The 61,930-nt window shown below is 28.5% G+C and overlaps 4 protein-coding genes and 2 long non-coding RNA genes across 12 annotated transcripts in view; 2 read left to right on the forward strand and 4 right to left on the reverse strand.

The window, feature by feature from the left end:
- Nucleotides 1-6, forward strand: part of LOC107171895 (protein halfway-like) — a 13,182-nt gene extending 13,176 nt beyond the window's left edge. For all 5 annotated transcript variants that reach the window (XM_089230417.1, XM_089230418.1, XM_089230419.1 and 2 more), the window contains one exon: nucleotides 1-6. This exon is cut by the window's left edge and continues 937 nt beyond it. The gene's annotated coding sequence lies outside the window, so the exon portion shown is untranslated.
- Nucleotides 7-6,038: 6,032 nt separating this feature from the next.
- Nucleotides 6,039-25,533, forward strand: LOC149054291 (uncharacterized). 3 transcript variants are annotated; one of them, XM_089230440.1, is made up of 8 exons: nucleotides 6,039-6,282; nucleotides 7,293-7,438; nucleotides 7,965-8,217; nucleotides 13,506-15,899; nucleotides 23,680-23,786; nucleotides 24,153-24,194; nucleotides 24,668-24,748; nucleotides 24,839-25,533. In XM_089230440.1, exons 3-4 carry the CDS (start codon nucleotides 7,975-7,977, stop codon nucleotides 13,890-13,892), a joined length of 630 nt encoding a protein of 209 aa, XP_089086566.1. In that variant the 5' UTR covers nucleotides 6,039-6,282; nucleotides 7,293-7,438; nucleotides 7,965-7,974; the 3' UTR covers nucleotides 13,893-15,899; nucleotides 23,680-23,786; nucleotides 24,153-24,194; nucleotides 24,668-24,748; nucleotides 24,839-25,533. The 3 variants fall into 3 exon arrangements, with proteins under 3 accessions (XP_089086566.1, XP_089086567.1, XP_089086565.1); XM_089230441.1 differs by having other exon boundaries at nucleotides 7,293-7,429; XM_089230439.1 differs by lacking the exon at nucleotides 7,293-7,438 and having other exon boundaries at nucleotides 6,042-6,282.
- LOC149054292 (uncharacterized) lies at nucleotides 7,834-9,870 on the reverse strand. Its single transcript, XR_016192295.1, has 2 exons — nucleotides 9,839-9,870; nucleotides 7,834-8,244 (listed from the first exon to the last, which is right to left on the reverse strand). It is a non-coding gene; the product is annotated as an uncharacterized LOC149054292 (long non-coding RNA).
- Nucleotides 18,066-19,615, reverse strand: LOC149054293 (uncharacterized). The gene is made up of 3 exons (XR_016192294.1): nucleotides 19,531-19,615; nucleotides 19,166-19,259; nucleotides 18,066-18,400 (listed from the first exon to the last, which is right to left on the reverse strand). It is a non-coding gene; the product is annotated as an uncharacterized LOC149054293 (long non-coding RNA).
- A 1,421-nt stretch (nucleotides 25,534-26,954) lies between the features above and the next one.
- LOC107167993 (glucose dehydrogenase [FAD, quinone]-like) lies at nucleotides 26,955-35,734 on the reverse strand. The gene is made up of 3 exons (XM_015517241.2): nucleotides 34,022-35,734; nucleotides 28,268-28,669; nucleotides 26,955-27,579 (listed from the first exon to the last, which is right to left on the reverse strand). Exons 1-2 carry the CDS (start codon nucleotides 35,558-35,560, stop codon nucleotides 28,322-28,324), a joined length of 1,887 nt encoding a protein of 628 aa, XP_015372727.2. The 5' UTR covers nucleotides 35,561-35,734; the 3' UTR covers nucleotides 26,955-27,579; nucleotides 28,268-28,321.
- Nucleotides 35,735-52,500: 16,766 nt separating this feature from the next.
- On the reverse strand, nucleotides 52,501-59,958 carry LOC149054294 (glucose dehydrogenase [FAD, quinone]-like). Its single transcript, XM_089230434.1, has 2 exons — nucleotides 58,279-59,958; nucleotides 52,501-53,383 (listed from the first exon to the last, which is right to left on the reverse strand). The coding sequence occupies exons 1-2, from the start codon at nucleotides 59,791-59,793 to the stop codon at nucleotides 53,036-53,038; spliced, it is 1,863 nt and encodes a 620-aa protein (XP_089086560.1). The 5' UTR covers nucleotides 59,794-59,958; the 3' UTR covers nucleotides 52,501-53,035.
- Nucleotides 59,959-61,930: the final 1,972 nt, after the last annotated feature.

A 61,930-nucleotide genomic window follows, 5' to 3' on the forward strand; every position in this document is an offset into this window, starting at 1 on the left:
TTTAAATATTATTGTATAGTACTCTTGTAATTATTTATTATTATTATACGTTTTCGTTTAAAAAATTAGGTACTCAAAAAGCAAGTAATAAAATATTATAATGATTAATAATGTAAAATCCTAAAATAATAAAATGTGTAGGTATAAGTAATGTAAATTAATATTGATAAATTAATTAATAATTAAAACGTCCAGTCGTTTATAACACGTGCGACGTGCTGTATCTTGAGTAAACAAACGAGCACAATATGAATATAATATGCGATTGATGACTGATGAGTGTCGAGTGAGGCATGCTTATTGTCGCGGTCGGTAGAACACTGACGAATTCAAAATTTCAACGTACCCACGTTACAACTTAAAACGTTTTTTTATTTTTTTTTAACGTTTTAACTTCAAACCGTGTATTCAGTACCTTCGGTAGTTCGGTATGACCACAGTGTCACATCGTGCTCGAATACCTGATATTTAGCTTGATCAGTCAGGCTGGATTATTTGAATGGAGAAACTCAGAAACGGATTATGGCGCAATGGAGCATTGGAATAGTTCGAAAAAATAAAAATTTAATATCGAATAACATTAAAATGAAATAGGTTATTTTTGATTTTTATAGTTGTTTTAGCGTAACACAATAATACTACAAATTACAGGTAGGTAATGTTTTTTGTTATTTTTAATATCTGTATACTATAACTATCACAATATTATTTTGTACATCTGTAACTAGAGTAATTTTTTTATTAACGATACCTAATCGCCAAACGGTAATTTATAATAAATAATGAGTCAATTGTCCATCTAAAAATAAAATAATATAACAAAAAAAAGATAGGTTAACGTTAACCTAACTATAAGTCGAGAAAATAATTGGGGAAATATTTATTATGTCTATTAGGACCTAACCAACTTATGAGTATTATATATTATTTATTTTTTATTATTTTGGTATAACTCTAATATTAATAACCGTAGATACTTCGGTTGGTACTTTCTACTAGTTTATCACACCAAATGTTAATATGTTCATTTGATATACAGAAAAAAAAATTTCAAAATATATTTTACTTTCTTTGAGCTATTTATGGCCATGAGTAATTTTTGATTTTTTTAACTTATCGATGGATAATTCTTTGCTCAATAATTGGCAAATAAAATACAAGGTTTCACATAAGTTGCTTATAACCTTATAATGTTTAAAAAAAAGTGGCTCAAATAATAAATAAACAATGATTTTTTTGATTTTCAGATGTAAAAATTTGGTAAAAAAGTTTGTCAAAATCACTAAATTTTTAAAACTCTTCTTTTACTAGCTTTTATAATAGAAGATTCTTCAAAATTTTTATCTGTAGCATAAAAACAAAGTTTTTAAGAAAGTAAAACTCATTTTTATGAATGTTTGGATTTTAAAATGTTTACGATATTAGATACTCAATCGTAAATTAACAAATTCTTGTAAATCTATTTTTAATATATTCTTTGTACCTACTTAAAAAATGAACAGTAGACATTTGAAAATTACACAAAATGTTTTTAGTAGAATTTTTCATGGATGATAAAATATTTTCACTTTATTCACGGCCATGAGAAATTTTCGATTTTTATTAATTTTATTTTAATTTTCACTTGGCATGCACGCAGTTGGCCAAATAACTCAAAAAATTAATACAAGGTTATTCATGAATTGATAAAATATCAGTTTAAACATTATTTAAGATACATAATATTATAGTCATGTTTTAGATTCTGAACGAAGTGATAAATGTATTGATTTTACAATGATGTGTTTTTTTGTTTTTTTTTTTTGTTTTTGTGTCTGTGTACAGCATAACAAGTCGAAATAATGCTTCAATTTCAAACTTTGGGGGTGGTTTCTGATGTAAAAGTGAATATCCTTGGTGCATTATAGAGGTCAAAAGTAAACATATTCCAACAGTTTTCAAAAAAATCGATTTTTTTATATGGTTGTAATTCAAAAACTAATCACTGTAAATACTTGAAATTTTCACCAAATGTTTATGTTAGTGTTATCTATATACAGTCAAATTTTCTCAAATTTTTGACTTTTTATGAGTTATTTATAGGCCACTCAAATTTTCAATTTTTTTTTGAGAATTTTTTTTTTGAAGTGCCGGTAAAAAAATGTTATACGACCAAAAAAACTTGAAAATTTAATACAAGGTTCCTTATGAGTTTTTCTTATTGTAGCTAAAAAAAATTAAAAATCGTAAGTCCCAATTTTTTTATAAGCATTTACAGTTCAAATTTTGACTAAATACATAAAAATTACGGCAATGTTCAAATTATGTTAGATAGAAATTCATAAAAGTTTTTCTTTTTAATTCTAAGATTTGAGAATTTAATTCAAAGCTCCTAAAATATTTTTACAATAGCAGTTGAAAAATAAAAGAAATGCATAGTCACATTTTTTTTTTTTACAAGCATTTAAATTTAAATTTTGATAACATACGTAAAAATCACGAAAATTCGCAAATTATTTTAAGCTAGATATTCATAAAAAATTTTCTTTTTAAATCTAAGATTTGAAAATTGTTAATAATCTATAATATACCCTAGACAGATAAAACATCTCCGTTCAGAATCGTTTTTCGTATACAACGATACCTATCAATTATCATTGCATTCAAATTTAACCTACCCTAGTCAGAGGTCCACCTCACCCCCTAATGTACAGCCGAGCGATACCCACTTACCCGCTTTTTTTTTTTAAATATTTTAAATTTAAATGTTGACAAAATTTACCAAAATGACAACAATTTGCAAATTATTTTATAATTAAAATTTTATTAATTTTTTAATTTTTATAACTAAGAATTAAAAATCAAAGAAAAAATGTTTCTCATAATCATATCTAATAATGTAACCAAATTACATATACAATGTTTTTTAATAAACATTTTAAGTTCAAATTTGTATGATTTTGTATGTTTAAACGGAAAATAATGATTTTAGTTACCTATACCTACTATTATACTGGTAATTTTAAAATAAAAATATAACATAGGCTGATATTGAGTTAGGTTATTATACTATCTTCGCTCAGAATCATTAATCGTGTATAATGATGTTATGCCATTGAATTCAAATTTAACATACCCATTACATTAACCTACATGACTACATAATGACGCCTAATAATGTAGATACAGCAGAATATTACCCACTTGCCTAGCTTTTTAATATATAATTTGGACTTTATGAGTAGGTTTTACTGGTTTTAGGTATAGATATATAAAAGGTTTCCTATTAAGTGCAGTAGTATCTAACCTACAGATGGAAAAAGGTCCATATGTATAGGTAGGTACCTACAACCTTATCAAATGAAAAATACTTGAGATATCTACTAACGGGTCGCTGTAAATTGTGGCCCATTTTTAGTTTTTCATGTAAATTACGGCCCGGGCATATTTTGCATAAACGTAAATCGCTGCCTGGTTATATTTTATATATACGTAAATTGCGGCCTGAGTATAATTTTTATTACCTTCCAGGAGCGTCATTTAGGGGGTGGCAGGGTGAGCGGTTGCACCCCTTACTTTTAGAATGTTACAATTGGCCTGCGCCTTGCTGAAGCCTAAAATAATGCACGAGCCACGAATGCACAATTATTTATATGATTAAAATTAAATTGTAATAACCGGTTTATAATGTATGGAAATAATTGAATGCAGGATAATATACATATACGTATGTACCTATATCTATTTTTATATGGCCTGGTGAAATTTCAAAATGGCCTGCTTGAAACTTCGCACACCCGAAAAAAAACCTGAAATGACACCCCTGTTACCTACCCAAATATTTTTTATTTATAAGTAATAATTATACACCTAAGGCTTTTTTTGAAAAATCAATATTTTCCTTCTCATTTTTCAGACTTAGGACTGCCAATATAATTATATCAATATTGGTATGGTTAAAAATATTGGTTTTACTGGTTTTTTTTGTTTTTAATAAGAAAATATATTATTAGCAATTAGTAATAATGTGCCTGTAAAAATGTGTATGGTTAAAAAATGTATTATTAAATAAGGTCTTCGATCTAATACACACTGACTGCTTGTAATATATTATATTAGTGAATATATTATTATTATCTACATGGACGTAAATAGGGGGGGGACTTAGGAGGGCTTAGCCCTCGCTGAGCCATCTTAAGCTCTCCCTAAAATATTTTAATATTTAGACATTTGAGTTATCTTTATTATAATGAATTATATAATTTAAAATCTATATTTATAATATAATCATCAAAGCTTTACCAGGTCGTCAAAACTCCAAATTTTTCTCTGTTCATAATCCATAATACCTAACAACCTAACCTCTAGAATTCGATTTTCCTTACGCGATTATATCTTTTTCACATCCATAAAGATTATGTAGAATCTATTTGACGTACTCGGAATGAAACTAATTACGACCGCGATTAAAATATATTATTGTACTTTACCTACTCAATCAAGACTTTAATAGTACCATTTTACCAATAAACCTCTGCAATGGGTAAACAGTTGTTGACATTGAATAAAACGTAGTCACTCGGAATGGGCTCCGTAAAGTATAAGTCTTTGACTCTTTGTCAATCGCTGACAAAAAAAAGTGATCACGGCAGTAGAAGCAGGTGAAAAATAACGTTCGATATTTTTCAGCTCTCTTTAATTCGAATTGATTTCTTTTCCCCTGATTATTTTGTAACACTCAGTAAATTAAAAACTTCTATAAATCGAATTTTTAGCTCAGTCTTCTGAATAATTTCAAGTTATCGAGCGACTACTGTAATCAACTATTGCATTTGCAATAGGGGTTTTACTGAATTATGGATTGTATATATAGGCGCCAGTAATAGAATCATTTCGCAGTAGGTACAGTGTATAGTGTACACTTAAACGTTACATACTTTATAAAGTAACCACAATCCTTATACCTACTTATAAGTTATAATATAGAATGATATATGTAAATATTCTGTTCGATCGGACTGTTATCAAAACTTGTTTAACAAGGCCTATGTACATTTTTTCAAAGATAATTTTTTTTTAATCCAAATATATATATGTAGGTATACAATGTTTGATTTTGTAGTTTACACGTCCCCACGCAGTGTCAATCAATACACAAGTTAATCCAGTAGCCATTCCAATGTTGAAACCGATATATTTTTTAATTTCATAAAAAAAATAGGTACCAGCTACTTCTACGTCATAATTTTCGCACAGAGTGAGTGCCACGCGTGTCTCACTCTCGGCCGTTTTATTGTTGACTGACAAGACGTATGATCTACAATGTAACGTTTCCCAAACTGTGGTCCGCGGACCTCTAGCGGCTCTAGCCCTTCTTTTTTTTCTTGTTCAGAAATCAGGAACGGGTGGGAACTGTTCATCACAATACTGCCACCCGTTCCTGTATCGTTTATACTCCAACATAGCAATTTAATTTATTCAAAAGCGGAGGTGGACCCCTAACCCTAGGGGCCTGCGTGTGTACCAAAATGTGTACCTAACATAACCTCAGGGTGCTTGAATTATTATTATTTAATATTGTTAGATTAAGTTATTTATATTACTGGTTCCAAAATTATTTTGTCTTTACTTTAATAGTGATCCGGTGGAGGAAAAGTTTGTGAAACGCTGATCTAAATCATAATATAATAATATAAGCGTCATCCGAAAAAGGTGAACACCCTATATACAGCACTTGCGTAATTTGTTTTATAGCAGTATAATAATAGATATACAGTTAATATTATAATGATGATGACGATGACCATGAATTAGTGGAATGATAATTCACCTTGGTTATCGTTTGTTATTATCTTGAGTACCTTCTATTTGTTGTCGCCATTTTACAATAGTAACTCTCAAGTAGATACATGGTTTTTATCATCTAGTAAACAACCCAAGTTGAGTGTTGTATGTTGTGTTACTGTGTGTGTATATTTAAATAACATCATTATAAAAATAATAGTCCGTGACTACTGACTTATTAGTTTATTACTTGACTATAGGTACACGATTTGTAAACGAGACTTAATGATATAGATGATTAGCGCGGACGAATTAAATTCAAATCCTCGTTAGTCATTATTATAATATCTATTTGTACATTGTTTTATACATACTGTTGAAAGGTATATTAAACGAACTACATACATACATGCTTGTGGGTTTCAATCCACTCTCCTTCAATCTTCTATATTGTTCCTTTTGCGACCAACCGATACGCGTTACCTATTACTTATTAGTTTAATAGGTACGGTTACAATGGTAAGTATACTCACATAATTTATGATTATTATTTTCCCCTTAAATTTATTGCTATCGACTCCCAAGAGCATTTGTTTCTTGCTTGAATATCCTGTCTGCATCTAAGTACGAACTGTTAACCATGTATGTGTCTATATGTATAATGTTATTGTATATATACCACAGTTTATAATATTAAAATATTTAATAATATAAATCTACCTATCTACTTTTTGGTGACCCGTGTACAATAGTCAATATATTATTAGGTATTAGGTATATCCATATGTGTTAAATAAGAAGTAGTCTTGTTCGATGGACTATTGTGACTAATAAGTATAACTATATAGATATTTACGCGCTTGATAATAGTTTTGATCGATTTAAATGAATTATACTCGATAATGGAATCTGTAAAAGTTATTTTTTTTTTAATGAATAATTATTTATACTGCCATACACACGATAAACATTATATTAAATGATTATATTATTAATTGTCATTACGACCATTCAAATATTAATATAATAATAATATTATCAAATGTTTCATAATTTATTATTCTGTCGAATGTATTTAGGTCCATATATATATGATAATATTATAGTAATAATAATGATGCAATTACCGTTGTTGCTGGTATGAGAAACATTTATTGTATAGAAAATTAAATGGTAGTTCCACTCTCTATAATATAATATATCGTATTATCTGTTTATCTACAGTGCAAATATTTACTGACGTTTACGGTTCTCTGTTTTCATAGATTCTGAGTGAAGCGAAGAATGCTAGTTATAGTGGTGTATTTTGTTTTTATTCCTAGATAGGAGGTTTCTATATTGAATCTTTTTGTGAACACTTATTTTTGGATTGAAGAAGTACTCGTTGTTTCATGTATAACATAATAAAATAAAATAATTATTTTCTAAATGGTACATTATTGGAATATTGTAACTTTTCGATTGTACTAAGAAGTTAGAAAAAAAGACAGATGACAGTTAACCGTTTTTTTTTTTTTTTTTTTTTGTAGAAATGTCACCTGTCAGTGTTATAGAATGCCGCCAATTGTTTAAACTGCAAAACTGTAGAAATCATTTTTCGGTTTCCATAATTTATCATCTTATATTTTAATTTTTTGTAGAACTTCACATCAACAAAGCGAGCGAAGTAAAATAAGTACATCAGCCTCTGATTTGTATTCAAAATATATATGTATATATGAATACTATATTTAGCGTATATTTATTCGAAAAAATTATATAAAAAAATGTATTATAATTAATATATAAGACAATACGAGTCATTGTATATGGGCGCGCCGACATTCGATAACGTTCTATATAGTAATAATAATAATAATAAAAAGAAAGTAAACGCATTATAACTATAATTAAAATGAAGTTGTAAAAAAATTATTTATATTTGGTCGATTACACTCAACAATTTTTCGTACAACTAGCACAGTATTTTATTTCATTAAAAATTAAAATATTGTATACATTTAATATTGTTATATTAATTTAATACTTATAGATATAGGTGGTAGGTATACTAAATATTATATCAACATATTATGCGTGTCCGTCACATTATTTTTTATTGAAACAAATTTTATCGACCCATTTTATCCACCGTACCTGCAGTATAAAATATAATTGTACGTATATATAATATATTATACATGTATTTTTTTCCTTTATAGAGCCGCTGCCATGGTTGACGCAGTTTATCGCGGTAACATCGACGAGTTGTTGTCTGTGATTAACCACCTGAAGAAATACATAATCGCATTCATAATCGTGCTGCTGGTACTGTTATCGGTGTTTCATTTCTCCAAGTTTTCAGTACATGTCGTGCCGTTGATCATCGTCACGTTAGTGCTGTTGCCGGCCGTCTACTACGCGACTGTTCTCGTTCTGAAATTCAGCACCAGCATAATTGCTTCGAATCAAGCCGTGAGTATGATTAAACTTGGGCAATGCCTGTTATAAAATCGTATTGTATGTTAGCTATAGTTGACACCGTATAAAGTAAACCAGCTAAACTGTACATAATATTATGCTAAATATTTCAAAGGTATTCATCAAAATTCATATTGTATACCTATAGTATATCACATACGGCGTCTATACCATATTAATTCTTGTTTATCGTGGACTACCTTCACACTAGCTAGCTAGTACACAGCTCACGGTATACAATAATATTATTATACACTATATTCGTATATATATGAATTCAATTCATTCCAGTGGGCAGTGGCTACTCGTTGGATGATGATACATATTGATATTTTTTTGGGAATGTAAGAACCCACCAAATTTTAAGTTAACCCCACTTTCTCTACTCTTTAAAATTAATTCAGTCCGAATTCTTTAAATTGATTTGAACAGGTAAAAAATTGCATGTCAAAAAAAAAAAAAAATGTATAAATTAATAGTTGTAAAATAAAAAAATAAAAATAAGGGGACATATTTGAAATGCTTAAAACGTTATGTATATACGAGTTGTTGATTATTAGATAATACACCTATTATAATTATTGTCTCATTCCATTAAAAAATCAACATCACTTTCAATACTCTACGATTCTATCGTCTAATAAATCGACTACAATTTTGAATTAGAAATACATGTCTATCGATAGGGTGCGGCAGTATCTTCGATATAATTGTATATTGTATCTTGATACAATTATATATTTATGTGAAGTATCGCAATACAATTTTAGTCAATGTATCAAGTATTTCTTAAAAGAAGTTCATCAAAATTATAGATAGGTGCTCGATAGGTACTCGATGCATTAATGTGATGCAATAATTCTGCTTTTCGCTAAAAAATAAATAATAATAATAATAAATAATAAGTAATACATTTTTTACTAGTCGTAGGTGATTTTCTGTAGACTATTAAAAATAATTTTCAACCCATTACTAAAAAACCATAACATAAAGGCTCTTAAATATATCATTTACTTATTAATTGTGATCTGATAATTTAATATAGAATCTTTTATCAAAATTAATAATAGTTGACAAGCTGTTACAGCTTCAAATGTGGTATTATAATTTATAACAATAATATATATTTTTAATACACGCACATTGAATGGAAATTTGTTTTATTTTTGTTTATTAGTAATGTAATACACCTACTAACTAGTCAATCAATTTTAAAAAACTGTGACTAATTTTATTCAAATGCATCGACTATCTAGTATCGCGATATTCTAAAGCCAAGTATCGATAGTACCTATACCTACCTAGTATCCCTGATCTGCTTTTTGAGTATCTTACCCAACCTTGTCTATAATATTAATCTTTATTATTATCTGTATGTTATTTTACATTATCAGACATCGAAATCATTTCAATTATTAACAGATCACTTCGTCAGACATTATAATATCTACGTTTTTGATTATAATTAATAACAAGTCGATATATTTAAGAGCCTATAGATTATAGGTACTTATATTTAATACTCACCTACATAATCATAAATTCCTAATCACGAAATAAGATTTATATATGTTTGGTATCAAACTTATGTTGATGACCTTGCAGTATTACTTACACAATTTTTTTAGTATTTTTCAAAACGGATTTTCGTCCAATTGAACTAAAATATAATATCAACCATCTAAATATAGTTGAGATGATAATAGCTTGAAAATATATTATATTATATTATCTGTAATTTTTTTATAATAAAAGTATTAGACTGCAGTAGCATACTCGTAAATTCTATATATGCATAATATATTTTAGCCTATAGGTAATATGTAATATAATATGGTAATTGGTCATAGTTATGAGTTATTTTATAAATTATAAAAAGTGAAAATGATGTAAGTATTCTGATAAAATAACTGTACATAAAGTTTTGTGATAAGATGGAAATTCTATCGATGATTACTTATATCGATTTTGTCAGTTAAGAGGAAATTATGTCTAGTAGCACATAGTTAATAGTTTAATACGATTGATAGGTATACTTTGAAGAACGAGCAGAACTAGTCTGAAATCAGGTTAGATTGCGTTATATTATACAACTTGTATACGTCTTGCAATATAATATATTATTATATCTAATTTGTGTTATTATTTAATTATGTATATAAATACATTTAATTAAACTTATTTTATAATTAAGTTTTTTAACTGTCCACAGCTATAGTTGAAATGGCGTGAAATGATATATTTTAAATTTGAGTGAAATAGTGAGCTTGTAAATACGTACATAATACATATAATATAGTATATAATTTGAATTTTCAACTTTCGAGTGTAAATAATATTATATAATTCTTGATATTTCATTGCTGTATGTTTTTAGGTTAGGCTTATAAGTTAAATTAAAATATATTATTACCTATTGTGATTGGATAATAATAAATTTTATTATTTTCATAAAAATGGTTCATACGTTGGTAATACTGTTCGCATAAAGAGTTTTGAAAATGTATTGTAAGAATCGTTGTTTTCTTGAAAATTCATATAGTTTGTAATTTTTGTTTTTTTATCATTATCTACAGCTGCAAGTGCTGCAACCTTGTGTAGGTTTACACAAGTTGTGTTTGCAAAAGCATATTTGACTAACACAGTTGTTATTTTCATTTAATATTTTGTTCGATCGTATTTTCTTTTATCGACTTTTAAAAATCAAAATTATTGTACCTCTGTAGTGATACATTTTACGATCATATTATTGGCATTAAATTTGAATTTGTGTGGACATTTGAGTATTGGGAAATATACATATTATAGATAAATTATACATCAATTCATATATAGCTCATTTATGAACCAAAATATATTATTATAATAATAATATATTCTTATATATATATATATATTATTTAGGATGCAACAGCTATTTTATCGTATTGGGCCACTAAAAATGTATGAAATATAAATCATGAGTTTAGAATTATAATATATGTATAGTTATTATAAGTATGTGAATTAACAGTAAAATAAAATAAAATATCATATTCCTTACACTGCACGATGTCCAAAAACGAATTATTTTTGAATTTAAGTATTTAAAATGTTTTTTACGACTGAATCAAGTTTACTTATCCAAAATAATAAGATTTCAAACATAGTAAAATATATTAGATGACTTAAAATTCAAATACATGTTTTTACAACCAAATTTTTCTAAAAACAAGATTTACAAATTGAGTATTTTTTTATTGAATATTTCAAAATAAATTTGTCAGATTTAAAATTTACAGTATTAAAAAATTTAAAATAATATTATTTAAATTTAAATTTCTTTAATAAACACTTCTAGCTTTTGTATTCAATTTTAGTGACATATTATACGAGTGAGGTATATTACATTAAGTCCGATTAATATAGTCATATATTTATAAATATTCATTATTCACGTATAACATTATTCAGGTGATAACACGCCACATTGCAATAGCACACTCATAAATAGGTGCGTGCAGGAATTTTTCATAGGTATGCAAAATATAACAAGCCTATGATGTATACTAAAAAAAATGGATTAAAAAAGTCTAATATACAATTATTGTATATTATATAAAATGTTTTGATGAAATATCAAAAAAAAAAAATCAAACATTCCTTGCTCATTAAATGTAGGCAGACCACTATTTTGCGTGTTGTTTAGTGTGGATAGGGACGTTTTTTTATATTAAATTTGATAATCGATTCTCATCAAAAATCCCAAAAGGAATGTTTATTTAATTTATAGTAAGTTACTTCTCTGTATAAATGTTAAATCTCAAGTATATTTTATGCATATATTTAGGTACTATTATATAATATATTGTTGAATACTGTAAACATAATATTATACATATATATTTATGCTAAAAACGTATATCATGGAGCTCTTTTAATATAATGATAGGTAAGGTTAGGTTAGGCTAGGTTAGCTAACCTAAATAAGAACATTTTAACGAAATTATCTAAAGTATTGTTTCTTAATTCTAATTCTAAAACGTTGAATTTTACTATAAAGTATATATATAATAGCGCTCGTTAAAATTTGTTAGTATTTGATCACCGCTTGTTTAGGTAGGTATGTGAAAATAATCTTTATAACATTTTAATTAAATAGCCTTTAAATTAGTTTTTTAATTATATGTTTTCCGAATAATTATTTATAGCTTATAATTATAACTATCTGCACAATTATTCATAAATGTACTTTTAAACCTTAATACCAATATTACCAAGTGCCCGTCCTCTTTCTTTGTTGATTTTTTCACTAATATTATAATTAATTTAAAATTTTATATAATTGACAAAATAAAATAAAATTTTAATTTTTTTAAAGCCCCTCCTTCTACTGTTAAAATTTTTCACCGAAATCATATTATTCTAAAACGGATCAAATGGGGGAAAAGTAAAAACATCGGTGACAGAGAGAACAATTTAGTATATCGCATTAAATGATTAAAATGAAGCCCAAGACTTTCATGGTTCTACTATAGTACATCATCAGTTATGTTAACATGGTGTTTAAATGATAGATTGAGGTGGTTTGGGTAAAGTAAAAGTTAAGACTCTCGGTGCAAAGCATACATACTTGAATGAAGAGTCATATTAAGGGTATAAGAGTAAAAGCGGGTTGAGTGGCTTCTGAATAAATACATTTATTAGGTATATAACGTAGATCTCAGTTACAGAAATAATCAAGGTATTTCTGCAGAAGAGGACAGTCATTAGGGGAGCTGATTTTTCTGTAGAAGTTAAGATGATGTAGAATGTAGATACTTAAAGGTTTAATTACATATCTATATAATTATATAGATAATATACTAATTACTATTATAGATATTTATAGTCGTGGTAATTTACAAAATATATTGTGATAAACTAATAACCTTACATACTTAATATAGTGTGACAAATTAAAAAAATACACTTTTTATTATTTCTTTTAAGTTCCTAGACTTAAACATAATTTTATGATCAAGAAACTAGAAGATTTTACTTGTATAAGCCTACCAAACGTATGGGGTGTTTGTAAGTTCTTCAAAAATTGTTGAATTTAAATAAATTAGTAGTACTTGCATTTTTTTTAAGTGGGAATTTCAAATTTGGATTGCATTAAAACTTTATCTAAGACGTAAAAACTCTAAATATATCTCTGAGGTTTTAGATACCTTTCCTAGTAACCTACTCAAAGAGCGATTACTCTGTATTTTAATATTATAGTTGCTTATTCTCATATTAAATGTATTATTATTTTTCAGGGAGAAGTCTCGACAATGAACTCTGACAACAACCAAGTCCTAAAAACTCCTGATCTCCAGTACCCAAACAGTCCGACACCGCCGCCATCGTACGAGGAAGCAACGCGAAACGAACTTTACTATCAACCACAACCGTGGTTGCCTTCGACTAGCACCGGGTATAATACTAGCAGTGGTCAGTCTACTATACCCACTGTGTTCAGCGTTGAGTACCAGTACAATGATGACATGTCAAATGTGCATCGCGGAAGACCAACTGCGACCACAACCACAACCACACAAAATCAGACCCAAGACGATTGCTCATCATCGCACAAGACTGCAATCCAAAACATTCCCAGTGTTACCATAACGTTGGACAATGATCAACATCCAACTGAAATTTAATGAAATAATAATAGCTGTGTCCAATACCGAGTTTCTGGATTTGAGTTTGACAGAAATCCGAAATTTTAATTATAAGGAAAATTGATTTAACTCTGATAATCCCAACAATTATGGCAATCTGGATTGTCAGGGTAATACAGAAGATTTAGATTGGAGTTCTTTAATTTTTAATTATTAAATTATTTAACTGAATTATTATAGTTATTTATAGAATATCATTGTTATTATGATTTCTTAGGTACCACATTTAACATTTATCAAATAATTATTTGTAAAATCGTTAAAAATAACATTTATTATGGTTCTGCTTGAGTATTTCCTAAATAATATAAATTCAATTGAGTAATTAAAATGAATGAAAATATAAATACAATAAGTATCCAATAGGTATCCAAAATCCAAAATATTAGATAATTATTAATTTAAATTAATTCATAGAATTAGATGATATGTAACTGTCATTATCATCTATTATAATTATATACCTATTGTTATTTAATTTAATTTAATTATTATTATTATTATTGTTAAAGCTATACTGTGGTTTATATTATGTAATAATTTGTATTGTAAATACTTATCGTTGTTTAAAACGGAAGTTTGAAATTTGTTTCCAATTTTCTAATAATTTAGGTGATGATTAATTTTGTTGTTGAAATAGGTACAAAAATAAATAAAATTTAATCAAGATATCTAAAATTAATGAATTCTGTAATTTAGATTTTTGTTCAAACTTTAAATGATAAATCAATTGCGATTGTCATGGTTTGTCTATTATACTTAAGCAATAATAAATTAATATATTTTTAAACTTGAGTAACAATAATTTATGAATATATATTTTAAATACTTATCTTTATAATTTAACCATAGTTCAGTACCTACTTATTTTTATATATTTCTTAATAAATTACGTTATTAGTACGTATATTTTAATAAGTTGCATCTTATTTACCTAGCATTATCGAACTTCAACGACTTTCATAATGAAAATAATTTGTTTAATAGAAAAAAATGATTTGAAAATAATTTATGTGATTATAAATTATGTGGCATTATGGGTTGGTAAATATCATTTTTTATAAGTATGTGAAATTCACTGGAATCATAAACATTTTCGATTTTCAATAGCGTACTAAGAGGAGGGGGAGGTCAGCAGTTATATTTATACATTATTAGTTGTTATCACATAAATACTCTTATTTGTGTCTTTGGTATTAAAAGCAAAATTCATTCCCCTCATTTATAAATACCTATAAAAAATGTATTTAATTGTCAATTCCGACTGTTTTTTACCAGTCAGAAATTAGTTCATACAATTATATTTCTAAAAAATATACGAAGTTATGCTTATACAATATTACATTTTAATGTTCTGATATATTATCTTAAATAGTATTCATTCTTCAGCAATGTGCATTACTTGACGAATAAATAATAACAATAAAAAAGACAATTATCAGAAGGTTAAGAATTGCCTGAAAAACAATCGTGGATTAAATTGGCTTACAAACGTGGAAAAGAACATGGAAAACGCCAGGATAAGTACAGATTTTAAGAATTATTTTAAAAATTGTACTTTTTTCATTAAGGAATTACAACGAAGACATTTAAATGGTTGTAGAGAATGCAGAAAATAATACTGAGTCATTAAAATTTAGAAAATGTTCAACATACCGTAATAATGATGAGTCAGTATAACGTATATTATGTGTATTTGTAGAAATTAAGAGGGACACAAGAATAAAAAACACAATCTACAGCTGGCAGAATTCCCCCAGAATAGAAGGGATATCATAAACAGAATTTGCATCGGCCACAACCGTGTTACACATAAATACCTAATGGAAAAGGGAGAAAAACCACTGTGTAATATTTATTGTGGAATGAACTAACAGTTTGCCACATAATCACTGAATACCATAATTTACGGATGAATGAAGAAATTCAAACGTACCCATCACATTGGACGCAGCTCTCGGATCGGACGCTACCACCATCGCACAGGTTCTTAATTTTTTAGAAAAAAATAATCTATATAATAAAATCTAAAAAAAATAAGAGGGACATATAATGGGTATATTGGGTATAATGGATATACTTTACAAAATACATATATAATGCAACAATCGATTTTGAATATTTTTTTTAAATAATAAAGTATAATTCGTTTATATGTTTTTTTTTTTAATTTTAGTATTTTTCTTATGAATTCACAAACACATTTTGTAAGAAAACAACAAAATGGTTGTTATTTTTATAGTTAACGGAATGTGTTGTGCTCCGACATTTGTGCGTATTTGAACAATTCCTGCAGAACGTTAAAAAAAAATATAAAATAATCGCCTAATATTCATATTATTCGCTTGTATATTTTACAAATCATATAGTTATTTACTCTAGATCCGTTTATTTTTCATAACAATGTAAAATCTATGCATTATTATACAAGCCATTTAACAACATATTATTATTCATATAATCTGCAATTACGTATTCCAAATCAAATGTTTCTCCTAACAAACAGCTATAATGGCCATAGTTTCTGAGGTTATGATCAATAAAAAAATTTAAAATAAATAACTAGCTTTCTATTGTAAAGTTACAGTCGTCATATCTTCACTCAGTTGATAATATACATATTTTCTATTCATCTCCGATATAAATAATATTCGTTTTAATCCTCGTTCTCCAATTAAAGTTCCTACTACATTCATTCATTTAAAGTTGATTTCCTCATCTAAAATATTATGATTATAACTAGGTATATTTTATTTGAAAACATACGCCGTTAATGATTTTAATGATAATCTTTTTTCCAAACATTTATTTATTTTTAACGCCTAAGGTATAATCTGCACACCGTGCCCGATCTATCGATACCACAAACGGACTATTCTGTCCATTAATCAGCTCTATAGGCCTGGCTAAATAAAATGGGCAAATTTACACACTTTCAATGCGTATAATCTGGCTCGTGTAATGTACTACGGTCGTGACATCTTCTCTTTTAGATTCTGAGTGGAGCGATGAATGTATTGATTTTACCATGATGTGTGTTTTTTTTTTTTTTTTTTGTGTCTGTCATCACGTTTTGGGGCAGTAAAAATGCTTCGATTTTTGACTTCAGTACCTCGTTCGATCAGAAAGTGAATCTAGTTGGTAATTTGGGGAGTCAAAAGTAAAAAATTCTTAATACTTTTCTAAATAATTGAGAAAAACAAACTAAAAATTAAGGGAAAAACGGGAAATTTTACGCACACTCATTTTTCGACAAAATCGATTTTGGTTTTTGATGTAACTTTAAAACAAATGACCATAGATACATGAAATTTTCACCTAATGTTTATATAAGTATATTCTATCCATCATGCAATTTTCAAAAAATTTCGACTTAAGTTGAACTATTCATAGGCATTTCAAATTTTCGATCATTATTAGTTTTTTTAAAATTAATATCGATAAAAATTTATTTGTTAGGCAGAAAAGCTTGAAAATTTAATACAAGGCTCTTAACATATTGTTACAATAGCAGTTGAAAAATAAAATAAATACATAGTCACAATTTTTTTTAAGCATTCAAAGTTTGAGTTTTGACAACATATTATGTAAAAATCACGAAAATACAGAAATTAGTTTAAGCTAGAAATTCATAAAAAATTTTCTTTTTATATCTAAGATTTGAAAATTTAATACAAGGCTCATAATATATTTTTACAATAAAAATTGAAAAATAAAAGAAATGCGTAGTCACAATTTTTTTTTTACAAGCATTTAAAGTTTGAATTTTGACAATATATGTAAAAATCACGAAAATTCGCAAATTATTTCAATCTAGAAATTCATAAAAATTTTCCTTTTTAAATCTAAGATTTGAAAATTTTTAATAATCTAGCTATAATATATCCTAGACAGATAAACCGTCTTCGCTCAGAATCGTTTTTTGTATACAATGATATAATATCATTGGATTCAAATTTAATTCCATCCATTACAGTAACCCACTTGTAACCTACTGTACAGCAGAGCGACATACACGACTTACCCGCTTTTTTTTTTATTTAACTTCGTATCACTACCGTCGCCCTGAATTATTATAGGTTTAGCCTAAAATTATAGGTTAGGTAGATATATAATATAAATTGTTTTATTATAATAAAAATACAACAAATATTAAGTGAAAATTGTTAATAAAGTTTATTTTGGATGAATTGATATTTTTTACAATGATTAAATTATAGAAAATTAATATTGTTGTGCTGTATAAACTTTTCTATCAAACTCATTTATTTGTTTTTTTTTTAATCAATTGGAAATTGTCTGTATCTATAGAAGTGTACTTAAACATAAAGTAGGTACGTAAATATGTAATTAAATCCCTTATTATATGTTACATATTATTGACATATAAAATACTTTATTTAAACTGATCAATTATTATTTTGTTAATTTTTATACGGCTGCTGATTCGGTTTGATCATCACCATCATCAATATCTAGTTTAGCATCTGAAAATAACATAATTTTGAATAAGTTTAATAAAAGAATTTACTATTATAATAAATCAGAATCTAAAATACAAATTAGGTAGGGATACAATAATTGTGTTATGAAAGTCATCATTTAATATTCATAAAGCTACGAAGTATGAAGTATAAATAACTCGCTTACTATCATGATATTTGTTAACCGTATTAAACAACGTATGGGCTTCTGAAGAATTGAAATTTGGGTTTAACATAATACTAAGACTTGGGAGATGAAAGTTAGATAAAACTTATTAATTATTTTATTCGCAAATTTATGTATGACATTTTTGTAATTTAATTTATTGGTATTAATAATACAATGGCTGGACTATTACTTACCTATTGGGTATTAGTATTTGTTATTTTTTTATAAAACTTGATTCACATTACATAATTTTATTTTATAGAAACCTTTGCAATATGTGATCAACCTATTTTTATCATATTGTAAAGGTAGTTTGTAGAGTGTGTATTGTATTCCTGCATGTCCTCAAACCTACCGGACTAACTGGTATTGAAATTATTGAGTTATTTTTCCAACTGTCCCAGTGACCCTATCTAAATATGTAGACTGCTGCCTAAGCAGTGAACAGTTGTAGTATAATTTAATTTAAATTGGGGTGGTGTTGATTATATTTCGGAGGGAATATGAGAGATTCTGACCCCTGAGTTGCTTTCAAAAAAAATTAAATTATATCTCCAGATTTTTTAATCGTGAAAATGATGTATCAAATTAATACTCACTTAATATGCTCATCTCATATGACGACGACACAAACACTGCCACTACGAACAAAACGTAAACCCATATTTTCTTAAATTCAATCATTATTGATTTCTATAAAATAAATAAATACATTTTAAACTTTCCTGTGTATTATTATAACAAAAAAAATTTTTTTTAAATACTACAATATTATATATTATTATATAATATTATATATATTATATATTCACGACTTAATGCATAACTTCCTTTGTGGGAAATAACTTACTAATTGGAAAATAAAATACCATATTAAATTATTAATACATGCATATTACTTAAATTTAGTATATAACAATTTATTAAATGTTTCTAAGCATTAGAATTCTTTATTTGTCTTTACCTCAAATAGTCAAATGATTTATATATTTTAATAAATAATAGAGAATAGAGTTACACAACTAACTACTGCTTAACACTTGTTTTAGTGTATATATGAATTATTTGTACAACCTTTTCACCGATTAAACGATTTCAGTTTGTATGTTAATGCGCAAGCCTAGATTTAGGGCGGGAGTATGGCTACCGAAGTGCCAAACTTGATATTTTTCACCGTACATATATAATATTTTACCTATTTATTATTATTTATTAAATATTATACGCAAGAGAAAATACATAACTTTAACCCTTAATTTGAAGAAAAATATTTATACTTAAATAAAATTTAGATACTGAAAATAAAACATTTAATGCTTTTAAATTTAAACGATATGATACAAAATACAAACATTAAATTTGTTCCAAAAAAAGCTATAGAACAATTTTTTAATTGAATACTTCTATGAGTTCTATGAGAATAAAAGTACATTTATATCCATACATATTTTTTTTTTTTAATTTCATATCGAGACCTCAAAAATCTTAATCCGGATTCCAGGCTCGTTTTTGCTCAATTTCCGAAAAAAAAATCGTCTCTACAGTGTCAATAAATGCAATAATATCTTTCAAATAATTTCATTATCTGTTATTGGCATTATTGTATTACATCGTTTTAAATTTAGTATTCAGATTCAGAATGAACATCTTGAAACAGATCTCAAGTCAGTCACACCAAAAATTGTTTGATTTGAAGGCATTGAATAAGTGTAGGCCAGTTTGCATAATGAACAAACGTTGAATAAAAAACTAAGATATGAACAATAATAATTAATAATTAAACAGAAAATATGTCGGTTTTGACGACACGTATGTAACAAATTGTTACTGAAACTACATTATAACAGAAAATTAAATGTTAAATAAGTATAAACATTTAGGTACTTTTGACATATTATTTCAGTTACAATAGTAGGTAATTAACACTACTCACTAGGTTAGTTATACCATAGTCTGTAAAAATTGTTATTGTAAAAAGGTTGTTGTAATATTAGTGAGATGGGGATTGTCCCACCACTAATAATAAAATTGTCGATGTTATTGTTATCGATAAACGATGGGAGTCAGAAGAGAAGTAATGCTAACGCGGTTCCTTCTCTGGTTAGGTTACAAAAGGATACAAAAGAAAAAAAAAAGGAAAAAAAGGTAGTTATACCATATATTGTATACTAATGCTCGTAAAATATATATACAAAGGCATTTCAGAAGTAAAAATATTATGGCAACCTGGCATCTTGAAAAGACTATTTAGATACAACAAAGGCGATAAGCATAATATTATGGATTCGTTTTCCCTCATTTTCATAATTACAATATTAACCATGTTTCTGCAGTTACCTATTATTCTATTTACAACATAAAAGTACAGCTTAAAGGATTGACATGAAATTATAAAGTAAAAAAGTAAGGGAAACTATTATGAACAATAATACTTAATGTACTCGGTGATTTTTTTTATCAAAAACCAGGCAGAATTTTTTTTTAATTTTCTAGGTTTTACTATTTAACACTATGTTATGATTTTGATAATTTTAACTACCTACTTTATTCGATTAAACACTTTTTACAAATTGCCATTAGCAAATCGAAAGTTGATAGTGCTTTATCGAATAAGGGATGTAGTTAAAATTATCAAAATTACACAGTGATAAATAGTAAAACCTAAAATTAAAAAAAAAATTATTTATCGATATATTGACTGGTTCATGATAAAAAAATCACCCTGTTTATGTTATCGTGAGAGTTTATGGGGAATGGTTATTGATAAGAGGTGTAGGTGCGTATACTGAGTCCATTTTCCCTACCGGGAAACTATATTATATTATGTATAATTTAGGTGCACTTACTATATACTAATGGAAATGAGTCTCATGATGGTATACATGTATACCTATATTATGCTATCAACATAGTTATCTACCCATTTCTTACACAAAGACAAAACGACTGCTAGTCAAAAACATTGTTCACTTGTAAAAACCCCTGTTTAACCGATTTATTTTCCAAATCTAAATTTTAATTTAAGTTCTAAAATAACACGTTGTATATAAATATTAATGATGTGGCTTGGTGAGATTCAATCTGGCTTCAGCCATTGATGTACTCTAACTTTTGAGTGCCAGCACTGGCCAGTGTTACTAGTTACCACATGTGACCTAACCTAACCTCGGGTTCTTAGTAACAAATACTTGCTACACATACACGTAGTGTTTGAACCAACTCCAACAAGCGTTTCGTCCGCACCAACTGTAACCCCTAATGGCCCTAATACAATATCTAATAGTCATAATAGCCTAACCTAACTAACGGATCAACTATAATATTGATAGAGGTAATTAGAAGTATCTTATAAAAATTTGAAAATACTAAATCCAAAATCATTCCAAACAGATTAAAATTATTAAAATTATTAAAATTAACAATATTATTTAATTATTAGGAATAAATGTCACCCAGAAAATAATATTTTATTATTAATGAAAAACGACTATGAATTTAGTTGAAAACGGGTATGATTTGGAGCCTATGAAATTCACTCATTAAGTTATGAATATAGAATCTTTTTAATTAATTAAATTGACTACACATTAATTATATGGTGTTTATCATAAATTTTAAACAGTTTTATTTTGATACAATGATTGGCTTCCTTAAAATTATGACACACAAGTACTATAATCTATTATATATTCACCTTCAACTCAATAATATTGTAGTCTTATTTATAAGGTATAAATTTGTATTTACTCTTAAAAATAATTAACCGATATAGTTAATACTATGATACACAGTTATGTATATTTTATTACCTATGTAATTTATCCTTAGTACCTTTAAAAATCTTTTAATTATCACGTTATAATGTTAAAAATATTATGTAAACTGTAAATATCCCTAGATTTAGATAGCCTTAGGCTAGGAATGTCTTATGTTAATAAATAAACAAAAAAAAAAAAAAAAAAAAAAAAAAATGATACACAGTATCATTTTAAAGGAATATTTTTCTTATAATTAATGGTGTCATATGATTGATAATAAAATGTAGCCTACAATGAAATATTTTTCACATTAAATACAATAAGTACTCAAAAACAGAAGTCATAAAAAAATTTATTTTATGTAATAATTTTATATTTAACCAAGGGGGGGGGGGCGTCGGGCGATGGGTGGATCGAACCCCCGTAGGACCACCACTGAAGTAAACTCAATACAGTGATCGACTAGCATCATTTTAATGGAATTGTTTTCCTTGTTATCATTACCAAAATTGAATTATTATAAGAAATTATTAAATTATATACATTATAGAATAGGCAACAATAAGATAATGGAGAGGAAAAATTAAATTTAAATAAAAATCTATACACACATAATGGTTATTTAGTTATTGCATTTTCATAAAAATTATAGAAACATTTGTTTTAAAAATGTTACGCCTTACACATGAACAAACAAAATTGTATCTATCTTTTAGTGAGTTAATATTCAAACAATTCATATTCACAAAGAAACGAAGGTTTGTTTAAATAAAAAAGTGAGTAATACAAAGTATACAAAGTATTAGATATAATATGAGGTATCATCATACCAATAGAATAGATAGTAGTATCTAACTGCGTTTGTCTGCGATATAGTATTCTCTCAAACGACATCATTCTTATTTAAATAACATTTAGAACTTTAATAATTTCAGTAAAAGTAAATACTAAATATCAAATGAATATTTTATACGATTAATTATTTTATTTTATTTTATCCGCAAGTATAAATATCGATAGTAATAAATAAGTATTTCTATGTAATAATTTAGATTTTACAAAATGCAATGTGATCGAATAGCTATACTAGGTTCTAAACTTGCATTCTGTTTAGATATATAATAATTTTTCGCTATTATTACATAGAAACATTTTATGGATGTGTAATAAATAATAATATAATGGTTTATTGTTGACCACATTTTAGTATTGCATGCATTGTTATAATTAAATATACATACAATAATTCTATTTCAATTAATGATCTATATTTTGAAGTTTTAAACTATCAAGTTAATTTATCACAAAGTTTATGTATTCCATCATAAAAAATTGTATTTTTTATTTGTGTTTAGAAACCAATACCTAATCAAAATAATGATCGGGTTTAAGATTACATGGCTTTATGTTCTTTTCATATTAGAAATGATTGCGCCTTCATCGTTTTGTATGAACATATCAAGTGAGTATTGATGCATAATTTACGATGAAAACGTTTAAAATTTATATGCAATCTGCAATCCGAAGACTAGGATAGAAATAATATCACCTTGATATAAATTAAAACAATATACAGATATATAATATTGTTTGAGGACTATAATGTGAATCAGGCTTTGTTTTTCATAAATAACACAAAGTTTACTGCTATAATATAATACATAGTTCAGGCATTGGACAACGAATACCAACTAACAATATTTTAAAAACACCATAGTTATAAATAATAATAAAGTAATAAGCCTATAAAACTCTGTATAAAATAAATTGTACTAACTTTCATCTACATGTCTTAATATTATGTTAAACCCAAATTTCAATTTTTCAGGAGTCTATACGCCAATGGATATGATCAGCAACTATAATAATAGTAAGCGAGTTATTTATACTTCGTACCATCAGGTTTATGGATATTAAATTATAACTATCATAATATAATTATTGTAAACCTATAGGTACGTTTTTGACTCTATAAATTATATTATATAATACAGTTAAGAACTGTTGTATTCTTCCAAATACCTACCGACTATTAGCTAAAAATATTGCAGCCAGTAGTTACTGATTATAAGTTACGGATATTATATAATAAAATATTTTGACGAAATGATTTTAGACTTTAAATGATGTTAATAGTTATTACAATAGTCTTTGCTAAATATAATTTAGAAATATAATATCTCAAATAAAAAATAGAAAATTTCAATTATTACGCATTCTTATACATATTTAGTTTTATGCTCTTGCTAGATAATTCGCAAATTTAAAATAATTAAATATTATATCATTGTTGATATACAATCATGATGTTTTGTATTATATTTAGAATAACATTATTTTCAGAATATTTACCGAATGCAAAATTGGAAGATGGAACTATGTTAAATAAGTCATCATCCGTATAAATATTTATGAAATAACATGGTTAAATAAATCATTTTATATTTAGATAATACCATGTCATTGGTTATTTAATTAAATATTTACGTTGGATAAAACATATTATGTTTACAGATACTGAAAATTTCAAATTTATTATGAAAAAATCAAAGCAATAAGTTGAATAGAAAATTTAATTTAGCATAACAATATTAATATGTATATCATATCAATAATTTATGTACCTATACCAATATCTATACAAATTTATTAACCTTAAAAAATTATGTATAATTTAATTCTTTTGAAACTGATTTGACTATATGGAAAAAAGATTATAGGTAGTTTAAAATGTGAACGATATGGTCCTAAGTAAATCACAATTATAATCACAACATTTTAAATGAAGAAGTAAGCTTAAAAGATTAAAATGTATGTAAAATAATTCGAGTGTATTATGTTATATTATATTCAATAATAAAATAAATGAACTATCAATTGAACATATCGTCATCACCTGCCCCAAATACACTGAAGCACGCAAGATACTCCAAAATCCTGCATCACTCTATCAATCCTTCAAAGATGAAAACACAGCTGCAATCAATAAAATTTTTCCATAATATAAACACTAAATACCCATTGTAAATAATAACTATATAATAATGTAGTAAAATGTGTTCCAAAATTTAATGTACACATATATATATTTTCCTTTCTTTTTCTTGTATGAATTTTGATTAAAGTAGGCTAAAAACCTGTGTTGTTGAAGCCTTAATAAGCTTTAAAAAAATATATAAATAAATAAATAAATAAATGAAATATAATAATTGTTAGAATATTTTGAAACTTAAAAGTTGTTTCTACCGTTCTAGTGTTGGTCTTTATAATTGAATACATAAATGTAGGTTCAAATTCTAGCCTTTATCCTTCAGAACATTAACCATTTTACTAAGTATCAAAACAAATTATTACTATAATGCTATTTAAAACAAAATGTATACACCCATATGATAATAAAAATGTAACTGATCTCAAAAGAGAATAATCAATCGGCCAACCATTTTCGTCAGTGCTACGTATCTCTCACCGACGACCCAGATAAACGTGATCACGTAGTTCTCGGAATTTTCAACATACAAAAGCCAAAAAATGATTGTTGTCTCTTGAGACAGAGTATATAAGTGCCACAATTGAGACATTAGTCTACATAGTAAATGTTAATTAATGCTACTCAAAATATTTTCATAGATCTCATGAGAATTTTGTATTTATGGAATACGTCAATAAATATATATTATATAGGTATAATTATAATTTATAAGACAGTATATAACACATATTATGTACCTATGTATTTTATAAAATGAAGTAATTGTAGTTCTTATCCCTATGAATCTTATTATAAAACCAGGATTTTGATATCTTCATTATTTCGTGAGATATAGCAATGGGTAAATCCTCGAGGGATACCCTGTATAAAAAAAAATGTTAATCTATAAAATAAAAGCATATCAAATTAGAATTATAAATTTAAAATAATTTGTAATAACTAACTAAACAAATATGATATATTTTAAATATACTTAACTCGTATTTGTCCATTTTTTGAAGTAGGTACATTTATTATTTTTTTAATATTGTATATATGACTTTAAGTAGGAAGATATGTTGATGTATTGTTAAAATGTTAATATTATATTGAGTGTAAAGTGAATAAGTGTTCAATGATACATAAATATATGAATAGTCGTTACAATATTGTTATATTTAAAAAAATTTTATATGCCAAGTAGGCCTTACATATATTTTTTAGTAAAACAAACAACAGTTGTAAATCACGCTTAAATTATTTTAAAGTTGTTCTTATTTATGCTTCTTCATTAATTCACGGTAAATTTAAGTTTTTGATGAAAAAAAAAAAAAAGATTTACTAGAAAAAACATTAGTAAAAAACACTTATTTAGCGTTAAAGTAATATTATAAGTATAATGTGTACTGCGAATCACTGTTGAAAACACTTCTATTTGAATATTTTTGTATAAAATATAAAAATAGTTTTGTTGTTCGATAATCTACGATTACAGTAGAATATTTAAATAGAAAACGTTAATATTATATTACTTATAAATTTCAAGGTAGTCACTATTTTTTACAAACTATTATTTATATTTAAAAATAACCAGTATGATAAAATAATAGAACATAGTAGGAAGGCGCTTAACGTTAATCAATCAGCAATACACCAAAATAATGCCAAAAATATTTATTCTTAAAATTAAAATTTTACAATGAATGACATATTTCACAATTTACATCTAATATAGTAGAAAAAGAGTAACAGTTATTGTACAATATTATAACATTTTCACATAATATCCATAATCAGAAATATAGGAATAAACTTAAACGTAATTTAAAACAAAAATAAAATAAAATGAAAACAATATGTAGTATTGCACATTTTGTTCTTTGACTAGATAATATTATATATATATATAATAACGTTTATTGAATATTTACAATCTCTATTATATGTACGATAAGTAAAGTTGAGGGAGGAATGATAGTGATGAGTCGGTGAAAACTCACAGTAGAGCTACCCTTTCATGAATCTTAAATAATTTATATTCAGTTTTTGAGAAGGTCTCTAACCAATTTCGATTTAGACACCAAATAGGGTTATCTGGAAGAGATTTTGACGGCAGTTGAGCTATGAGTTAGTTTGGATGGCTTTGCATTTTGAAGTGAAGTCTTTGAAAGTAAGTGACTGCTGTCTGGTTGATGGATTGAACTTTACGGTCTTCATCATGTAGAGGCGTTTGTGGCATACCATGGGGCTTTGGTGACCATGCGGAGGCAAATGGATTGAAACGCTTAAAAAATATTATATATTTATGAACTAAAATATGCTGTTGATTGGACGCAATTTATATAGGTATTTATTATATTATGTCTCAGAAGTTATGGGGATGAAAAAAGTTCGAGTTATTAAGACATGTTTTAAATTATATTAGAGGTGCGCCGCGGAAGCAATGCGAAAGCAGATCCCGCGGCGTCGCCGGCTAAAACGGAAAAAAAAATTATATTATAGGTAACGAAAACAAAATTCTGAGGTACGTGTTGATCTGTACGGACATAACTATAGTTAATAATTTTCTTATTTACATATAGTTTTTAGTGTATATTTCACTATACTTCATATATTTAATTTTATATTGTTCATTGAATCAAACGTATATGATCGATTTATTATGCACTAGTTTTGGTATAATGGTATATAGATCGTGGCATTGGAGAAGACGAATGTGTTTCATAAAACGATTACATTGTCCTATATACTATAATGCACTATGGATAATGCAGTGTGATCGTTATGATAATAAATTATTGATTTATTATAAAATTTATGATTAGCATCTAAAAAACAAATTATTTCACGTACTTAAGACGATGATGAAAAAATAAACAAATTATAGATAGTCGCAACGATCGATAAAATAATATAAATAGTTGTCAAAACAATGATGACATAATACGATATTATATATGGTTTGGACCTACCGTAGTATAATATATTATATTCATTGCAGTAGCATTATAGCACGACAGGTTCGATCATTTGATCCAGTTTTCCTTGATCATGTCAGCCGCTTTCTCACCAATCATGAATGTCATCGCGTTGGTGTGACCACCTGGTATGAGTGGCATGATAGACGCGTCCACCACCCGAAGCCCTCTGACGCCACGTACCCTCAACTTTGGATCGACCACGGCGTCTGGGTCCGAGGCCGGTCCCATCTTGCACGTACCCACCTGATGGTGCAGGTTTGTTGTCAGCTGCCCGATGGAGCAACCCCAATACGCGTCCGACCCGAATGGCTCGTGTTCACAGCCCGGGAACGGCACCGACAACAGCGTGGATCCGTATTTTTGGAATGCTTGGGTTTTGCTCACCGCGATGGCCTACATTATTATAACCAAACCGTGATGAAAATAAATTAGATTAAAAAAAAATTATAACATTTATTACTATTATTATGTCTTGTGGTAATTATTATAGAATACAGCGGTATAGCAGACTCTAAACTAAGAAAGCATAATAATACTTTGAACGAAAATAGTATAAGTATAGTAATAAACTAATAACATAAAAAACTGATTTACTTATTTATATTCTTAGCATTTTATGCCATACGAATTATCATGTGTATTTAATTTTAATTGAACGCAATAATGTACCTCTATTGCCTATACGTTACGCCGTACAACGAATTATATTTATTGTACGATACATAAACTGAATATTCTAACTTTAATCTCTCGTCTTGACGTAAAATAGTAGTGTATTGTTGTTGTAAATTTAAAAGTACTGACAAATTATCATATCTTATTATAATCTTGAAACAGCTATAGATTAACTCTAATATAGATTTTCTAAGACAAATTTAAATGTTCAGTCATTTTTAATTAAGTTAGATATGGTGATGTCGTGACCCAAAATTTGCTTTGACCTCCAAAATAATTAGGAAAAAATAATAGAATATATTTTTAGAGTTGAAGGAAAAAGTGGATTTTGCATACTCAAATTTGAGAATTATTGACTTTTGAACTAATATTATATTGTTTTAGAATTTTGGTAAATTACCTATATAATACTTCATTACAACATTTTTGAACTTTGAGTATTCAAACATGTAAAATAAAATTTGTGTCGATAATTTATTATTTTACTCAATCTGGATAAGTCCAGGAATGAGTTTAAATTAGTACCAAATATAGGTATTGGAAATTAAAAAATTTGAAAATTACATATCGAAGGATGATCATAAATAAGGATGGTTTTATCTTATATGTTGCAACTATATTGGAAGGTCACTACCTATTTAAAAAAATGTTGTCGAATATCAGTTATACTAATTTGCTTACTGCGTAAGTAGTGAGTTGTGAGCAAATTATTTTGCTGGGTCAGTAATTATTTCAAATTACATTTACAATTGTAACATCAAAATTTCAAGGTAGGAATACATAACATTTTTATTATTATTATTATTTTTTTATTGATCATTACAGCTTCTGTATCATAGGCCATTAGCTTTAGAAGTAACATTATTATTAGTTTAGTATTACGGCCAATATACTTATACAAATTTGTCGTGATGTTATATATGAGTCAAAAACCAATTCTCAAATATTTTATTGATTAAATTATGTATAAAATGAAATGATAATCATTATTACTATAATCAGTAGGTATATGTAGTCACTTAATACGCTGGATAATTATCATTTACAAAATAATGAGTACCTATTATAGTTTGTTATAATTTTATTGACATTAGAATCTAAATATTAATAGACAAAAAAAATACACTATTATATACTTTCGAATGTAAATAAAATACCTAATATTATAAACAAGATAATAATTGTAAGCCTTGCATGTCTCTTTTAAGCAAGGTTACACATTCTATGTTTTGCTACCTTACTAATTTCATTTAAAATGAATGTAAAACATTTGAATCCTAAAGTAATACATGCTGAATTATGTATCAACCAAATGATTAAAAAATATGTAATTCATATTTTAGACAATACTTATAATTTTTTTTTTTAATTTGCTTTTTATTATAAAATAATTATAGCAACATATGTATGATTATTGTATGACTTTGAATTAATATGAAAATATATTAGAGATATCATTAAAAGCGTAATAATTATAATATGAAAAGGAAAAACAATGTGTAATAGATGGTTTTTCAAAAACCTCAATTATTATTCACGAATATTAAAATTAAAAGTTTCAATAATAATTATAAATTAGCTAAGAAAGTTAAAGTAATTTTGAGCCATTCTTATTTGTATTCACGAATGATTTAATGAATTTCAATTAAATGATAAATATTAATATAGAGTTTGTACAGTAAATATGAACATTTTTGATTTAATGATGAAATAATAGTTTGAATAGTTGTTATTATTTACACGGATAGAATTTAGTCTGATGATAAATTCATAATTATTATTGAAAAATGGTTTTTTTTTAATTAGTTCTATTGATAATAAATTAAAATATATTTTTTTTTTTTATTTATTAACCCGCGGCAACGTAGGCTATTGGGTGTGGGGAGGGTATTGTAGGTTTTTGTGTTGGGTAGGTTTGTTGACACACTTGTGTGGTTTTTTAGCAAAATTTTGAATTGGGCACCCGTAGGTTTCTGCCATGCCCGGGTGGGGGGCGTTGGTCTCTCTCTCCAGACAGCGTGAACTACCCGGAAAGCGATGCCAACCATGACTGGGATCCGAACTCCGAACTGGGGATGGTGCGCGTCGTAACCGACGTCTAAATCCACCCGGCCACTACACCCCCAAATTAAAATATTGTCTCCATAAGAGCTTTGAAATTTATTAAAAAGTCATTACATTTTTGTATCGATTAATATGAAGAATAAACAGAACAATTTCAACCAATATGTACTTATTAAATATATTATACGTAATGAATAGAGCGCGAATTTGTATGCATTTGCATATTTATTCTGGTTGATTATAATATATGATATGTCAAGTGAGCATAAAATTTGTTTCATGGCATATCGATTTAAAAAATTTAACTTTTTTTTGCATATTATTTTGATATTTATCCATTTATTTTTATTTTAAAATATATTGATTGCATATCTCATTTTTTAGTGTATTTTTTTCGTTTTCAGAAATTTTTATTTACATACCATTGTAATATAAGAAAAAAATATTATATATATATTTATAGTTTCAATTGATATAAATAAATTAAAAGGTTAGGTTATATATTGAGTTAGGTATACCAATAGGTATAAATGGGTTTCCCAAAGATATTAGATCTTATAGATCAATAATAATCGGTAAAATAAAATACATATACCAAGATAAGAAAATACCGATTACGACCATTCAACATTAACATAAATCCAGGAAAAAAATAAGACAGTATTATTTTATAAGTAAGGTTCCATGATGTTAAATATGTTGTTTTAATTAAATGTTCAAAAAATGTAATTTTTTTATGCATATTTTTTATTTTTTATGCACATTTCGATATTTTAGTACATATATTTATGCATCTTAGTTGGTTTTATGAGCATATAAATCCACGCTTTAATAATGAATATATATAATATATATATTATGTACATTATTATTCTTATACAACAGTTATTTGAACAACAAATATAAAAACTTAATTATAAAATAATTCAAGTATGTTGTTAGAGCCCTGTCTGTATTTGATTTTGAAATTGTAAATATTACACTAAAGTGTTTATCTATTTTAGGGAAATCATTGTATTGTGTAAATCATCAGTAATCACTATAGTATTTATTATAATCCCCATCATCGTCATCGTCCACGACGGACGAGTTTTCATGATGTTTATTGGTAATTTGCGAAAGAAGTTAATGTAATAAATCATGAAAATATATTATCGTATGGAAATCGAAGTCGGAGGAGGACATAATAGATCGGGTCACGTACCGGACTACGTGGCCGTAAAAACTGCAGTCGTGATCACGTGACTAAGTGATTGTGAAATAAACTAGTTAAAACTACTTATAATGATGTCGTATACCATTACAATAAATAATACATAAATAAATTGCGTGTGTTGGTTAGTATTTGACCAACTCCTATTTGAGAAAAAATCGCGCGACCAAAAGACTCAGCAGCATATACATGCTCATTCTTAGAATTTCAATTTGGATACATCAACATAAAAAAAAAACTACTTATAAAAATCAACACGAAGAAATGACTGTTTCCGTTTAAAAATATGGTACTATTGAGTAGGTATATTAACGAATTCAAAAAATTATAATTTGCCTGCATTCGTTATTTGATAAACAAAATAGGGGTAATATTATGCTTGGTGAATCACTGCGCGTATATATTTTAATAGGCCGGCCGGGGGCTGCAGTCGTGTGGGTGTGTGACAGTCGCAAGAGATTTCACAACGATATAGTATCCGTAGAAAAAATATCATATATATATATAATATTTCACGCGACCGTAAGTGAAGCTCGCGGTCCGGTCAACGGGTTTTCGATTTCATTTTTTCCCCACTACGCGTATATAGCCTAACCTAAGATGACATATCGTACGCACGATAATAATAATAATAACAACGGCGTCTATCGAATTATATATCATGTTGACTAACACCGGTTAAACTTGTATATATATACCTATTAAATAGCGTTAATACTGCAGCAGACGCGTCACGGTGCGGCATTGCCTCCGGTTTATCGAAATCGTCGTTAGCTGCGCATAAATTATTATATGCAGTGGCTATTTTATAGAGATAAGTAAGTATGTTATAATAAACGCATATTATACAGTTAATGTAATATGTGACCATGTCACCGAGTTGGCGAGCTTGTACTTGTGCAGACGAGCCATCGAGTGATTTCATTACCCGTCTACAAACTGGTTTTATTATTTATATTTTATAATATAATATAAATATTATTATTATTTGATACCCATAATATATTATCATTACATTGTATACATGGTGTTGTTTTAAAAGTATGGAGTAATAATATCTGATACAAAAGTATGTGGAAATATTGAGATATATATATATACCTAGGTACCCATATGTTCACAGAAAATTTTTTTCTTTTTTTCTTTTATGCTGATAGTAAAAACCGCACTGTATATTACGGGAGTAAAAGTTGATTTTAGTCTTTTCAATTTTAGTCAATACAAGTATTTTATTATATTAAGAAATTTATTGGTAGACTCAGCATAGGTACCTACTAAACACGCACATATTTGTAGTAAATACTTACGATTGTTTAAGAAAACAATTTTTAAGCAATAAATAAATATTGCAATGTAATATTATATAAATCATAATAATATAGTAACTATATTTACTAGAAAAAATTTTAAATTTTAAAGAATCAGCACATTAGAGTAGAAGAAAAATTAACGTGTAAGTATACAAAGCTATCCAAAATTTTACTTAAAGAAACAATGGATTTTAATTTATATTTTCAAAGGTTAGATGGTTAGAAGATTTACATTAATTATCGCTATGCATCGGATCTTACAGTCGACTGATTGACACGACATTCATGTAGATACTGTAAATGCAATATGGCTCACGTTTCACTGTATACATTACGTCATACATCATATAAATGTTTATTTGTACTTTAAGGTAATTATAATATCTGCATCGATCGGTTATACTAACCTAAACGTCATTTAAATTGTATTATATGATGTCTATATTCTATGTATATCTATAAAGGTTACATTAAGCAGTATACCTGTTTAATGCCTTCGACGAGCACATCGCGGTCGTGCGTGTCAGACAAGTAGCCAGGAAAGAGCAGCGGCGCGTGAAACGGATTGGTTGATCGCAACATGACACGTCCGCGACTGCGTGGTCGTAGCAATATGGGTACCAGGCCCCAAGCGTCTCGGCCACGGAATCTGCCGTACACCTTTTCGTAGAAGTCTTCGCGCATGCCAAACAACCGGTGCAGTGATCCGCCCGTGTCGCCGGTCAGCGCTCCGGGACCGAACACCAGTTCCATATCGGGAACCACGGAGCCGTTGGTTGCATACCTTGTGGCCGTGAACGCTACCGCTTCGGCGCCACCAGGCACGGTCAGCGGTCCGTCACCGTTCAGGGCGTACTGGATCAGGTACTTGGGATGCCGATACCGGTTTTCAACGATCGTCACCGACTGGTTGACTAAGAACACCAGTCCGGCCATGGACACGTGGTCTTGCAGGTTGTAGCCCACCCGGAGGTCACTAACGACGGGCACGCCGACTTTTGCCAAGTGTTCAGCCGGGCCCACACCCGACAGCATAAGTAGCTGCGGTGAGTTAAATACCCCGGCGCACAATATAACCTCCTTACGGGCGTACACCAACGAGGTACGACGATTTCTGACGAATCGCACGCCGTATGCGCGCTTTGTGCCAGGATCGATGAGCACCTTGGTGACCGTGGTTCGCTTGGCGACCGTCAGGTTTGGTCGGTGCCGTATCGGCCTCAGGAATGCCTTGGACGCACTGCATCTGGTGCCGCGGTCTGTCGTGGCCAGTACGTACGAGAAACCAAGTGGCCGTGGTCCGGTGTAATCGACAAGCGTTTCATAGCCAAGCTCGCGGCCGGCACGTAAGAACGCCGGTCCTAGTGGCGTCTTCCACGAAGGTTCCTGGACCTTAAGGTACCCACCACGGCCGTGCAAATGCGCTGACTTTGGTGACGCGGCCACCCGGCCATCTCCCAAGTCCTCCGATTTCTTGAAGTACGGCAGCACGTCAGCGTAACTCCAACCGACGTTGCCAAGTCTGGCCCAACGGTCGTAGTCCTCTGGTACTCCCCGCGTGTACATCATGTAGTTGAGGACGCTAGTGCCGCCCATCACCTTGCCTCGTGGCCACCGACACTTGCGGTCATCCATTGCGCCGCACACGCCGTCCTGTGGTTCGGTCCGGTAGCCCCAGTCGTATCCGGTACCGATCAGGTAGCTGACCAAAAGTGGAACGTCCGTTATGGCGTTCTCTTCGCCACCCGCCTCGATCAGCAGCACCGTCCAGCCTGCCACCTCAGTCAGCCGGTTGGCTAACACCGACCCGCCGGAACCAGCGCCCACCACAATGAAGTCGTACTGCCGGCCGACGTACGGCGCATCCGGCACCGCGTCCATTGGTTCCGGTGCTATCATCCGGTAGTACTCGACCACTGCCTGGAAAACTGTGTACGCCATACCATGGGAGGGACTGGCCGACATTAGTACCATCGCGACCAGCACTAAAACCGCGTTCCAAAGCACTACTGTCGGTTTCATGTTGTCGCTTCGCGGCGCAGAAAATAATATAATTGAGATATAATATGATATAAACTAAGGACGTGACGTTGTTGTGCACGAGAACAAATGATATTGCCGCGAACAAGAATCTCGAGCGTATATAGCCGAACCGCGAATATTCAATAGCGACACCGGTGTGCGCAAGTCGATGACAAGCGATCGGGTTCATTCCCGAGCAGACACATGCCGCACCGAGTTTTCAAGGTCCTCCGAAATGTATACAACTATACCATAGTATTGCAATAGTTTTTACTACCACTCCATAAGTAGCGCCGGTCATTAAAACATTCCGTTCGTGCCCCCTCCCCCGCGGCCACTTACGGTTCCCTTGAAATGCTTTCGCTCAACACAATGGGCCTAAACGAGATATTTCTAATTATAATGCAATTATACGCTGATTACGCTGTACTTTAAATACGTTAATGCGATGATTTCTCCGTTTGTAGATCGATAGAATTAATATAATAATGTTAAAAGTATAGATTAGTATCTAGGTGTGACATCGAACAATGCTGATAACGAATGACGATATTTCGCATTTTTAACCTACGTACGTGTGAAGAAATGTTTCGATTCATCGATTTGCGTTCATGAAGACTGAGCTTCACAAATCACAATATTATTATAATGTACAAAAGTTACTTATCTTAAGCATCGATTCTATATAATACATATTATAAACATTAAATGTTTTATTAGGTACGCAACGCACTATGCTTAAATAGATAGGTATACAGATAATTTGCAGACTTAATCGTAAAGCATGTTTTAATGCGCCGCGGATTGACAATCGATCAACGAACAATATTTTTACTCCGTTCAATAATCTTTTAACAAATACTTAGATAAAATGTGTAGATAATCAAAACAGTTACCGTGAAAACATTATTGTTACACCAACCGATAACTATTTTTATGATTTTTTTTTTCAATTGTTTAAATTAATCACAAAAATGCACAAATTAAAAGAAGTTATATCAACGATCTTTAACTTACAGCATATAGTTACTTAGAAAGTATAATATTATGTAAAGTTTGTTTACATTGTTTACAATATAAAAAAATAACTCATCCAAGATTATGCGCGAATAATTCTTATAGTTATCTACAAGCCAAGTTGGGTAAACTTCATCAAATTGAGCACTAAAAAAATATATTCATAATAGCTGCGTAAAATATATAATTAAATTAAGAATTTGGCCTCACCCTTTTGATTACGTACGTGTTCTTCAGCTATAACTAAAATAGAAATATTATTTAAGTTTATCCAATAAAACAAATTCTTTCAAATATATCTTAAGGTTGTACGAATCAAATAAATGCATATGATTACGTTTTTATATGATAAAAGAAACACAAATCAGCAATTTTTGTCTAAAACTATATGCTATAAACTAAGCATTTCAAGCTTATTATTTATATTATTTAATGATAATAATAAGAAAAAAAAATTTATTTTAAAAATGCTGGTATTTTCTTACTTTTAAGTCTTATAGTAAATTATATGTATATTCGTATAATGACAAAGGATTTTGTAATCAAGGCATTGAGATGAAAACATCACAAGTGAAGACTAAATACCAACTGCCGATTAAAATATTAAATTTACCATAAGACTTTAAAAAAAAGAAAATACCAGCATTTTTAAAATGAACTTTTTTTAATCTTCTTTAATATTATCATTAAATAATATAAAGTCATAAGCTTGTAACAACATAAAAAGCACGTTAAGACTTGCACTCAACAGATAAAAAATGGACACGATGCAGTCATGAACTGAAGATATTATTTGCCATCAGTAACGTACTTAAAGGTTTACAATTTGGAGGAAGGAAAATTAAATCTAGAAATTGGATGGAAAATCTTAGAGACTAAACTTAACTTAATTTATCAAAAAAATTATTTTTCAATAAAATAATAATCATCATTTGACATGAAAAATAAACAACACTATTATTATATATAACTTCTAAAATAAAAGTATTTAATTATTTACCTATTATTCTTATACAGTAATAATATTTTAATCAAAGGTAACTTTTAATATTTCTAAACCGCAAAGTTTATGAATATTACTCTAATTGTTTTTTAGTTAAAAAAATAATTATTGTTCTTGCATTGCTATAAAACATGATTGGAGTACCTACTTAAATTTGCATTTACTTAATGCATTTATCAAAATAAATATTTGGCTTTCCATTTTATTTTAAACTGGCGTTGAAGTAAATTACTTGAAGTAATTAGTAATTATAGGTAGGAGATAATCGTATTGTAGTCACGTATACCAAATATATTCTAAACTCTTCGCGTAGGGTAAACGCGTCACAGCGTTAAACTTATCAATAAATATCCTAAAAATATACAGCGTGTAATATGTAAATACTAAAATATATTATTATAAATTTCATTATTAAAAACTAGGCAATTTAAAATTTTGATTACCAAAATATTAAATATTAGTTTAAGTGCTCATAACATTCAGTTATTAACTGAAAAATATTGTAGTGTACTACCTATCATTGTAAACGATATAATATTATGAAACGCTATAAAGAAATACATTTTGGAATAGGAATGGTGTTTCATAAATAATTTTTTTAGCTTTATCTTTCAATGAATCATTTACTTAATTAAATTATGTATGGGTTAATTGTTGGATCGCAAACATAAAAAAATACTCTAAGTACAATAATAATATAATTTTAATAATTATCTATTATTATAAAGTAATAATTTTAAATATAACCTTATGTTATACTTAAATACTACAGCAGCCATTGAGTGTTGAGTATATAGTACCTAGGTGTACAGTATAAAATGATTTAATTTAATTTAATCTAAATATCATAAAAGTTGTAAATAACTGTAAGAACATGTCTGTGATATAATAAGCAAATTTATAATCAATTTTGGATGAGAAGAACAAATGATTTACGTAAACACAATAACACGTATATAATACATCTCATAATTTGCTTTCAAATGGCATTGAAATAACATAATATATTACAGTATTTGTAGTATGGGTCAAAAATGTGTTGTAACTATTCCAAGTTTTCAAGGTTTGAAGATGGACCACTTTATTCGAATCAAAAATTGAATATGTAAATTACAAATTTAAATTGGTGGAAATTTATAAGATTAAATAATATAAGCATTATAAATTTGTATAATAGTATTCAAACAGTTAAATAGAAATAACTTTATTTGAATTATTGTATTTGTAAGATAAAAAAATAAAAAATAAAACTATAGTGCATTTCTTAGTGAATATTATATCCAAGTTTGGCCTATATCAAAATTAAAATTATAGAAACTGGAAAAAAATATTAGGCTATTGTTAAATGTGTGACTATCGCTTAAATGGATGTAGTCAAGTGAATGTTTTATGTTATCCGAGTAGAATTAATTATCTCGCAATTGTCTGTTTACCTCGTACCAAAATTGTACCAGAACAAATCAAGTAACATTGAGAATAATTCGTTAAATATTATTTAAAACTTTCCTACTCAAGAAATATTATAATATCTTGTGTCTATTTTTTTTCTTATAGCACAAATGAATGACTCTCTTGATTTAAATTCCAGTGCTTAAATATCTAGTCATTGTCTGCTGAATAAATACTATCACATTCCACAAAATGAATTTTACCAGACTGCAATAAGCTGAACACGTTAAGCCATCATCAATTATACCAAATAGATGTAATTAAATAATGGTTATAATAAAGTTATATCGTGGATATTATAATGGTAATAATATAATTGAAATCATAACCCGAGTTTTATAGATTTTATATTATAACCTAGGTAGTAACTTTATAATTTATATACCAATATACCTACGCATTCGAGTTTAAAATAATATAAATGTCTTGAACAAAAAGCGTAGTGTTATTAAAATATTCGAACAAGAATAATACCCGAGACCTGAGACACGTAATTGTAAGAAATGCGTAGCCAATATACTCAAGTGCACAATGCCTACCGAACAGATTCAATTTTTACAATATTTCTCATATCTCCTGAGCATTGTGCACACTATATTGCTAAGTTACTGTACCACAAATAACCATAAAATAAATGATAAACTGCAATAACCATTTACAACTGGCTAACGAAATAATATATTTAATCTAATTGTTATCGACTATTGAGTTATTATAGATACCCCCTTTTTTTTTTTTAATTTTTGACAATGGAAATCTGTTTAACCATTTTTATCTACTCTGTTAATTTTAAAATTTCCCGCATTATTAATACTTGTTTTGTACTGATACTATATTATAATTTATAGTTATGTCTTATGAGTTATGAACTATAAAGGTTTATTGCGTAATGGAATTGTTATATTTTACTAAAGGTTAGAACATTTGTGAGTTAAAATGTTGTTATTTATTTAAACCTATTGAATATTTATGTAGTCTTTAGAGCTTATTGTTTCAAAAACAAAAACAAACTACAAACTACTACTTACGAATGTAAGTTATTCAAAAAATAAATGGATTTTTAACGGTCGTTTTTATTTTGTATAATGTTGATTGTGCAATGTGTGTTTGGATATCAAATTTATTAAGAAATACAATTTTCCTTATGCAGTTTACCATTAATAAAAGATTCGTGAAATTCTCATGGACTTAAAAATAAACTGTCAAATTGTTGCATGAATATCAAAAATAATTAAATTCCAAACGATTGAACGTATTTTTGAATTACAATTTATGATATAAATTCAATCGTATAATCGATTATACTATGCTGATGTATCACATTTCTAACCATCGCACATATAATATTTGCATTATAATTTAAGGCATTGCAAATGATTGATATTTTTTTTAAAAAGGTACTTCAAGTTGGTCAATGTCAAGTCCCATCAATTATGTTTTTGGCAGTTATTTCAAAGAAAATGTATATATCAAAAAATATATCATCAACTTTATTTAATAATCTTTTTGCTTTACTTATTGCAGTTATAGTCAATAGACAATATTCCAGTGTTGAGACATATCTAAATAAATTTATCTAGATAATTATTTAGTTATCTTTTATCTTATCTAGATAAATATTTGAATTATATCTAAATAATTATATAAGATATTCATCTAGATAAATTCATCTCTATACAAAAAAATATAATACACATTTTGATTGTCAATTTATTTGTATTTTAACTAGCCAATACTTTAAATTTGAATTGACGAGTTATCTCAGTAAAAAAAAAAAAAAATATGTTCATAATAATGTTATTTATTATACAGGTATTATTTTTTATTATTGATATTTTCATTAGGGGCCCGGACACTGTGGTCAAATATATCTACATTACATTATTACGAATCGTGTAAAATGTGTAGTTTTTTCTTGATTTTGATTTAAAAAATGTTTTTTTCAGTTATACCTTAGTTATTTATTAATAATAATGTCTACTGCTAACATTAATTTACTCATATAGCCGATGATGTTTATATAATATTGAAGTACTAAGTAGTATCAAAGGTGTACTCTTAAAATGTTTTGGATTTCAATGTGTTAAAAAAATTAAATTTATCTTTCTTGTTATCTAGATAATAATGTATTTATCTTTCATCTTTATCTAGATAAATTTAAATTGTGTTATCTTTTATCTTTATCAAGATAAATTTTTGTCCTGTTATCTTTATCTTTATCTAGATAAAAAAGTACTAATCTAATCCCAACACTGCAATATTCAATATTGATAACACTTTCATGCATTGAAAAATATTATTGTCTTTGAAATATCATTGAAATTAATCAAAAACGATATGGATTAGTTATAACTAGATGATCAACAATACATAATTTGTGTAAAATATAAATTTGTCATATAAAAATTAATTCAAGTAAAATATTTATAACTAAAATTATAACTACAGGAATCGCATCGTATATATTATACTATATTATGTTAGGTTATGTCTTTGATACAAATAAACACATATTAAATTTCTCAACAACTCAAAAATATATATTAGGTAGATACTCTTAATAGATATTTAGGTATTAGGCGGATGTAGTAGTTTTATTTCAGCTTGTAAAACAATTAGTATGACATTTTGTATTTTATAATACTTATACTTCCAAGTTACGTTTCATTTTTAGATTTTCAGGTGATTTTGTCTTACCCAGGGCCAGGCCAGAGAGGGCAGGGAGGGCGCAAAATATGGAGTAGAAATGGGGGCGCAAAATTTGATATAATTAAATTTTAAAATCTAGGGAGGGCGTGCAAATTTTTATTTTACCAGGAGCGCCGCTATTGATCGACCCAGGCCTTGTCTTACCCCAAAAATATAGTAAAATGCATAGGTACCGATGATAATAAGAACAAATTGCAAGGGAAAATAAAACGGGATTAATAAGTACTACAAAAAATGTAGTTATAAGCAAACTCATAATATTTTAAAATGCATAATATCCTCCGGTCTTTTTAATCTTATAGATATTATTAAAGAAAATGCTATACACAAATAATTAATAGCGTAGCATTAATCAAACATAATTTGTTACTAATAAATAACATATTTAAACGTGCATTTGATTATTAGAATATGATGCTCTATAAAAACAATAATTTAACGGATTATCACTTTCGACCTAAATATTTACACAGAGTGAGAAACATAATAATATTAGCGTTAGTAAATCAGTTTTGTATTTTTGTATTTTTTACGTTTTGTTATATTTCAACATAGCGTATTAAGTAATAACCATGCGTCCATGCCGTTCAACTACTTTGTCCACTACAACTTTTAATCCCATCAGTAATATTTTTAATAAGTAATTCTAGTATAGGTTACATTTATTTGTATATTTTACGTGCGCAGATGCAACTATTATTTAATTATGGGCTTGCAGCCCATTTAATTTTTTTGTTTAAGTATAAATTTACTATGCATACATTTTTGATTTACGAAGAACTCATAATTTGAATACTAAAATTTACAAATTTTATACTGTATAAACGGGTTTTGCTTAACGAATGATGCTAATTATTTCAAAATTATCAACGTTTCTAAGGATCTTTTTTATAGTTGTTATAAAATAGAATTTCAAAAAATGTATTATATTGCTTAAACTATTTTATGGTTGTATTTTTTTCCTATTTTATATGACAATGGACTTTTTGATTACATATATTGAAATAGAATGTTCTTTGGAGTATTTCAATGTATAAAAGTATTAAATGACTTATGAACGAGTAGGTATAGTTGTTTATTAGTTAGATGTATTTAATATTTGAATAAGCCTATAACTTGCCACACGCGCCCACACGGATAAATAAATAAATAGTTAGTAGAAGAGATATTGTTACCTTTTCTTCCAAATCGAGGTTAGTTACCAACCACTGATTTTTAAGATTACTCAGGAACAGATTACAGTATAGTAAGGTTTTGAATAATAGTAATATGGTAACTTGGTAACATGTAGTACATCAGTACCTATACGGCTATACATATGCTGTATTTTTCATTGATATCAAATGAATAAATATAATAATAATAAGTATTAGGCTTGATTTTTAATATAATTATTGTTCAGATAAAACAAAAAAAATATACTAAACTATAGCTATATTAAACATTATGTGCACGTTCAATGTTCAAATTTCTAAAATTGTACATATGCCATATAGTTACTTATACTTATATATGACGTTATGTAAGCAAAACATAGTCATTCCGGTCTCTTGTTTTCAAAACAAGGAGAACAATTTATAGTGTATAATAGATGATAGTATATTATTATTTCACCAAGTCATTAAGTACTGAGTGTTAATCAGTATTATTGATTACTATAATATTAATATGTTTTTATATAATATGTTACCGTTGTATATTAAAATATAAAATTATAATTATCTGTATAAAATAACGCTTTCTTTGAAATTCACATGTGTTCATTTTATATCTATATACCTGCTAGAACCATCTATTTGATATGTCGGATATCCCTATCTTAAACCATGTCATTGTTTAAATCAAAACAATATCTAATAATCTTTTTATTTTGTTATTTGGTTTCTTATGAATCGTAGTAGGTACCATATAATACATTACCTATAGCATTGTGCATTTTTAAGGACACATGCTGAGAGCACTCAATATGCACACGGTTATTGTTATGCTGTCTTACATCATCTCGAACCCAAATGAAATGTAATCAATAATATTTTTACACAAAAATATCTACGTTTATGCAATTATTTATACAACATAATATTATGTAATTGATAGTAAGTTATTAATTTATTAATAACATACATTTCAAACGAATTAAACGAGCAAAGTGCCAAAGTATATTATTGTATTATGTTGTATGGTACCTATGTGATAGAGCTTGATCCATTCCATTAATTATGGAATTTAAGTCACGATGACAACAATACTACTATAGTTGACTTATTTATCAATTGCTACTTTTAAGAATTTAATCTATATACCTAATATACCTAAGTATATCCATATAAGTTTTTACTCTTTGTGCGATGGTTTTTTAAATAAGTCATACAAATTATAAATCGTGAATTATAAAAATGGTGATAAAAAATAATAATTAGGTATGATTATTACTAATATTAGTTATTATAAGTTATAATTAAACGTAAATTTTCAAAAATAAACTATTGTATACAAAATAAATTTGAATTAATAATCAATAAATAGCTTACATGGCTTTTATACTGAGTTATTACTACTTACGTATATAAGATTTAAATTTTTTTTTAAATAATATTATAATACTAAATTACTGCCCTATGTATAGACTATAGAATACGTCGTTCATTAAATGTAAACTTATTGCTTAATATATCAATTTAATTTTTACATAATATAACTCTATTTTTTTTTTAAGTGTCATATATTATGTATTTTATGTATTATTTATTATTCATATAAAATAATTTGAAGAACATTTTATGTATCAGAATTTTTATTGAGAAACAATATGTACTCAAAAACTATTTACTTTTTTATGATCAATGTACATGGTATACTTGTATTAATAAAAAACTAATATTTAATAGTTATACATATTATAGAAATATAGCAATAATTATATTATTATTTATTAATAAGAGAATATTAATAATGAGTCAAATGATAAATTCTGTCGGCATACCTATTTAGTGAGCATACATATTAATGATATTAATTAATTAATATTATTTAGGTTTTATTTAGTTTGATAAACGTAAATCTAAGAACTGTATAAAACATGAGTTTATATCATACACTTAATAATTAAAGATGAACACAAACATCATTAAGAACCTTGCTATTAATTTATAGGTTTTAGTTGAAACTTATATTGTTATTATAGTTATCATACAAAGTTTAAATTAAAAAAAAAAAAAAATCACGCGTGATTAAAAATTTATTATAATTTATTGTTCTAAATTATATAATCAGTATTAGTGATGGTATTATTTATCGTAAAAACTGTTGTCGAGTGGTTTTAATTAATTAATCTAGTTTCACTTCATGCCTTTAACATAATACACACTATACGAATACTGCAATTGACAAATTATATTGTATGTATATATATTACAACCTGGAACCATAAATAAAAGTATAAAAGGAATCAAGTTTTGACCTGATGGAATACTTCTGTAATTAATAATACAATATTTATACGTTATATTACATCTTACGAAACATCGGTATCGTTTGTCTTATGTGGTCTTAATATTTACCAATAGTTAGGTCAAGACTTGAAGAGTACACAACGCCAATAATATTATATAATAACAAATCCATGTAAAGAGTGGCGCCTATAACCTTAACCACTTGCTATTACCTATTTATTAACCCAATGATGTGAAACAATTATAATGGACCTATATAAACATTTGCAATGCGTATAATATTTATGCTAACATCCTTACAATATTGCAACTGAGTTATGATTTATGACTTAATTAAAATGTATTATAATATTTTGTCGACCTGCGTTTTGAGTTGCATTTAAATACGATAAAACTAGAATTTATTCATTTTCATGATAAATGATTTTGTTAATAACTTTTTTTACATACAAAAAAAAACTGAATTAATTGTAAACGTGAAAATAATAACGTATTAGTATTTATATTATAAAGTAGATACATAAAACATAATAATAAAATGCAAGAAATTATTTTAAATTTATTATTCGATGCTTATGAACTCTATTGTCTTTGTATATTACAAATGACTACAGGCAATCTTTATACTTAGAATGAAGATCAAAGAAAAGATTCATAAAAATAAAAATAAATGACACCAAAAAACCGTTATGATTAAAGGTGGGTGATAAAACGATGAAGAGCCCATATGGACCTATGGCTTATAACTTATAACTTATAGGAAAAGGGTGGCTAATTCGCTAATCGCTATATAGCAACGGCGAAGAAAAAGAAGACTAGATATTCGTATATTATAATATATACTATAATTATTTTATCAATAAACATTATTCAATTTGAATTATATATTTTTTACCCAGTCTTCATATATTTATTTTACGTTTTACTCATAAAAACCTTAATTATAATAACTATAATTACGTTTAAGTTTGTAACAAAGAATACGATTAAGTTTTTTTTTTTTATGGTTAGGGTTTCGACAACTGAGGTCATTAGCCTGGGGAACTGTAGGGGAAGGTACTCGTGGGTTTTTTTTTGGCAGAATTTTGAATGGGCACCCGTAGGTTTCTGCCATGCCCGGTTGGGGGGCCGGCGGCCTCTCTCTCTCTCCAGACATCGCGAAATGCCCAAAGAGCGATGCCGCCCGTGACCGAGATTCGAATCGGCGACTGCGTGCGTCGCAACCTTAGACCGCTCGGTCACTCCACCCCTAGATTAAGTTATTATATTTATGTCTGAATCAGATAATATATTTTACACTATCATATAGGTATTATTTATATTGTTTAATAAACCTTACATATTAAATTATTATTTATTACTTTTATTATAATATATTGATATATCATTATATTAATATATTTAACTTTTAACTATTATTATAGTAGGCTAGGAATTTCATATTTAAAGAATAGAAAAAATTTAACTATAAACAGTTAAAACTTGTACCACCGTTTTCCTCTAAACGCTTAACTTGCTTCATAAATTAAAATTATTTCTAACTTTCATTAGATTTGAGGTTTTTATTCATATTTTTGAATGGGGCCAAATAATTAATTACTAAAGGCTTTTCTCGATGTACAATTATATAATTATGACTCTAATAGTTAACGTGGAATTTCATATAACCTAACCTAACCTAACCTAACTATACATATTTATTATTGGACTAATAAATTTACCGTTTAAACTCTATACTACATGTTTAATATAGTTTTACTATATACTGCAGGGTACGATTTTGTAATACGGAGAACTAGGTGTATTCTTCGATTATTTTTTAAATTTTTTTTTCTTATAGAACTTAATGTATAGTTGCTTAACAATAATATATTATAGATAATAGACAATCGTATAGTACATTGAAGTTTCTGGTGACTTATTTTTTTAATCTTTTTGTAGAAAACCCTTACACTATGTTCAAAAAACTTTATTATTTTTTGAATTTTTTTATGGATTAACTTTTTAAATTTAGGCATTCCATTTTTTGAAAGCAAAAGCGGTGGCCGAAGTGTATAAATATTTTTTGAAGGCTCTGTTACCCAAGGGGTTCCTCCAAAATCCGGTCCTGCAGGTCTTGTGTAATATTTTATGGGTCACTATAATGTAAATCTGGATAACACGAGTCTGTTCTATAACAGTCTAGTAATGACTGATGTAGTGATGTGTAGGTTGGGTTGGGAAAACAATGTAATGTTTGGATAAACATAAAATATCACCAATTAACAAAAATATGAGGTGAGTTTTTTGAAAAATCAGATTATTTAATTAACTTAAGTTGTAAAGGTTACTTACAAATACCAATTATTAGATAGTAATTAATACAACTCCAATTTTCAATGATTATATATTTGATTTATATTCATTACTTATTAAATTATAGTGTTTTTATGTTTTTATGCATTTGGGATATATTTATCTGCAGGAAAATTAAAACTTATTATTGTATGCATTTTTTAAAATTGTATGGTTTTTACTCAAATCTCAAACAACTACAAATTAATATTGCACATGCATAATTTATATTAAGTTATAAAATAATATGATATAAAATTTACTATATTATAAATAGTTAATATATAAATGTGTAATGCGAGGAAAATAATTTTCAACGTACATATTTTTAGGTTAGCAAAGTCGTTATAAGACAAATACCGGGAGTGAAGTACCAACATTTTGAAGATACTTTTGTGATGTAGTGCTACTGTCTCCAGTCAACACAAGTATAATGCTGAATTTATATATTTGCATATATTTGAAATAGTTGACTATAATATTGGGAACTTGGACCCGGTTAATTTAAGGGACATGATATTTAGATCATCGCTCATTGTGCATCAATATATCAAACAATTAAACAATAGAAAGATATAAAAAAATATAGAAAAATATCTGAGTTTTACATCATATTTTAAAACAACAACATTTTCCATATAATCATATTACATGAATACTATACCTACAGTGTTTTGAGAGTGTCTGAAACTCCAAATGTTGGGTAGATTTTAATAACAGGCGTCTTCAAACTACAGACCACGGGTAAAATGCAAACCACGAGAAATTTATCATTTGTTCCAAAAGATAGTAAATAATCTATAGATATTAAAATAATGGCATAACACATAGTAGTAGTTACCACGGTTTAAGATATCTTAAACCGTGGTAGTTACATACTTACATGTCATGTTGACGATATGATCCCAAGAAGCACCAAATACAGATTACATCGCACATGCGCATTAGCTATATACGTATCTATGTACAGTAGAACTTCGATTAACCGTCACTGTCGGGACCGGGGCTATGACGGTTAATCGAATAGACGGTTAACGGAAATTTTCTTTTAAACTTATCAAGCCATCCCGTGCTTGCTTTAAAGTTTGGATCGCCATCTAGTTTTTTATTCATTTCACCTGCCTTGGTCGTAATAATAGGACCAGAAAGTGGAATTCCTTGACTTCGGGCTTGAATAAACCACTGATACATAACGTTGTCAAGTTGTATAATGTACAACAGTATAATGTACCATTACTGTTATCATTACAGTAGCATAATGACTACGAACTTATAGCGTTTTCCACTACACTGCACTGACTGCGCCAGTGCATATTTGTATGTTTTAATCGGCAAGGTTAATGTGCACTGAGTGGAGTTTTTTATGTTTCACCTCAATGCACTACGCCAGTTTTTTGCACCCAGTGCAATGATAAGTACTACAATACCCATTCAATATTTTATTACCTTTATACATATATCAGTGATAAGTATAGATTTTATGTTTCATCTACACTTGCACCAGTCAATAGTGCGGTATGGTGGAAAACGCTATTAGTTCGTGATAATTACGGTGGATTTGTATGTCATATTACTCCATGACTATTTTTTTTTTTTAAACTGACCAACCATATTTAAGTGATGATTCAATTACTTATAAATTAATAGTGTTTTCCACCTTGTCGAACTCGCACTGTGTCAGTTTCCACTGTCACTGTGCGAGTTTTTCGGTGTTATCACAAGCACCAACATTTTACTACTAGATATGGAGCACGAAAAATTATTATCTTGGTACACTCATAATTAATGATAACAATATTATATTTTATGCAAATTGCAAAACATATTTTCGTTTTTCAATTATGTTGGCTATTTTTTTCGCTTTTCAGTTTTCTTTGCTCTAAATTCTATAAAAAAAAGTAGGTGCTATACAGTATACCACCTACCCCTATAAAACAATGACTAGTAGAATTGTATAATGTACAATAAATTAACGATTTCAAGTTTTTAATTTTTATATTTCATCAGTAGTGATGACAACTGTTAACAAAAACCGTCTCAAAAAGCTCGTGCGCCAGTTCCGCACCGAGTGTAAAACACTCGTGCAGATTTTTAATATGAAACACATTACACTGTAATTGTGCAAACACGAAGTGGTAGATGGAACACGCAAATGGCACTCAGTGCGCCCTTAGTGCAATAGTGCAACTAGGTGGTAAACGACATTAATTACTTATAGGTAAGTTAATAATAGCTATAATCATATATTTTATGGTAATAATACATAAAAACCAGACTTCCCTAAGCTAGCTATACATTACTTACTAAGATAGTATTGATTTCTAATAAACACTAATCAGTAATCATTTTTACACAAACAATAACATTTATTTGAGTTATGTACACTGATATAATATAATATGATATAACCATCGGTGCAACTAAACATTTTAACTCCGAGGTTTTTTATGACTTAATGGAATCTAAATTTTAAAGCAATTTGTTAGGGTATTAATTTTGACTTAGGTGGCACTCAAGACCAAATTACCACCTTATGTCAAACCAAAATTTAACATTAAAAATACGCTCATGCGGTCCTGGTTACGTCCATTAATATCAAGTCTATGAAATAATCTAAAAATGTGTGTAGTAATATCCAAAATCGTTATCGCGTATACGTGTCAATATTATCACCTGTATTATTATTATATTACAAATTATATTTAAGTATATTACTATAGAACTATTTTTTTAAATATCTATAAACATATTTATCTCTATAAAATAAAAATAAAACTATATGACTTGTTTATACACTTTTGACCCAATAAGAGCTTTTGATATTTTATGTGGCCCTCGGACCTTCAATAAAAAGTTCGTAGACCCCTTGGCTATATATATTGTAATATGCTCATAATGCTCATATCAATGAATATATCATATACTAGATAGGTATTTACATATGTATGTATTCTATTTTAATATTTACGACGAATCAATAAAGTTTTAGAGGAATTGGAATCTAAAAAAAGTAGGATAAGAATATATAAATATACCTACGAGTATTTTATCGTTTCAGATTTTTGTTTTACTTTTTAATTTTTTAATTTAAACAGTCATAACTTTTTTAGAAAGTGCTAAGTAATAATTAATTCACATATAGATATATAAAAATCATTATACAAATTTTAAGCTAATTATTATTTACATTATTTATTTACCAAGTAATATTTACCAAATTTTATAATTACCAAGTTAAATGTTATATCCATGAACATATCAACAAAAACATAATGTATTGAGATTAGGTTTTATATTTTGGCAACTTATTAAAATGGTTTGAATCTATCTATCTGATCTATATCTAGTTAATCGTCATCAACAAGTTAAAGTAAATAGTTATATATCATCTGAATGAAATGTAAGTTTTGGTGTCCCTCAAGGTGGACATTTACCTCTTGGCTATTTTTAATATTTTTATTCGATATCGATACATGTTACAAATCTTGTCAATTTAAACTCTTTACTGATGACTTGAAACTTTATCATAATATAGCCTGTATAAATGATTGTTTGACTCTACAAGAAGACCTAAATAGACTTCTTGATTGGTGTATTGTAAATAAATTAAAGCTCAATGTCTCTAAATGTTCAAAAATTACGTTTTATCGCACAAAAAATAAAATCAACTTTAATTATTCAATTAATGATGTTATACTACCTTATGTTACTACGTACTATTCGTGATCTTGGTATTTATTTGCAATCTGATTTATTATTACCCACTCACATTGACCAAATTTGTTTAAAAGCTCTAAAAAATCTTGGATTTTTATTTATATTTATTTAATTTTTTACTGATATTTATTGTCTTAACACCCTTTTCTGTTCCCTGGTCCGATCAATATTGTAGTATGGATTTATTGTATGGTGCCCATTTTCGACATGCTATATTGAAAAAATCAAAAGGATCCAAAGCAGATTTTTGAGACTAATTTGTTTAAAAAAAATATTAAACAATGAAAATGACAATGATATAAATGATATTTAAAATATCCTTAATCTCAGTCCATTATCTATTCGTCGTAAAAAAGCTGATATTTTCTTTCTTTCTAAATATATTAATGATAAAATTACATGTTGTTCTCTCTTAAAACGTATTTATTTAAATGTTCCTCAATTTTATACTCTCAAAATTGCTCTAAATTCTACATTAAAATCCAGTGCCCACCATACTAATTATGTATATAATAATCTCTTTGAAAGAATTTTAAGAATGGGCAATTTATCGGGAATTGATCTCTTTAATTTGTAAATATCCACCGTATATTTATGAGTTAACGGTTATATAAATTCTTATATATTATAACTTCTTAATTGTAATTTAACAAATCTTATTATAAGTTAATATTATATAAGTATATAACGTATGTCATATATTATTATATACATAGGTAGTATGCTGTACCAAAGCAATCTATGGTGTTTATCTAAATAAATAAAATTATAATATTATAATTAAATATTCTATTAACTATATTAAATAATCAAACCAATAGACAATAGTTTGGTTGACGAAGTTTTATTATTATAATATTTATTTTTTTATTTTTTTATATATTCTATTTATTAATTGACCCACGGAAACATAGGCCCTTGGGTGGTTATTCTAATTAGGTCGGTTTTAAACACGTGTATATGTGTAAGATTTTTGCCACTAAGAACCCCGGGTAGTTACCCATCCGGGAGCTGGTATTAGCTGCATGGCGGAGCGTACACTCAATCACGTTGTGTGAATAATTATTGCAGCAACCGCGCCACGCCCAGCAACTATAATATTATTCTATTATTGTAATTACAATTTCGGTTAAATTGCATTATACGATATTATAATTTAATATTTTTAATATTAAATAATATTATATTTAAACATATTACATTTTGTAAACATGCAATTTCACATATTATGTGATACAACATGAATAATTTGACAACTATTTACGAGTAATTGATCGATTTAGCGTTTCTTTAATTGAATTATTAATTTAAGAAATTTAAACAGCAGTAATAGACATCATATTGATTGAGAGTCGAGAGACAATAATAATAATAATAATAATAATAATAATAATGCTGATAGTATGAGATCATAATATTTAAAAAATTAGGTATATCAGATTATAATGTAAAAACAATATTTTGTTAATTTTTCATATTATATAATCACTACTTTTTATACCTTTCAACTTTTTAGGTGCCTATATAGGATGTTCGCGTACGCATTCATGATTTGAAATCGCTTCCTCGTTGCTTATTAAAATTCTGAATTCTAGTCAAAAAAATTAAATTCCTCGCTCTCAACGATTTTTTATGACGATGGCCACCACAATCCAATAATAATGTGCTTAGGTACTCCGGTCTCTGGGTCGGACTACTCTTTGAATTATTATATTATTGTATGGATGGATGGTTTTATATAGACGTGTTGCATTTATATCGTTATTCGTTAACGTGTATTATACTGTTATTTCACTATTTCAGCCAGTTTTCTTTGATCATGTCGGACGCTTTCTCGCCTATCATAAAAGCCATCGCGTTGGTGTGCCCGGCCGGTATGACGGGCATAATGGAAGTGTCGACCACTCGGAGGCCTTTGACGCCACGCACTCTGAGCTTTGCGTCCACTACCGCATCCGGATCCGTATCTGGTCCCATCTTGCAGGTGCCCGACTGGTGATGCAAGTTGGTGGACACCAATCCGGTGGCGCACATCCAATATGCATCCGACTTAAACGTCTCATGTTCGCAGCCGGGGAACGGAATCGGCAGCAGTCTGGACCCATATTTTTGGAATGCTGGAGTCTCGCTCACTGCGATGGCCTGTGAAAAGAGTAACCATGTCAATTAAAGCAACTTATTCACAAAATGACAGCTCTGCAGCTGAAGGCAGTACTTTTTATTCTTATATTTGTTCACCCATATTAATTTCACACCTACATACGTAATATTATTTAAAACCACTTAATTTAAATAATCACTTATTGAACATTTAGGAATGGTCAAATGCAATCAAACAAAAACTATATTCAAATCAGAGTTACACTTTAACCCTGAAAAGTGTCAATCGACAATATTGTTTAAACATGGCCCAGAAAAGGTTATAAATAGAAGCGTAACTTTAGTCGTGAAATTTTGAGATAAATTTTACTTAATAGGTACATTTAAAGTGAGTTGCATTGTCATTTACTAAGTTTTTAAAAAGGTATATATATAACATATAGTATTAATATAGCAGATGCTTTAAATTTTTAACGAATAGGGCCTAGCTGTTATTATAGAACTATCTACGATTAAACAGATCAATATACAATTTGACAGCAGTATATAAATACACATTACAGAAAACTAAACAATTAATACAAATTACAAAATATAATAGGTAGTTAAGTCTACTGTCTTATACTTGTAATAAGGTCTATATACTACAGTGTTATTGCTAGCATTTGTGCAGGTAAACTAGTAAATATAATATATTCTATTGCATTGTTTCTCAAACTATGGTCCGCGGACCCCTGGGGGTCCGTACGTATGCCGGAGGGGGTCCGCGAATGTAAATTAAAAATACACAAAGTACCTATCTATAAAACGAAAATACTGATGTTATATTCGTATTACATAGAAAATACTGGATAATTAATACATTGTTACATTAGTACAATAGTTAATAGTTATCGTTGAAATGCAATTAAGATTAATCATTTTTTTAAGATTAGTTCGTGATCATTTTTATGTTTTCTAAGGGGTCCGGCAGAGAAAAAGTTTGGGAAACGCTGCTCTAATGCATTATGTCTCTGTATAACTGCGCTAATATATTTGTTATCGTCTAATTCCATGAACTTGTAAACGAATTCAAATTTGTAAGTTTGTTAAATGTTTGTTTAATCTTATAGGTCATTTGGTTTATCACTATTTGCTTTTTTTGATAATATGCATAATATTTAATATTATAATCATCTAGAAAAATGTCTGTGGAATTTATACCAATGTGGAATATTATTTTATACTATATATACTTATATATTAACAAACTTTAAATAATACTGACACATTATTAAAAAAGAAATAGAAAAATAAACATGATATATATACAATTTGCAACAGATAGAACTGACTTTTGGAATAACTTTTGTTCAAATTAATATTTTTATTTAATTATTTATTGTTCATTAAGTGATCCTAGCGCTAAAATATGTATAATATTTTTTTTTATGTTTAATTTTTAGTATTGAAAGTAAAAAAATTTTAATTTAATAAACAAATTTCTGGATAAATTCAAGAAAATTTTTTATTATAAAAAGATTTATCTAAGTCATGTAGTTTATATTTTAGAATTTTTTTAAAATTCAATATTTTTTTGGCTTAATTATTTTGGAACTTGGAACGTAATAACTTTGAAAAAAATATAATTTTTGAGAATTTGTTGACATTATTATATTGCTTAAATTATTTACTTATCATATAATATGAACAATTTTTATCATACGTTTAATTAGCATAATCTGTTTTGGTCAGTTTTTTCTGTTACATCCTGTATAATATCCAATTGTATTATTATAACTTTTAATACTAAAATTATAAATTTATAATGTTTTTATAATATTCATATTTTAAATTTTTTATTTGTTGGTGCCTATATAATTTATAGTTTACCTATATTATATTAAATTATTAACGCCTATTTGCTATTTTGTAAGTATAAAATATGTTGTTCAAGCGTTGTAATACATGTCATTATGTATTTATATAACTACCCAAGTAATTTCCTCCTAGTTCTAAAGTAAATTATGAATATTAAATATACCTATTAACTTTTTATCATATAATATAGGCTGAGACGGTAAATGATGGTTATCAGGTTATGGTGTATTTATGTATAATATTACTGAACACGTGGCCATAACGAATGTGTTACACTGAACTAAAGTAAAAGTGATGCAATGCTTAAGATGGAATTCGTAATCCACAAGAATGTTTTTATAACAAAATGAATATATAATATACACTTTTTAGTACATAAATATTGCAAAAAATATGTTTCTTAAAAGTTATAGATGTTTTCACTATATAATGTTTTAAATAAATAAAAAATATTAGATATTGAATAGAAAATATTACTAAACATTAAAAAAATATAACTTGTAGAATCTAAAAAAAACCATCAATGAACTAGAGCTAAATTAATGATTAACGAACGAATGAATGCTAACTAAAATACTGCGATTCGATTGTAATTAGCAGAGTTTTGTTTGAACAAGTCGTAAATACAAAAGACTTTATTATATACATAATTTTTAGTGTTATACATTAATTAAATCATTATCAAATAAAATTAAAAGATTAAGTCATGTTTGACGCTATTTTTCGTTCAATACTGACCCTGATAATATTAGTTCATCGATGATATTATGATTATGTTAGATTCACATTTAAACCATGTGAGACATGATGTTTCACAGCATCATTTAGCTATGTCTATATTCTTAGTTTCATGTCCGGAAATAGATTACCTACTTTTTTTAAATTTGATGTTATTGGACTTAAACAATGTTAAATTAATAATAGGGTTCAAAATTTGGATATGCGAAAAGCTGTGTCCGAAAATATTGATCAGTGTTTTTAGACACCCCAAGAATTGTGACTATTTAGATGAATATAATTTGATCGCAAATAAATATATAATATTGTATTAAACAAAAAAACTCTAGTGTCTGTCACCGAGGAGAACCTTTCCGAGGGTGTGCAACGTGTATCGAATACAGACTAGTAAAATAGTATAAGAAAATTCGCACAACGAAGAATTGAAAAACAACGGACGGCATAAACCACTGCGCGACGACGTGCCGGTCGATCGATGTTTCTGCAGCAGCTATTTCTATCTTCTATGACGATCTTCATGCATCATGCTGACCAGATGAGCAAAAAACTAGTACAAGGCCACCAGGTCGCGAGAGTTTCGCGCGCATATCAGCTGTGGGCGCGTCAAGGTCCGACCAAAAGCCAGGTGTATACCGCAGGTGTAGTGGACGGGATGATAAATAATATCGCGGTTATCGTTTGTTTTTCTGTTACAGTGTCTCGATAAGTGATATCAGATCTTAAACAAATGAAATATAATAATAACACTGCGGTAGTTCGTCGACAGCCGGTTATAATAATAATAATTTTGGTAATACATAATAACCGGTTACCGCGGCGCGAAAACGTTTCGTAACGCCACGCGGTGTAAACATTATATTAATATTATTATTACCCGTGGAGAACAAGTTACTGTTGCTGTTGTTGTTGTTTTTATTGCAGTGCATTGGTGGCTTGCTCGATTGCGATTATCGGGCGGATGATTTGACGTATGAGTACGCGTGTTTTCAAAAATAGAGAAAACGGTCGCAAATGCAATAACACTACACTAATATTACGCCGCAAACGCGACTCACGCAGCGAAGCGAATAAAAAAAGTCTTATCATGTGCATCACATCCACAAAGTACGTGCGTGGTACTTACGAATCCGATATCAGTGCAATCGCTTCGTTTATTTATTTGATGTCACGGATTCCAGAAAATAATATTTGTCCAAACGAAGAAAAACATGAAGTTGTGTTATATTGTTACACGTTATTAAACACAAACGGATTTAGTGTTAGACGTCCAATAGTCTACCAGACAACGCGGTGAAAATCGAGATCTGGCAATCCAAACTTAAAATTCGTTCGTTTTCTGGTAAATACATTATTCATTCATGAAAAATTACTATGCTTTTGAAAGAAAAAAGCCAGTATTGAGTATACTGGTATCGAGAATCAAAATCGTTATTTTATTACATGTGACTAAGTAACTCGTATATATTTAATATGTATGTATTGATAATAAAACAAGCCTCGGTATTTGAAAATATTACATAAACGCCCTATATAAATTTAATGCATGTTCGTATTGATGCTATTGACCTTGATTGTTGAAATTATTTTACATATGCGTTCAATATACCTATACTCTCGAATAATGAATATTATAAACAGTTCAAATTGATCGAAAGAACGACTACGTAGTGCGTAATAGTAGGTATTATTACACATTTACACATGTCCTGTATAATATACTTGTTGGTATTCAAATATACGACCAAAAACTATAGTTTAATAAATAATATAAATAACAAATATATTATACTATAATATTCAGCATACAAAAACAACGAATAATAAATAATATTTTTATTTTTTACTTCGCAACTGGAACATTTCGAATACATTTTTGTTACGACAGAAATACTAAAAAATATAAACTAGCCTTGGGTCTTATAGTTTAGGTTTGGTTAGAACACACATAACATTATGATACAAATAAAATTCGATGATATGCAAATATTATTATACATTTAGTATTTACATACATTCGTAATAAACTATGACATTAACTAAATAAACGAATAGATAAACGTCGCCAATCACATGTACTACTAAAATACATATTTTTCTATCCCTGTTAGATTCAAGGTAGACCATTTATAAACATACGAATTGAATCAGGATTTTAATTTAGATAGTATTTAAAACAAACACATTTATCACTATCAGTTTTGTTGGACTTTTGTTATATTAGGTACCTATATTCACATAATATATTATTATTCTCGTCCACTACTTATTTATTTTGTTTAAGTTATAATGGTCATAATAAATTTACTCACCTCAATAATAATAATGATTACAATAATTACCTGCTTTATGCCTTCGATAAGAGTTTCTCTATCTCGCTTGTCCGTCAGGTAGCCAGCGTAAAACAGTGGTGCATGGAAAGGATTGGCGGACCTCAGCTTGACGCGTCCTCGACTCAAAGGCCGAAGCAGAATCGGCACCAAACCCCAAGCGTCGTGTTCTCGGAACTTGCCGTATACCTGATCGTAAAAAGTGTCGTTCATGCCTAGCAAACGGCGCAACGACCCACCCGTGTCACCGGTCAAGGCTCCTGGACCGAACACCAGTTCCATGTCGGGCGCCACAGATCCGTTGGTAGCATGCCGCGTTGCCGTGAAAGCCACCGCCTCTGCACCCCCCGGTATGGTGAACGGACCCTGGCTGGTAACTGCGTAATGGACTAGGTATTTGGGGTTCCAGTACCGGCTCTCGACAATGGTCACCGACTGGTTGACCAGGAACACTAGCCCGGCCATGGATACATGGTCCTGTAGATTATAACCAACTTTGAGATCCTTGACGACGGGCACGCCGACCTCAGCCAGATGATCGGCTGGCCCTATACCCGACAACATCAGTAACTGCGGCGTGTTGAGTGCACCCGCGCTCAGTATTACCTCCTTGCGCGCGTGCACCACTAGGGTCTGTCCATTTTTCACGAATTTTACGCCAGTGGCACGTTTAGTGTGTGGGTCTATTAGTACCTTGGTTACCAGAGAACGTTTTGTAACTGTCAAGTTTGGCCTATTCCGGACTGGACGTAGGAACGCCTTGGCCGCACTGCACCGAGTGCCGTGGTCCGTCGTTGCCAATATATACGAGAAACCCGACGGCCGCGGCCCATTGTGGTCGGCCGGCACTTCGTAGCCCAACTCCTGACCGGCACGCAGGAATACTGGGCCTAATTTTGTCTTCCACGTAGGTTCCTCCACTTTGAGGTACCCACCGCGGCCGTGGTACGGTGACTTTGTCAGTGGACTTTGTCTGACGTCCTCCGATTTCTTGAAGTACGGTAGCACGTCCGCATAACTCCAGCCATCGTTTCCCAGTCTGGCCCAGTTGTCGTAATCATCCGGCATGCCACGTGTGTACACCATGTAGTTGATAACGCTGGTACCACCCATCACCTTTCCCCTAGGCCACATACATTTCCGGTCTATCATCGCCCCACATATGCCCTCCTGTGGTTCGGTTCGGTAGCCCCAGTCGTATCCGGTACCGATCAGGTAGCTGACTAGCAGTGGAACGTCTGTCATGGCATTCTCCTCTCCACCGGCTTCGATCAGCAGCACCGTCCAACCAGCCACTTCAGTCAACCGGTTGGCCACCACCGACCCACCGGAACCAGCGCCCACCACCACGAAGTCGTACTGCCGCCTCACGAAACCCGCGTCCGGCACGGCATTTTTGGGTTCCGGTCCCAACATTCGGTAGTACTCGACCACCGCCTGGAACACGGTGTACGCCATTCCATGGCCTGACCCGGCCAGTGAGAGCGTCGTCACGATTACCGCAAATACCATACTTGCGTAGTTCATCGTAAAGTGTAAATGCAAAAAAAAAAAAAACTAAATAATATGATCCAAACCGTCGAGATCTACAATCGTTGATGCTCGCTTTGAGCGTGAGCGTGATACAGTGCGTCCGATTAATTTCCTTCTAAGTCTTTTACGACCAATGACCATATTATATACCACTACCACTACAAGCACCATTTCTGTATATCAAACTGCTGTTGCTCCTCTACTTATGTACTATATTGCATTTCTCCTCCGCCCCTCCGTTAAACGAATTTCACGCACCTTTCGCCAGCATCACCTTCTCTAATACAGTGGTTAACGTTATAATGATAATACAATATATAATATATAATATATTGTATGTATGCATGTCATGTTGTTATATTATATATGATATAATATTATGTATTATAGTATTATTAAATTCTTGTTTTATTTTTATGTGAGCATGTTTTTGTTATACCAAGGTCAGTGAAAAAAAAAGAAATGGTCCATACCTACAGTGAAGAGTATTTTTCGTTTTTAATCAAATTGAATTTTTAGTATAGTTGAAGCACTAAAATAAAATTTTAGTTTAATTGAAATATCATATACTTTATATATATATTGCTAAATACAGTATACTCCGAGAATCAGGACAAATCGGTCAAGACTCAAGAGTAATTTTGTCACAAAATCCAAAAATTAAAAATAAACATGATATTTATTGGAAATAATTATTACAAGAATAAAACATTATAAAATGTATTTTAGCCATTTGGTTGTTAGACTCTAATAACATATATTATACGCATTATTTGTAATTAATTTAGAGTTAAAAAATACAAAAATGCGATGTTTATTTCAGTATTCAGTATATTAAAGACCTAAAAGATCTTTTCACACATTTTATGTCCTGGTTCGTTCTAAGTATTTTCCAATGACCTCATTCACATAAATACTCTGCTTTAGACTTTTTACGTTACATGTAAATTCATAGTACTTGTTGACATAAGAGTCTTTTTGTTTAAAAATATTTTCTTATTAAACTTAATAGCTCATTACATCTATAGGTACAACTGCAGTTTTGTAAAAGATACTTTTAAAAAGTATTTATAGATACTTCCAAATGCTTTTTTTTTATTCGAAATGTATCTTACCTTTTTACCTTGACCTATTATAAAGTAAAAATTTTAACTTTCAAGAACTATTAAAATTTTTAAATTCGTACTTCAAAGTTTATAGTGGATTCATAATGCAAAGTATTATTATTGTTCCTTCTACACATCAATTATTAAATATTATAATACCAACATTTTGTTAAAAACTGTGAACAAATAATGAACACTTGTACAATGTTATGAAATATAAGATATAATAACAGTAGGGGGATACATAAGTTTGTAAATTCACATGTTATACATTTACATAAGTAACCAAATATTAAAAAGGTACTTCATAAATATTTTAAAAACTATAAGCAACAATATACAATTGTTATTCTTTCATTTTATTTTACATATAAAATTATTACAACAGCCTTTAACAAGAATATTATATTTTATAATTGTTATTATATATTTATGTTACCATATAAATCGTTACATTACAACATAGAAGATCTTATTATATTAAAAGTATTAATATAATAAATAACAAATAAAATTACTAAATGCCTAATATTGCTGACATTTTATGTTTTTTGGAAATTATTACTGCAAAACTATAAAAGAATCACAATTGTTAATTTTTATATTTCATAGAATTGTATTTATTTTAGATTTATAATTCTAATACACCTGCACTGTTCTGTATGGATACGAGTAAATAAATACTGCAGTTGATTATGTCCGAATTTTCTTTTAAACGGCATAGCAGATAGGCAATATAGGTACATTACTGTATTGAAAAATAACGTTGAAAAAACTACTGGGAGTATCATTTTACTGGAATATTATTGTAGTAGTTAAAAAAAAACTACAAATTTAAATATTTTATTGAATTTTAAATTCTGAGCGTAGTGATGGATATATTCAGGGCCGGTGCAAGCAAATTTTTAAATGTAGACAAAGATCAAAATTGCTGCCTTTTGTTTTATTATAACTTTTCTTATATGCCGCCTCTATATTATAAATATTAATTTTGCCGCCGTAGGCTTATGCCTACGTCGCCTACG

This window comes from Diuraphis noxia, unplaced genomic scaffold, assembly GCF_037042655.1.
Source record: "Diuraphis noxia isolate RWA-SAM2 unplaced genomic scaffold, SU_Dnox_SAM2 contig0008, whole genome shotgun sequence".
In the NCBI taxonomy this organism is placed as follows: Eukaryota; Metazoa; Arthropoda; class Insecta; order Hemiptera; family Aphididae; genus Diuraphis; species Diuraphis noxia.

Coding starts and splice junctions, on each gene's coding strand:
- LOC149054291 (XM_089230440.1), top strand. CDS start 7,975: ATGGTTGACGCAGTTTATCGCGGTAACATCGACGAGTTGTTGTCTGTG. Junction 8,218..13,505: donor TAATTGCTTCGAATCAAGCC/GTGAGTATGATT, acceptor ATTATTTTTCAG/GGAGAAGTCTCGACAATGAA.
- LOC107167993 (XM_015517241.2), bottom strand. CDS start 35,560: ATGAAACCGACAGTAGTGCTTTGGAACGCGGTTTTAGTGCTGGTCGCG. Junction 28,670..34,021: donor TCGTCGAAGGCATTAAACAG/GTATACTGCTTA, acceptor ATAATAATGTAG/GCCATCGCGGTGAGCAAAAC.
- LOC149054294 (XM_089230434.1), bottom strand. CDS start 59,793: ATGAACTACGCAAGTATGGTATTTGCGGTAATCGTGACGACGCTCTCA. Junction 53,384..58,278: donor TTATCGAAGGCATAAAGCAG/GTAATTATTGTA, acceptor CTCTTTTCACAG/GCCATCGCAGTGAGCGAGAC.